Source organism: Theobroma umbraticum, unplaced genomic scaffold, assembly GCF_002168275.2.
Source record: "Theobroma umbraticum cultivar Fairchild unplaced genomic scaffold, ASM216827v3 scaffold_30.0, whole genome shotgun sequence".
Taxonomy (NCBI): domain Eukaryota; kingdom Viridiplantae; phylum Streptophyta; class Magnoliopsida; order Malvales; family Malvaceae; genus Theobroma; species Theobroma umbraticum.
In genome coordinates, this window is record NW_018397254.1 from 6,612,676 (window position 1) to 6,681,537 (window position 68,862).

Below are 68,862 nucleotides of genomic sequence, written 5' to 3' on the forward strand. Positions count from 1 at the left end.
TTAATTATTATTTGTTTTGACTAGTATCCTAATGTTTTGAAACACAAAAAGTTATATAAATGAGCAATTTTTGGCGGAATCCGCACGCATGGTACTCACAATTTCTTTTTTACCATATTGGGCAATGACTAACAAACAAAAAGAAAAATTGGAACTCGTGTGCAAAATGAAGAATAAAAAAGAAAATCCTCATCTTATTAAGTTTTTTTTAATGATAATATAATATTTATTGTGAGAACGGATTAATTTATGAGAAAATTTTGATGTACAATTAATAATTTGACAAACTAATTATTGAATTTAACAAGTTATTCATATTCTTATATATGTAAAATTTTAAATTATTTTTTAATATATATTTAATTATCAAAATTTTATTATATCAAACAAATAATTAACCTAAAACTTGATATGCATGATTTATATCAATAGTATATGAAATTCAACTCTTAGATTAATCAAATATAAATTGTATAAAAAGATAGAAAAATAAGTGAAATTAGTTTACAATTTCGTAACTAGGTCACTTGTCTTTCATTATATGATAGAAATAATTCATATGATAACTTTTTAACTTGAAACTAGTAATTTTAAAATTTTTAAATAATTATCAAAATTTTAAAAAATTCTTAAGAAAAAATATAATTTACTATTTTTATTATATAGTTCAAGACTATTTGTCATGATCCTAGCATGAAATCATATTAATCCCACATTATAGAGATATACTCCTAACGGGCAGAGTCATAAGTCTCACATCGAAAAGAAGGTGTAGAGAGTCAAGAAAGGATGTTATGATTCTAAAAAAGAAGTTATGAATCTCATATCGATTGTATATTAGAATAATACTAGACATTTAAAGATGCACACTACTTTCAATTTGTGAGACTTCTTTTGTGAAGTAAAGTCGTGAGACCAACGAGTTTAAACAAACAATACTTTATAGGAATAGGTGTGGATCATGACAATTTTACATCAAAGCGGAAGAATGTCCAATGTCCCCTTACCTTTAGAAGAGAGTCATGAATTCCACATAAGCATAAACGTAGGGGTCGGAAAGTGGACAAATATAAGGGTTAGTATAGGGGTAGAGGTTGGAAAGTGGACAATAACTCATATATAGAGGTTAGCATAGGGGTAAGGGTCTAAAAAAATGAAACACAATACAAAATTAAAAATATGAACCTAATTTACTTATATAATAGTACAAACTAATCGCTTCCCAATTCCGGACTTAGGCTCTAAAGGAAACTTATGCTAATTATGTTAGAGAAGTTGAAACAGTATTTTCACCTCCAAAATTATGTTTAAGCATCAACCTGACTGATTTAGTACAGTGATCCAGAATGTATGACGTAGACTCCAATTTTAGCCTGCTCTTAACACAGTGGCAAACCAACTCAAAAAGCTTTGACCACAGGCAACAAAGATCAAGGAATACGTCAAAGCAATATAGAGGGGAAACAGACGCTGATGCAGTCCGTCAAGACACAAATAAAGCTAGCATAATTATTCACTCGAGCCTGTCTTTAGGGATCAACAACCAATATTCCACCAATTTCCATCCTCGGACAAAACAAGGGCCAACATCGAGTTCTAATAATTGCTTCTTGAAAAGAGTGCAATAATAAGAATCATGAGTAATTTCATGAACCTAAAATGTTTTCAAGTGTTTCTTTGTTTATTTGAGATTTGACCACTAGACAAATTTTAAAAGGAGAATTAAACATTTAAATAAATAAGACAACTGCAATGGAATGAACACTAAATTCATGGCGTTGCAACGTTCCAACATCAGAAGTCAGTAACTTGAAAAAATGCATTTAGTCGTATTTGTACAATATTAATGGACGTATAATTTGGCTTGCAGGGCCATTAGCACGTGCATTGGTTCTTGATGAACGTGGTACACACGCCTTGCTCCTTATATTATGCCCCCTTTTATTTTTTTCCCTTTTTATATATTGTTTGACATTCTTGCTATATAAAGGTAGAATAATCGCTACAATTGGATTATAGGCAACGTGAGAAGGAGGGGTTCAGAGGTTGTCCAAGAAAGTGCTTCCTGAGAACATAATGAAGATGGTTAGAGCAGCCATTAAGCTGTTCTTAGTGCCGGTATTTCTTGCCTATATGGTGCTGTGGATCATGATGCCCACGAATTTATATTTTGAGCATTGGATGCCAGAAATCCGTGCAAAAACGCAGTCAACATACTTTGGAGACCAAGGTATCGAAGAGCAGTTCAGTTTTTTAGAGTCTTCTGAAGTTCGTTTTGTTCTTTTTGAATTTTTTTTTTCTAACTCAGCTTGGATATAGGTGCATCTATGCTGATTTACACATTTCCCATCCTCTTCATTGCTACAATGGGCTGTATTTACCTTCATTTGGGAAAGAAAGATACTGATCTCAACCGCCATAGGTACATCTTCACGTATCAGTTTCTTTTTCAATAGTGTTTTGTGTCATATACTTGAGTAGTTAACTGCTGGCTGCTGATTTCTTGGGAGCAGATTAGTTCAAACATCGAGGTTTGCCACTTTGAAGCAACCAGTGATCGTGAGAGGTCCTCTCGGTATTGTTTCTTGGATGGAGCTCTCATTTCTAACCATGTTTGTTGCGCTGTTAGTTTGGTCAACCTCTTCCTACTTGACTCATATGTTCGTGCATATCGACCAAATGGCTGCAAAGGGTGGACTGCTTGTGTAAGAATCTTATTCCACTGAATTCGAGCAGTGTCAGTGCCTTTTACCTGGCTAAGATAATAAAATTGGTTCCAATTTGGGGAATAATTTGATGACGGTTTCGGTTTTCCTGGCAGGTGGGAGGCTAAGTTGGAAATGTCAGGTCTAGCACTTGGTCTAGTAGGCAACATTTGCGTAGCTTTTCTCTTCTTCCCGGTGACTAGAGGATCATCAGTTTTGCGGCTTATTGGCCTTACCTCAGAGGCAAGTGTCAAGTATCATATTTGGATGGGGCATATAGCTATGACCATTTTCACAGCCCACGGCTTAAGTTTCATTTTCTTCTGGGCCAAGACAAGGCAGATGTCAGAGGTAAATAACAACATTCTTGTTTACTTTCGTAAGTGATGAAATAATCATTTCTATATGAAGATGTAAATAATGTCAAAACCCTCTCTGCATAAGAGCCGTCCAGCAAATTACAGGCACCATCAGCGAGTCCTGGTTCGAGGATCATAGACCTTGAATATCAGAACAACAACCAAATGTGGAGGCTTAATAGCCATTGAAGCATTTTGAGGGGGCTTTAACATGCTCTACTTGATCAAATTTTAACATCTTCTAGATTTAAACTAATTACAGATCGTCTACATTGAGCCCAAAGAGTTGGACTCTAGGAATCCACGCATCAGCTACACATTTTCCACTAAATAGTTTGAAAAGAATAAATGATCTCTCAATTCTTGTTCTTTTATTTCCTGAAGTTGCAAAGTGGATAATTGTGCTTGCCTGCAGGTGCTTAAATGGGATAAGGTTGATGTTTCAAATGTGGCTGGAGAAATAGCATTGCTCTCTGGATTAGCCATGTGGGCAACAAGCCTCCCACAAATAAGGCGAAAAATGTTTGAGCTCTTCTATTACATTCATCATCTCTACATTGTCTTTGTTGTCTTCTTCGTCTTTCATGTGGGGTTCTCCTACTCTTGCATCATGCTTCCTGGTTTCTACCTCTTCCTCATAGATCGATATCTAAGATTCTTACAATCCCAACAAAGGATTAGCTTGGTTTCAGCACGTATATTACCTTGTGAAACTGTTGAGTTGAACTTCTCCAAGAGCCCAGGTAAGTTAAACTTTTTACTCACACGTGACTCTCTGCGGGTTGCCTAAAATAGTTATTTTTCCAGTTTCAGAGAAATAGCTGTACTGGCATCATAGATGGGACCTTTGAGTTTCAACTCTTTTCGTTACTTGAAAAGAAAAACAAAGGAGAAAAACCTTCGGATGATTGACTCTCTGTTTGTTTATTCTGGTATCAGAATTGAGTTACACTCCTACAAGCATGGTTTTTGTAAATGTGCGTGGCATTTCCAAGCTGCAGTGGCATCCTTTTACAATTACCTCCAGTAGCAATATGAATCCCGACAACCTGAGCATTGTCATCAAAAGTGAAGGAAGTTGGTCTTCTGAGTTGTACCAGAAGCTGTCATCCCCTTCACCTATAGATCACCTTGAGGTCTCCATTGAAGGACCTTATGGGCCTGCTTCAACTCCTTTTCTAAGGTACTTACCAAAACAAAATGAGCTCTTCCCCTGTTTTTGCAACGATAAATTTGATGAAGCCTTTTGTGCCCACTTCTTACCAAGCAAACAATAACATGTTTCTACATGCGCTGCAGGCATGACACACTCGTGATGCTGAGTGGAGGTAGCGGCATTACTCCTTTGATCTCAATTATCCGAGAGCTCCTCTTTAAGGCCAGTAGCAGTAGTGACAGGATTCCGCAGACTTTCCTCATATGCGCATTCAAGAAATCTGTAGATCTCACCATGTTAGAATTGCTACTCCCAGTTTCAGGCGCCACGGTTGATGTTTCCTGCTTAAAGTTACAGATTGAAGCTTATGTAACAAGAGATAAAGAGCCAGCTACAGATAACCGCAGGCTCCCTCAAAATGTATGGTTCAAGCCTAACGCATTAGATGCACCAGTTTCTGCAATTTTAGGCCCAAATAGCTGGCTCTGGCTTGGAGTGATAATATCATCTTCGTTTGTCATCTTTCTTCTTCTCCTTGGCATTTTAACACGATACTATATATACCCAATTGACCATAATACTGGTATGATATACGCTAGCTCAGCAAGAGCTGCTTTACACATGTTATTCATATGCACCGCCATAGCAATGACAGCAACTGCTGTTTTTCTCTGGAGCAAGAAACAAACCGGCAAGGGGACGAGACAGATCCAAGGCATGGATACTCCGCCAAAGACATCCCCAGCATGGTTTCACAATGCAGACAGAGAACTAGAAAGCTTTCCGCACCAGTCTTTACTCCAAGCCACCAAGGTCCATTACGGTGAAAGACCTGACTTAAAAAGTAGGTTAACTTTCTTTACGGTTCTCTCTATAATGTTACAAGGAAACTTGACCCTCATACAGCAACATGTAAGGGTCTGAATATGGCATCCTATACATATTTGGCATATTCTAAATTGCTTGACACCTTATGTTCTGTTTGTGGCAGAGATATTGTTTCGACGCAAGGGAACCAGCGTTGGTGTTATTGTGAGCGGACCGCGAGAAATGCGACAAGAAGTGGCTGCAATCTGTTCTTCTGGTTTGGCAGATTACTTGCATTTTGAGTCGATTAGCTTCGCCTGGTGACCAAAAGGCAGAACCGTCCCTACTTTTATCTTTATGCGCCTTTTCGGGCCATTAAATCCAACTGTCCACGAGGTAAATCATACATTTCTGTTTATATCTGTAACATCATAAGGATTTCGATTCAGTGTCGATGTAAATTTGATGGGTTGCAATTTTTACCATTTCTAACATTAACCCTCCACGATGAACTTAACAGTATTTAAAACCTACAATACAAATAAGCCCTAATTGACAAGAACAGCAAAACATAAACTGACAGTTGGGTTTAATGGCCAGAGTCATCTCTTCTCTGTGTAAAACGTTTCTGCATGATTACCTTATGGTATGGAGGAGCTATGCAGATTTCAGATGAGGATTTAATTAAAATTTAGTTCCATTTTACGAGCTACTAACAAAGCAATGAACGGGTAAAGTATTGATGCGACTAGGTTTGTAAGATGAACTATTTTATAAAAGTGTGATCCTGACACAGTTACTTTTCAAGTTAAGCAATCAGCATAGATGAGCTCTAAAACGATTACCTATTTTTGACAGCCATGACAGAGAAAAGATGAAATGACAAAAGCCTTTAAAATTAAATTGAAGCATTGCACCCCAAAGAAAAAAAAAGGAAACCTTAATTTCTACTTAAACCATTATACCTTAATTGCCTCGCATATAGAGATGGGGACAACCTTCTAGGCAAGAAGAAAATGACCATTAAAAGGAGTAAAGAGGAAACTGTAGAAAATGAACACCAAACCTAAGAGGACAAAAAATTTTCTTTGCTAAGGGAGGCTACCAACCAAAAAATCAGACAGAACTAGGATGCATCCTGCCCAATAAATGGAAATGATAAAAGCAGAAAAAAAAAACATCTCCCATCCACCGGCATATACAGCCAGACTAGGTAAAGGAGAAAGAGATATACCTCTTCCAAGTTACACATCTCCCTTTCCAACCACATCCTCTCACGGTTGTTGCATCTTAAATGACCTATCTTCACTAGCTGTCCTAGGTGCATCATCAGGCCTCCTAGATGAGACCCCAAGTGCATTAGTCACAGTTAAAGAGTTATTAGCCACATATGAATCTTCTGCATTATACCGAAACCGCCGGACTGCACCATCTGTATCATACCGCCTCACTCGATGAATCATCTCATATCTGCTGCCATGTTTATCATCATCACTGCCTTCATATTTACATCCTTTACCAGCACCAACCATATCAGGAAATCTTCTGGGGCGAATCATGTGTCTGAAGTAATCATCTGAATTCAATCTCCGAATTGGGCGCACTTGATCAAACCTTTGGCCCTGCCGAAACATCCTCACAGGTGATTTCCGGCCCCTAAAATGGTCTAAACCAGTATTTCGATCGTCAAACATCCTGGAATTTCGCTGTGGTGAAATGCGACTTCTTGGTGGGGAAATAAACTCCTCTCCATAATCTGCTGCAAAACGCTTTGTAAATGGCAACCTCACCCTATCTACTCTAGCATCAGACCTAAAATCTGGTGACCTGCTGCGACGTCTTGAACCCTCATTTCGATCCCTCGGCAATAACCAACCAATTGGAGAGCGGCTCCTTGATCTTGACCGAGTTTTCTTGTAAGGTAAAGTGTAATGAGGTCTACCATGGGGGGAAATGCTTCTTTCTCTCCTGCCTAGACGATGTGGCATGCGACTAAAATATTCTGTGCCATCATCAGGAATATGCCTGAGATATTCATCTCTGATGCCTCTACTAACCCCCTGTTGATATCTTCTAAACCTAGTCCGATCAGGACTAGCATCTCTTACAGTTGCCATTCTTGTATGCATACCATAGGAATCATCTCTTTCAACTGGTGATCTCCTTCTAACGAAAGGTCTATACAAACCATTGGAGGAGCCTATAAATTGCCTGCTAATGCGGTTGTCAGGTCTTGCAACACCAGTAGCTTCTGAAGATGCTTGGTCCGTGGCCATTGGATATCCACGGCTCTCCACAACACTTTTTGGTCTGGGGCGCCCAAAATTGTAAGGATTATGATAAATAGGTGAATTCTGCCGTTTAGAATCCCAATAACTAGCTGAAGGATTAAAAAAGTGACCACCTCCTGGGCTTCTGCCACGCATATGTGAAGCAGATCTATCCCTCCCCACGAATTTATCAGAACCAGCCTCCCTCTCAGCTCGAGGAAACGAACCATCAAAATTGTCAGACCTGTGATATTAGAATAATCAGCAATTACACAAAAAGCTAGAAATGCACATCATAGGTAATAGACAATGGATCAAAACAGTTCACCTGCTTCTATGAACAGCATCAGAGGATAATGATCCTTCAACACGGGAAAGCAACTCCCTTTTCGTTACCTTAGATAAATCTACCTTCAAATCATAATCTCTGACATTAGACCCATCCAGGCAATCGGTTTTCTTTGTTTCACCATCAGACACTTCCACAGTTCTCATCTTTAAGCCCGCTGAATTTTCCCTCAAAGCATCTCCAGTTTCACAATATTTAAAATTTCCAGTTACATCAGGACTTGACCCTCTTTCTGCCTCTAATTTCTTCTCACCACTCTCAGCTTCCAAGCCAAATGATCTTTCTTCCTCAAATTCAGTGTCATAGTCCACCTGTTCAGCTTCCTCCCAACAGTGAACATCTGTTTCCCTCAACTCCCCATCCTCAAACTGTGAATCATAACCAGCCTGAACTTCTGAGTGGGTTCCCATGCCAACTGTCAATACCATATCTTGAGAAACAGCAGAGTCATGGCTTTCATTCGCAAGATCATTCAGGTTGGCCTTATCCAAGTAGCTTGTAGGACCATTAACATAATTTCTACATGCCTCCTGAGCAGAAAACTCACCAGCTCCTGTAGTAGCAACAAAATTTCTGGAAGACTTTTGCAACAATGCCTCCGACCCAACATGAGTATCAGAATCAGTTTGAGCAGTATACGTTGAAGAAGCTCCATCAGTTCGTTCCATAGCCTCCACAACATCATCATCCGATATGGACATATCTTCAGACTTTGGTGAAGGATGGCATATGTCCATCTCCTCTGTCCCATTTGCATGCTCATCTTCAGGGGTTTCTAGAGGTCGAGGATTATCCAGGTCCTGAGCAAAAATTTTCACATCTTGCAAGCCAGAATCTATTCCATGATCCTTATCATCTTCATTAACACTGGTTTTCTGAATGTCATTAGCAACCGTCTCTAAAACTGGTACGTAGGGAGAAGCAACATCAGACTCCTCTACCTGAGCATTTTCTACACAAACAGTTTTGCCCACCTCTGCCTCAGAAATACACCCTACTGTGTTCAGCCCAATATTATGAGTTGAAAATGATGTTTCTTGGTTTCCCTCAGACCCAGATGTGCTCTTATCCAATCCAGGAAGAGGAGAATGACTGAGGCATTGATCCATGTTTACTGCCTCAGTGGAGGCATTTGTCTCAGCAGCAGCACAGATCAAGGAATTCTCAGCATCAACCACCGGCACCGGAACATGTTCAGTTTTGTTCTCACTGGAGCCAAAGCATCCTTCAGATTCCTGTTTCTCTCCACTCAAATCATCAGTTCCAACAGGCAGGATTTTAAAATCTGAAGTCATCTTGTTAACCTCATCGTTGCCATCAACATCAGATGAAACCACTCTGTTCATAGTATCATTTTTGATATCTTGAGGTTCCTTAGTCTGCAGCTCTTCACTTCTCACAGATGTATTATCCACAGCATCCTTTTGAGAATCAATATCCCCACCATCGCAAGGCCAAGCATCCATTGAAAGATTTAAATCCCAGAGTAACCTATCATCTGGCAAGGGGATGGACCTTTCCGCTGTTGTGTTATCCCTATCTCCAAGAGATTCATGTAAAGGAGCAGGAGAATTATCCTGGAAAGATGAGCCCTCAGTTTTACCTTCATTTACCGAATCTTTTGGGGAGCAACAAGCTGTCTCCAATGATGCTGAAGACTCAATTCTCTCTTGTGTTGATGCTTCTAGTAATGTATTTCCCTCATTTTCAGTAACATCATCTCCCATACTATCACTGCAAGCAGCAGCTGCAAGTATTTCAATCCCTGAGAAATCCTCGACATCATTTATTACCTTTGAAAACGTCCCATCATCAACAGCAACAGTTGACTTGGTCAAAATATCAGTTTTCTTGAGCCGTCGCCTCTGAGCTGAATTTGAACCAGAATTTTTACCTGATGCAGATTGAAAATCTACATCCTGTCCAGAGGCTTCAAGGTGCAGCGAAGGGGTCAGTGGTGGCGGAGGTGATGGAGACCGGAACATAAATCTTCTTTTCTTAATTGGCACCTGCTCTACTTTGTCACCAAAGCGCCGTCCTAAAACATCCACACCAAGCTGCTAATAGAAAAGCAGAGAATTAGTTAAAACAAACAAGAGCAAATAAGGGTAGTTTTATAAGCGCAAAAGAACGCAATTTAACCTTCTCAGACTCAGAAACTGTAACATCCTCCGCTGTTCTGGCATTTTTATCAGCTAGCCCCATTCCCATCGTCAAGTTTTTAGCACCCAGTTTCCTTGTACGCCTGGTGCCACTCCTATTCCCCTTTGACACTGTCTTCCAAGTCAAGTCAGGGTTTATAAAACTTGTAAGTTCCAGACCTACTGTGCTCATCATGCCTGCAGACACAGACCCTATCCCATCAACTAATGGTCTACCACGACAAGTCTTGCAGGATGCCGTGGCTTCTTGCTTCCTACTTGACACCAGAGGAGAAGAGAAACTCCTGGGGCAAGTACAAATACCGCTCTGCAAAAAATTAAAACAAAGCTCCAATCAAATCTGCATCCATGCTACAAATGACATTAAATACACATGCTGACAAATGGAATATGTATAAAATAAATATGTGAAGTGATGCGGACTATTATTATGAAGTTCTGTAGTTTTTTAGTCCTTCGCTCTCAAAATTTTGCCTTTTTGTGTAATAACATAACAAGGCCTAGACACTTACAGTAAAATGGGTTCCTCCAATATTGTCGGATATTTAACAGATCAGATTGCTATATAGAGATCACTTTAAAACTCAAGCCCTCAACGCGTACTGCCTGTAAAATAACAACATCCAAGAACAAGATCAGCCTTATATACACAAAAATAAAGGGGAACAAATAAACAAGCTTAAAACATCCAATCCACCAAATAAAAGAGATTCATCAGTTTATTGAGCCCCAAAGCTGCTAACAAGGCTACCAGCATATGCCTCCAAAGGTCATTTACCTTGAGGCAGATAATCCTGACCAGTTTTGAAGTCCAGGAAAACTTCCCTCAATTGAGAATATAACTTTGGATAAAGTTTGTTCCTAATGCTTCGAATCAGGATTCTTTTGCGAACAACAAGACATATACAGTAAAGGTATCAACATCAAAAGAGGTAGAGCTACAGATTTAACAAACTGTGTACTTTGCTAAGCATTATTTCCACATAATTACTTCCAGTAATAACAGATATACAGTTGTTTCAATCTATGCCTAAAAAGACATGGCAACCAAGCTGCTTCATGTCAAAACCATCTGCCTCGCAGTCTGACCATGGGCCAAAACATCAGCAAAGATCTCCTAGTCCCCCTTCACAGGACAAACAAAACTCTCCCCTTCAATAGTTCTAAACCTCTTTTCTGCAGCTATGGAGTTTTGATTTTCACAAACAAGCACACGAGGCTCCTTAAATCAGAAAATATAACCCAAAACCCATAGATCCAAATCATATAAACATGAAATACCAAATTCATGAGAAGATAAACACGTCAGAACGCATAGGCAAGCAATCATCATCATAGCAACTGATAATAAAAACAAACACCCTAAAAGTTTCTATCTAATCAATCTATCGCCGCAGCAAGACAGCTCCCAGAAATTGTCTCTAGTTCTTGATTTGCCAAACAGCTAGGTTGATTAGACAAATAGCCTAGCTCTTGAAGCCTATTATTGGGACCAGAGCAATGGTTACGCCTATTTTTATGCAATAAAAACTCCTTTTCAAAAAGCTCCTGCAGCTAACGATGCCGAGAGCCTCATGGACAAATATCTCCGGCAGTGAAGAAGAAAAGTTTAATCAATTCAATGCCGCCTATGCCTAAGGTTGATCTAGAAGAATCCGAACAAGAAATAGCCTTCTCTTCAACAAGTTTCTTCAATGAATTCTTCCAAAAAACCCTAAATCTGCTCATCCTCTGATTAAGATTCTTTAAGATCTGACCAAAGCCGAATCCGATGGGGGACTCCACTGCTTTAATTTTTTTTGAAGATGGGAAAAACAACCACAAACAAAGCGTAGAAATTCAAAATCTAGGGTTTTCAATACCTTTTTTTCTTTCAAAAAATCAAATCAAAAATAACAATCGCCTCCGCCAAATTTGATGATTGTCGAAAACCTTTGCTAGATATAAATCACAAACCGATCGCATCAAAAACAAATCCCCTCAAAACTCCATCGTCGGTTCCGATTCTTCTCTCCTTTTTGTTGTTGTTGTTAGAGTGTTAAAGAAGATCAGGAAGAACGCGGCTTTACCAAATAAATAATGACCGTCCGATTGTCGGACCGCACAACGGCGATCTGGACCTTCTCTCTTCCGATTATTTCAATCTTCTTCTTCTGGTTGGGGTGGCGCCTAGCTTCTTCCCTGTTTGGATCAACACTGGGGATGCCCTATCACCACGTATTTAAGATGAACTCTGTGCCGGTTATGTCCTTGTCTTTTGGCCCGTTCTGTCGAGAATACCCTTGGAGGTGTCTCACAATTTGAGTCCTTGCCAACAAAGGAATTCCTAATATAAAATAATAAAAATAAACAAATAAATAAAAGCAAAAGATAAATTAAAATTCTGGAAGTCTCGATCTGGGTGCAAACACAGCAAAGAGCCCAGTAACAAAGTCAATAGTCAAATAGCGACCAATCAAGAGCGCGATTTATTGAGATGAAACATTAATCCTTGGGCACGGCATTTACACCCAAATTTTTGTTTTCCCCTTAGAATTCTTTTTTTTCTCTCCCTTTCTTATTTTTATACCCATCAACTCCTTCTATATTTACAGGCAACTCCTATCATTTATTCTTTAATTTCCTTTTTAAACCAAAACAACTTATTAAAATTGTGAACGACCAACACAATTTCCTTTTTTGTACAATGAGATCTCTTTGTAAAAGTGAACTACTTTATTTATCAAAATATCGACAACTAGAAATTTGGTCTATACGATGAATTCTTCACATAAAGGATGTAAATGTGAAGCCAATTCTAATTTGCATCAACTATTCCTTTTTTTAGGATGACAAAATGTATCAGATAGGACAAGGGTGCTTCTAATATAAAAATCTCAATTGCAGATGAACTTCTTTGGTGAATTTATACCCAACATGATGCAAACACAAGTCAATAAAGGGGATTGAAGAATTACTATATATTTATATTAATTATATCACACTACTATGGATTAATTTCAGTAAATTAAAATAAATATAAGATTAAGGGTTTGTTTTGCAATTGAGACAAGAATAAAATGTAATTAAGGAAAGAAGCTTATGGGCTTTGCAATGCGACATCCGAAATTTATGGTAAATTAATAATTTCGATACCTTCCTTTTTATTAGGGTCGAAAATTTGGGCTGCCCACCTTTCCCTCCGCGAAACCGCGTGACTTTTATTCCACGGAAAGAACCCCACCCTCTCTCAAGTAAGGAACCCGATATGCCACCAAAGTCAAAAGATTCCCCCTGCCTCTTGTCAATTACAAGTTACATTAGTCCAATTGCATCTTAGCCCTCCACGTCAGGAGCGGGCCCTACGCAATTGTGCATTCTACGGCCCTGATGCAACCGTGAGTGCGTTTGTGATTAGAGAAGAACCCACCACCTTCTGCTTTCAAACACCCAAGGCCCCGGCAAAAAGTAAAGCCGTTATACGTGTTCAGAGGTCCTTGATAGCAACACTTGTTGAAATTGCTCCTCCCCATATTACTCTTTATTTTATTTATTTGGAGATGCGATCCCCCAATTTCACAATTTCCATTTCTGTCCCACTTTTTTTGTAACCATTGCTTTTACATCATTCATTTTCATGAATCAAGAGTTTCAGCATGTGAGCTTGTAAACTAGAAGTAGATAGAAACAGGGCGTGCTCATCCAACATGTAGAATTCGAACAAGAAGACATTAATTAGGCCACCACCTTAGGAAGGACAGAAAAGATGCTTTCTACTTAATTTGGCATACCATTTATATAGTGAACTAAAATAGATGAGAACAAAGAAAAGAAAGATGCATGCAAACAACCCCTTTTTGGTAATGATCAAAAATCAAATAATCTAACCACCCATGTCTCAAACCCAAACCTTGGCAGCCAAAATCCAGAAACCATATTATATATAGTATGTGTGTGTGGTGTATGTGTGTGTGTGTGTGTGTTATAAAGAACCCAAGTAACCAAAACAAAAGCAGAAAGTGATGGGCTTGGCATGTGTTGGCATGTGCCTGCATGTGCAGGTGTGTGTAGGTGGCTGAGGAAAGACAATCCATCTGCCTACTATAAACAAGGTATGCCGAGATTAGCCATTTTCATGAAGAACCTCCATTAAGAAAAACATGGCACCAGATAAACATACAAATCATTCTCTCGTATATAAAAGAATATTGCTATATCAGACCATAGCTATAAATTGTCATCCTAGTTCCCCTCAAAAGTGGGGCAAGAACATAACAACGCCACAAAGCTTTAACAATGCATAAACAATTATGTATGCTGTCTCAGTAACCGTAATCAAAGCTACATGCTTATAGAGGAGAGGATGAGGGCACAGAAGCCTGGACAAAATTTATGACATCAAACAGCAAAATGAGATGGTCCATATGCTTGAAAATCAAGCGTACCAAAGACTTAATAAGATTTTGCAAAAATAGCAACTTCCTTTGCATAGTTGCCTGTCATCAAGCATGTTTTGATCCCCTGGGGCTGTTCAAAGGGGAAACAGCGAATTGTTGCCCCTGTTTCTTCTTTAACTCTTAATTCATCTGCATCACTGCACCAATGATAGAAACATATTGTTAGGCTTACAAATGTGCATGTCTCAGTAATATGCTGCCGGATGAATAAGTGAAATAGTTCTGATATAGCTATTGTCATTATCTTAGAGAAGTACTATACCTAGCTGACCAAGGACCCCTAGCCCATTTGCCCAAGGATATTACTTCCTTGAGTTCTTCATAAGAGCTCACATCCACAATGTTACTGCAAAAAGAGTATGGAAGAATTACAAAGAAGGGCAATGAACCCAGGAGAGTCCCAAGAAACACAAAAAACCTATTCAATTGACTGCACTCCGTGAAGCTTTCCAGATAATTACAGCTTTACAAGAGAGACAGATATAATAATACATCCATGTTGTTACCATGAAACCATACAATTTATTACTGGCTAGTTGAAAATCTAATCAGCCAAAATGATTCAAAAATAGTAATTGGAGCCACCGTCAGGAAGTTAGAAATCCCCTTACTCAGTGAATTTTTTTTATCCTTTTTGGCCTTGTCCACAATAGGAATTTGCAGATACAGACAGTGGGAATACTTCAGAGAACATTTTGCTAGTTTAATGAATTAGGTAGATATAAGATTTATTTTCAAAAAAGTAGATATAAGATTACTTTTCAAAAAAAAAAAAGAGTAGATATAAGATTGATAGAAAGTTATTACCTTGAATTCTACTAATTTACTTCTTAAGGGATCAAGATCGTTATGATTAAATCCAAACGTATTAATCCCTAGTCTAATGAAAGATTATTAAACCAGCTCTTACATAGGTTGCTATCCCAAATCCTTCGGGGGTTATCATTAAGTTGAAGAAGCTATTTATTTTAGCTCTGCAAACTAGAGGGTAGTCATACAGTTTATAATCTGCTGTTTACAAATGAAAGACCAGGTTCACCAATTTCAATAGTGTAGCACTTATGCTTTAGAGTGACATTGTTATCGTATCCCTATGCTATTCTTTAGCTTGTTATCGTATCCCTATGCTATTCTTTAGCTTGAATATTAAGTTTGATTTCAATCTAAAGAAGAGGTACTAGGTGACCAAGATGAGCAACAGAGCTCAAAAAAAATTTATGATTGGTCAATCTCTCTTTGCCTTGAAAAGAAAAAGAATAATTGCGTGAGCAAGAGGGCACACCTGTCCCGAAAAGATATTGCCCTCTGAAGAAGAGATGATTGGATCTCATCCAACCTGTCTTTCACATAAGCTTCTAATATTGAAGGTTCCATAGATATTCCAAAAACTTTCCCTTGCTTCCCAGGAACATCTCTTCTAGATATGACCACACTCCCACTTGAAACATCACGAGGACCAATTTCAATCCTCAGAGGTACTCCCTACAAAATCATTATCTAAAGCTTGAAGCAGCTGAAAGTTAAATATATTTTTGCAAAGCAATATTCTCTAAAAGATTCAAAATAAAGAGAGAAAGAGAGAGAAAACTTCTTTTCTAGGAAAAATAAGATCAGCAATGTTGCATGATGAAATTATATAAGCACCCAAACAACACAAGGGGCAGATCAGGGTTGGGTTTCAGACTGCTTGCATATATGGAGATATTCTGTGATTTGGCCAGGTTTTATAAATTTTCTAGGGGTTTCTCTTATCACAGCTGTTCAGTTTCAGCAGAACCTAGAGTTAAGGAATAAGCTTTCATTCTTCAACAAAACTGATAAAGAGTTATCAAATTTAAACATCAACAACTTACCTTCATTTCCCAGAAATTGAACTTCCACCCCGGCGTCCTCTGATCTGCATCATCAAGTTTAACTTTAAGTCCAGCAGTTTTGAGAATTTCTGCAACAGATGAAGCGGCATTTAGGACTCCGGTTTTCTCATCAGCCTTCTTCCAAATTGGTACAATCACTACCTGATAATGTATGATGGACAACAAAAAAAGACAATCACCATAAAAAAAATTGTACAGCAAACTTAAGCTTTATTATATGTGCATGATCATTTGAAAGATAAACAACTGAATCAAGAAAACAAGTAATATTCTAAGGATTATATGTGTCATAAAGCAGTCAATGGTTGGAGTTATCACATGCACTGTAATAATTAACAAATGTAAATGCAGCCACAACTATAATTAGTTCATAAGTTAGTAGGACACAAAGAAAGATAAAGAGACCAAATCACTAGCGCCCTCTACACTTGTGAGCATCCCGATTATTTGTTTCCTAATTCATTTATTTACCTATTTCCTATTGATAAGTAGATAAGCAATCTATTAATTATTATCTATGCCTTAACTAAGAACAAGCATCATGATAAGCATTAGACTCAGTACTCAGTAATGCTCTATTCCAACACCATTCTAAGTTACACTGGTAAGCCCACATATTGAGATTGCTTTCTCTTCGCATAAAATGGTTGAGCAAAAATTACAAGTGCTGGGATATGGACTCCAATTATCTACATATTTTCATCTTTAATTATTACTGTTTAAAAATGATATGTAAGGGACATCTCAAATTCAACTCTCAGCAGGACTAAGGGTTTATTAGATGGGGAAGGCTACCCATTTTGTCACTCAAAGCCCAATGAAAGTCCATATGCAAGTATAAAATCACAAAATTTGTTGTTAAAATAGTTACAACAACAGCAACATTACTGTTCTATGAGCAAAATCAGGATATATGCTCCCTTTCTACCTTTGAGAAATGTAACAGTCCTCCCATAAAGCCACCCTAATTCTCAGATATTTATTTAATTTCATAAAACCAGTATGCATCAATGCATCCCAAGAAGGTAAATTAACCACTTCTAACTTCCAGAAAGTAGTTTGCAAAAGGAGTTCCCAGTATAAATCATTCAACTTCAGAAGTTCCACCTGACAGACTGGACCATAATTTCTTCAAAACCAATAGCAAGCTTTTACTCCAAACACAGAAAATGCCAAGTTACCAATCACTAAGATCAAAAATAACAGTCTCAGCCTCCAAATATTTTTGTTACAAGCACATTTACTATTGCCTTTAATCAAAAACACCAATCAACTAATGCCAACAACAGCATAGGCCATCTATTACACTTCATCAGCAAAAGCCATTCTTACATACCTGTATTGGTGCAATCCTCGGAGGAAGCATCAGTCCACTATCATCTCCGTGGGTCATGATAATACCACCAACAAACCTTGTGCTGATAGCCCAAGATGTTTGCCACACATGTTGCCTTTGTCCATTTTCATCAGTGAACTGTAAAGGCAGAACTTTCAGTCAAACGCCATTATCATTCTGCAGTTTACGAATACAAAAGCAAAAAGTAACATGCAACAAAGAGAATCCACCACTCATATTGGAGTTTGAAAGGCCTATCACATTCAAATATTGAAGAAAAATATTATACAACAGAAAGCTGCAAACCCATTATGGCAGGACAAACATTAATGGATGACGATGAACAGAAATAGTATGCAGAACCCTGTCCAGCCAATAGCTTTTATGAAGTGTAATAATTTAAAAAAAAAAAAACACACTCACCTCCCTGATTTTGGATTTACTTTCAGAAAATGCTAGGACCAAGAACAGAGAGAATAAGACACTCAAGATACTAGAGCCATGAAAACAAAATGGGAAACTAAAGCTACCTATGTCCAAGGTTAGCAGACAACCAACAAAAGATGCCTATATAATCATTGAAAATGTCTCTCAAAAAAAAAAAACCATTAAACTTCAATCCAGTAAACCAATATATGTATGTATGTATGTATGTATGTACGCATATGCTTGATCAAAGGGTCTCTAAGCGAATAAACCCATGACAATACCCACATTCTACAATGGCTCAAGCTTTAGAGAGTTAATGACAAAACATAGCAGGCTCATATTTCAGTTATGTGAAAGTAAAGTATAGCAATGCATTGATTGCCTGCAATTTCCTCAACATTATACTTCATTGGTTTACAAATTATTTGCTCCCTGCATGCGCATCCATGTTAGGAATGGAAAAGAGATCCAAAAAGAGCCCCTACTGTATCCATCACCTGTGTCCCAAAAGCACGGGAGAAGTTTTGCCCAAGATTGTGGCTGGTTCCTGCTTGCAAGGCCTTACGATCACCCATCATAGCCTCTATTGTGTAGGTTTTATCGGCACCAGCAAATGTTTCCACTTTAGATTTTCGACCTGCAATTACAGGTATTGCAGCTTGCTCATAAGCAAACTCTGTATAGACATCCATCATCTGAAGTGCCTGCAGTTCAGTAGCACCCAATCCTTTAAATAAAAACATTACCATCCAAAATCATCATGATTAAGCCATAGGTAAAGAGACACAAACCTCTTTTTCCGCCTCTTCTGGTGTGGCATGGGCAGTGTGACCTTCCTGCCAAAGAAATTCAAGAGTCCTCACAAATGGTTTTGTGCGCATCTCCCATCTTGTGACATTTGCCCACTGAACCAAATATATCACAATAAAACATGTGAAAAACAGTGGGTGGCAGCCCTGCATAACTGTATAACCATGCAGTAAGTAACGAAGCTTATACCTGATTGATCATGAGAGGGAGATCACGATAACTATGAATCCACTGTGTAAACATATGATTTACTATGGTTTCACTGGTAGGTCGAACCTGTCACAACCTCAGGAAGCACAACAATCAAAGACAAAACTCAGGTCATGTCATCATAGTTTCTCTTGTAGCAATTTCATTAAAACAATCATTAGTTTGTATGCAATTGATAAGACTTGATAATCTTATAAACAAATAGAGTTAAGCTAAGTAATACTATATGTGTACCACAAGTTTCTCTTCGAGCTCCTTTCCTCCTCCAATTGTAACAAGAGCTAATTCTGGACTAAATCCCTCAACATGGCTAGCTTCCTTCTCTATAAATGAGTATGGAATAAACTGCAGTCATGAAGTAGGTTCCAAAAACTATTAACATGAAGTCAGCAAAGCAAATAACCAAAAGGAGAGGTGAATTAAAAACACACAGACACACCTGTGGAAAGTACATGTTACTGTGCCCAGTCTCCTTGAATTTAACATTCAAATAATCCTGCAAGTTTTTCAAAATAACCCAAATATTCAAAAAGAAAGCGAGCAATGGAAGTAATAATTATTAGTGGCAATTAGAAGAAAATGAAGCGACCTGAATTGCCTCCCAAATAGCGTAACCGTAGGGGCGAATAACCATGGTACCACGAACCGGACCGTAATCAGCCAGCTCGGCATTGGCAATAACATCAAGGTACCAAGCATTGAAGTCCTGAGAGCGCGGCGTGATAACTCGGTCAGTATTCGCTGGATCTTGGGCTCGACTGCTCTTCTTGTGGTCCACTCGGTCCTCGGTTTCTGGAGGACTCGACGCCGCGCTCTGGACGGAGAATCCGGCGGCCAGAGGCGGACGGATATGGAGGCGCCGCCGCAGAGACACCGTGGTGCGGCGGGTGAAGGAGGGGGAGAAGAGGGAGGTGAGCGTTGGTAGTCTTAGCGATGACACCATTTCTGGGAGTGGCTGCTTCGTTACAGTCTTTGAGCCTTCTTCGGGGAGATGAGGTTTCTGAAGTGGGAATGTACCGAGTGTGCTGACGCACATTGAGGATCATGGTCGTTCGAGCTTTGCTACTGTTTGAATAATGTTTTCTAAACAGATCATGCGCACTGGTTGGGCTTCCTAAAATGAACTGGTGGGCTAAAAGGCCCGAAGAGATATTAAATTCAAGGTTCCTGACATGGTTGATGGGCTGTTAGGCCCATTTTCGGGGGAAAAAAAGGCTGATAGATACATAGGCTCCCAACATGTAGAAATGCCCAAACAGACGTACAGGTTATGCTATTGTTCCCATGTATTGCAATTTCATTTTGATCATACTTTCCTTGATTGATCCACAATTTACTTCTTCAGAACTGATCATCTATGCGAAGTAAAGAAGTACTAGTAAGATTTACAAAGGGGTTGCCACTTTATAGAATCACTTGACTAAAGCAACAAGTACAAGAAGAACTAGAACAGGAGAGTTCCAGCTTCAATCTCAGATTCTACAAAAAGGTTGCCATCTGATTTTCCTTCCAAAAATTTGAACTAAAGAAATCAAAAGATTTCCGGATAGAAATACTTTGAGATTCTAGTATGCAAAACGTTTTCATTCAAATTAATCCCACTGCAACACATAATTGCATACAACAATTATGTACTACTACTACTACTAAAAGCGGCTGCTGCTTATATACTACTCATGTAGCAGTGATGCAGATTCAAGGGCAATCAATGCTTTGGAAGGTGGGGTGTTTCAATCAACCTAAAGCTGACGATGTCATGGTCAGCCCAATGCACAAAATGATTAGGCGGTTCTGGAGTTCTGGTAGCAGATGGAGAGACAAGTTTGCTGCACAAGTTGTGCTTCAGAGGAGATTGGTCTTCAATCAGCAGCCCAGGTATCTCCAGTGGTTCTAAGCTCTCCAGGGAACTCTTAGGCTGTAACAGATAGGAAACTTATGAATTTCAAACTAGAATGAGAAAACCAAGATGTGCACAAATTTTGCAGCGAGATGGAGGGAGCTGCTAAATATAACAAACCTTTGTCTTGTTTGACTTTGGAGGAGTCTTTGAAAGTGTTGATTGTCTGGGGAAATCTAAACAAAAGAACATGCATTCAAAATTAGGTGTCTTCGGCAAACTAAATCACAATGAACATTTTGGGCATCTGTATGATTAAGCCACAAAGGTTTAAATTTTCTTTACCCTTGTCCAGTCCAACCATCTGCAGAAACTCATCCATATGCATAGCTTGTTTTTGGGCTTTGATGCATTCCTGATGGTTGTGAAGAAAACATTCCTCTTCTATCATAATGCTTCGCTTTGCATTCAGATTTTTCTCTGCAGTCACACGCATGCAAGGCTTGACCGAGTTTGAAATATCAGAAAGAGCTTTCCTGGAAGCATTCTGCAGCACTCTCTCGGAGGCATTAGAAACGCTCTTTTTTCTGTTTGCAGCAACTGGGATCTTAGAAGTAGTAATGGTCTCTTGGTCAGCAATGGAGAAACCATTGCCATTCTGCTTTTTTGGTGCCTGCTTTTGAATAGGGTTCACCGAATTTGATAAATCACCAAGCGGTTTCCTTCCTGCAGTCCCTCCTTTTTTTGGTGCTTTCGAAACGTTTTTCTGCCCCCCAACAGAAACTCCTGGAGAAGAAAGAAACATTGGGTCAGACCACAATGACACAGAAAAACCCATTGAACATTCAACAGATAACATTAGGGAGAAATACCATTATAGTGAACATTCAAACTCTGATCTTGAATTAAACGACCAGCACGCAATGCCATTTCTCTAATTTTTTGGGCAGATTCCAAATTCCAAACTGCTATAGTACTGTACAAGTTAGAAACTGGTACATATGAAAAATCCAAACAAGGAGAAACAAAAACGATAAAAAGGGCTCATAAATGGCATTACATAGGAACCAAAAAAGTACCCAAATGATCAACAAGCTACAGTATATGATAAATGAAACTTACAGATAGTCTATGGTCTATTTAAGTACAATAGGAATGAATAACATTTTACTATCATTAATTGCCAAAATATTCTTATTTTCTAGTAGATCCATTCCACTTCAAGGGAATTTCAACCAAAAGAATACTCCATTGGATTATCAAGAAAATGAAAGGAGCCACAGACCAACGAAAGAAACAACATGCAAGACTTCAACAAATTTCTTGACGCAAAAAGAAATCCAATTTTTTCCTACGATAAATGATTATCATAACATTCATTCCAAAAGAACCTCGGATTATGCAAAATCTTTTACAAGAAAATAATTCCCAGAAAAAGACAGACTCATAGGGGTTTGAGAAAGAAGCTTACGTATGGCTCCCAGGACGAAATTCAACCGGTATTTTTTGCTTCTTCAACCAATTTTTCTTGAGATTTCCAGTGGATAGATCACTTTCTTTTCCTCGATCAACAATCGGCTTTGTTTCTGTTTGTGATTTCTCGCTAGGATTAGGAGATTTTATGGAGAAAAGAAAATGGATGAGGATTTCTTTTTAAAAGAAATAGCGGATTCCCAACGGTAACCTTGTCGTGCTTTTACGGTAATACCCTTTGTTTTCTTGAACATGGTAATGTGTGCAAGTTTGATTGGGCTTGGATTAAACCCGAATTTTCGCTCTTTATTGGGCTCACGTAACAGGCCTAGGCCCACATCTGAATTGTACTTGTAACATGGAAAGGTGTGTTAAAAGACTATTCTTCCAATGTGAAATTGTGAATCCCACTTGGAATGTTCTCCTTTTACATTTATTAGAACATTTTGAAACTTGAAGCATAGTTGCTTATAAGAGCAAAGAGATATTAAATATTTGGCTTTAAGCTTAAGGAACCACTGTCTTTTTGGCACTCACATTTTAAGTAAATATCAAAAGGGCACTGATTGTATTATTCTGATCTCAAAGTCTATAACATTGAACCAACGAGTCATTACCTCAAAGATCAAAAAATTAAAATCAAGAACCTTTAAGTTTCAAGTTAAAGTCCCATCGCATGTAAATTTAATATAATTTTATATTGCTTTGTTTGTGAAATAATTTCATTATAATTGTAATCTCATAAAAGCATATAAAACGGAGCTCCTCTCAAGAAAATTTGGTAGACCACTAAGTCAAATTCACCACCCAAAGTTTAACCTGTAATTAACTTAACACTAAAAGGGGGAAATCACTTAAAATAGACAGTAGAATGCCCAATTGTATGAAGTCTAATGAAATTTGAAATGATGATATTGTCAATAAAGGCACTAATCATATAACTTTATTTTCTGCCATAGCTTTTACTAATTAATTTGTTTTTTTTCCCCCTTTTTGCTTATCGGTTTTATATTCTTGGCAAGTTTTGGTTGGTGTACATTGACAGACTATATATCTCACGCAGGAAATTGACAATAGTGTTGCCCAGTGGGTAGCAAGTCAATGTTAAATACAAAGAATTGAGGCTGCTAGAAAATGTATGCTACAGGTTGCACCAATCATTGTATAAAAAAAAAAAAGCAAAAACCGTTTGCTGGTTAAATAAAATAACATAAAATAAAACCTTTTTCTTTTTTTTTTTTGACCTTTTCAAGGCCACTATTCTCCCAGCAGAAACGCTACCCGACAACCCAAAACACGAGTTCTTGATGTGAATGCGACACTGAAATCCGCTATTTGCCCATAATTTGCACTTAAAAAAGGGAAAAAACAAGAACAATAGATTAAAATTCTGGTTCACTTAGCAAACTCCAGTGGCTAGCTTATCTGAGATTATAAAATCTTCTGCAGTCGTACCTCCTTTGGAGTCTTTTTAATTATTTTATTCATCATAATTTCAACAATTGTCGAATAACATAAATAGCCTATTACAGCTATATTCACCTTTTTATTTAAAACCTATTTATATAATAACAGAAAGAGCATTTCAACTGCAGTTATTGAATATATAATATTTTAGTGGATTTTATATAATTTATGATTGTGACGAACTAATTCTAAGAAGTACGTTCCCCCAACTCTATATTCTGAAAATGTGAAGTGGCTCATATTTGAAAAGATAAAAAATTCTAGAACAAAAAAAAATAGAGAGAAAAAAAAGAAATAGAGAGACTTGACTTTGCAACAAAGGGAAGTCTCTCTTTGTCAATGAACTTTAGTTTTTGTGACCCAACTTTTAGGCGACATGGCTGTGATGAGTATGATCATCGATCCCATTCACCCTCCCCCGTCAAATCCAACACTCTTTGGTCATAATTCACGTCCTTTTGACTCCCAATTTTATACGTTTTATATTAAGTATAATAATTCTATTTTCTTTTTTGGTTTGATTACCTCATTTAATATAGGGGATTTATTTCCTGGCTTCCAAATGTTCAAATTGCTTGCACGGCTAGGGAGAATCATTTATGGCGTGTCCCTCCCCAAACAAACAATTACTTGCAAAACTCGGGGGTTTTAGGTTTCTCACATTAACTGTTTTTACCATATCCCATCGTTCCATGATGCTGGACATGCTTCTATCTTCTCCTCTTTATAACTATGCTTTCATATCCGTACCTCTACCCAAAGCTCCACCTTTATTAATCTATGGCCCAGGTACCAGAAAGCATACACGCTTGTTTTATGACTAGCAATTTTATTTTATTTTGTTTTCGAGTAGTGAAAGAAAAAAATACTGAGATTAAAATTGGTACTCGTTGTATGCATAATACTCTTCCAATTTCCATTGTTTCCTTATGACTTTCAACCACATCATGCAGAGTGGCTCCCCTTGATCCCATTAATCTTATCTTTTTTTTATATATATATGTGTATATAATTTTTGGGTAGGTAGGGGGAGTGGGAAGGGGAAAAATGCAGATCAGAACCCAAAATTACAATATAATCTAAAATTATTTTCTGGGCACAGTTGATAGGCCCCAAAAAGAAAAGGTGGTTATACCTAAGCATCCCCTAACTAGGCTGTCCAATCACGTATATTTTTTTTCAAAAAGAGGAGGGGAAAGTGGGAAGAAACAAATGAGGATTGCCAAGAAGAAACACTGGCATGGAATGTGGACTCTACTCCCTAGAGATGGATAAGGAGGAGGAGGAGGAGGTCCCCATCACATCCTTTTAACTTAATTTGAGTGTGTTTTGTGATTGCCCGATTGAAAGATGGACTAACCATAACCAGCTACGTATGAAGCAAACAATGAAGAAATCATAGCATAAAAAAAAAAATCTCAAGGCACAAAAAATATCATCACTCTTATTGAACCGGACCACCCCCCAACAAAATATTAATTTCATTAATGGCACATCTCTCATGAAATTGGACCTCAAAATGCAGGGAAACTCTTTTCCCTGAACCCATTTGTGTTTTTTTTTTTTAAAGAATAGGAAACAATTTTCTATAAGGAATTAAAAGTGGAGTGGACATAGTTATTTCAAATTTCACAGGCTTGCATCAGACTTGCATTTTGGCTGTCCCATAATCAGTAAAGAATTAATTCCATTTATTGAATACATGCCACTCTCTCTATGAAAATCCCCTCGTCATAAATTGGTGACAAGTGAAAAGTTGCCAAGGGCAAGCATAGCTTTAAACACAAAAATGAATAACAATCATTCTATATAAAATGATAATATACGCTAGAATTGTCTGCTTAGATATTTGTTTCAAAATGGAAAGTTATTACTCCTTTTTTGGTACAACTACGCCAGTAGCATCTACCCATAAATAATCTGTTTCCATTATTCTTTGTTTGATTTCTACCGTTAATATCTATATCAACAAATGGATTAAAATTTTGAAAATATGAATGCGGCTTCAACTATGTGATAATCTAAAGGCGAATTTATTCGTAAAAATCTATATTCTGACAAAAAAAATAGATATGGATTTTGGTAGGGATAAGCAAATTGAAGAGGAACAAAATGTTTGGTAACAAAATTAAAAGGTCTAAAATCAAATCCAAACATGTACACGTGAAAGCCCTGCCATTGCCATAATCCCCAACTACGTTACATTGCAAAGAATGTGGTTGTACGAGAATTCCAATCAGATTCCGACACGTAATCCTCAAACAATTAAAAATTTGCCTAAATTGAAATGTCGAAAAGATTAAATAAATAATCCACAAAGTGGAGGCCCCCACTGCTGGCAATGTGAGGGCAAACTACACACCATGCCATACCACAAGTCAGCATTATACCGAACACCCCTTTCACACAGGCCGAAAAAAAAAAATTAAAACCATTAACTAAATGCAGGCGCAGAATTTTCCTCGAATCCAAACACTCCTTTTTATTATTTGGGTTTGGTGGGATTTTTTCGCTTTTTTTTTTCTTTCCCCTTTTTTGCATATTTTTTTCTTCTAAGGAAAACGTTAAAAATATAGTAACAATTAATAATAATATTAGAGAGAGAAAAGGGCGGAGTGAAGTTAACGCCAAGCAGATGCGACGGTGAGAGTTCGGCCCATCCAACCAAAGCTAACCCCTCCGTTTTCTTCTTTAACGGTGAATCCCGGGTTGACCCGGTTACCAGAATTCAGTCTAGCACGTAGAGACTCTGCAACGCTTTGGCTCAGCGGCTTTAACTCGAACCCCGCCATGCTCATCCGGGCCCGCCACTTCCCAAAAACCTCGCATCTTTCAACGCGGTCCCTCCCCTCGCACGCAACTTTGTTGGCAATTTTGCGCAACAGCCCTTCCTCGAGCTTAACTCGTTCCGCTTTATCCCTCGACACGGTCGACTCAATCGAGTCAATTAGCGCTCCATAATACCCGCACGCTTCTCCCACCCGCGACGTGAACGGCGCCGTATTGGTGTTCATTTCCTGTTCCACTAATGTCACCACGCGCGGTGCTAATCCTTTCACGCGTCGTAGAAGCTCGTCTCTCGGGTTGTCCACGGATACGCTCTCGTCGGGCATTCGGTACAGCTTAAACGCAAAATTAACGGCTAATGGCTCGTCCGGTTCGCAACCAAGCGACTCGCGACTCAGATCGCTGAGTTTAAGACTCGCTACCACATTAAATTTCAAACAAACTCCAAACCGCTCCGCGATTTGACTCAGCTTATCGCCAACCATCTTCAACCTCTCATCCCCAGCATTATCAGCAATAGCTGTGATCTTTACCATCACAGGCTGCCCACTGCCACGGTCCGACAGCGCGTGGAGAAGATTTATGTACTGGCCTCCTTGCCCAATATCAAAATCAATAACATGTAACTTATTGGCGTTTGATTGGTCCAAAGTGGCATCGAGGATAGCCAGATTAGCAGCCAGGAACCCGAGCTTAAAACAAGGAGACAGATCATAAAGCAACTGAGTCGCAGCAGCGTGTTCCTTGCTGAACAACTCAGCCACCGGTGGCGGGTTTTCTGCTGAGTTAACCCGGGATTTAAGAGCCAACAGCATGCACTCCATCAACCTCTGCTCTGAATTCCCTTTAGAGTTAGCAACTTGAGCTAATCGCGTCAGGATCTCGTTAACGACGTCAGTTTTGCCCTCGGAGATCGCCGATGCGGCCTCCATTATTGTCTGCTTTGAACAAGTTGAAGCTGGAGAAGCCACCGATGACGTGGACGAAGACGATGAAGTAGTTGAGGAAGTAGGCGATGGAGCAATCGGGTTGTTAGGGCCGCTGGAACTGATCAAGTTTTGTATAGTTTCGGACCACTCGCTGTTGGTATTGGTAATCACCGAAACCGCATCTCCTTCGTCGTCGTTGTCGTCATCTAACAGCTGTTTCTCCAGCTCTTGGAGCTGATTCATCATCTTCTTCTCCGGGTCTTGCTGCTGGACCACCCGTGTCTGAGCCGGGTTCATGTACGGAACGCCTGATAAACCAGGGTTCACAACCTGGATTGCCGTCCCGGGGGTAGTACCAAGAGGAAGTTGCTGCGGCCTCAGTTGTTGTAAAAGCGGCACACCGTATCGCTGCGACATGCAAGATGAAGGAGACGAGAAATTGCTCGTGACATCTGGCGACAAGTTGGTCGAGAAATCGATGGGTGATAACGGAGAAATCGGAGAAGTGTGCTGGTAAGTTCTGGGCTTGACCGAACGGAGATAAAGACTGTTGAGTCCCGGATGGTTATTCTGGTGTTGTTGCGTTTGGAAGTCCGCTAGTGTTCGCTTGCCGATGAAATTAGGTGCCGCTCGGTTCACGATCTGAGATGTCGGGTCCATGAAGATTCCGGGAATTTGTGTCCGGTACGGTGCAGTGGGTTGGTTGTTACTCATGGTGCCGGTGTTAGCCATGGATCTGCCTGCGATTCCACCGTAAAAGTCTGGGCCACCCCCAGAGAACCCCGATGCCATTTTCCCCCCTTTTCCTTTCTCTGTTAAGAGAAAAGGATTTAGAGAAAGAAAAAATGAAACGAAGAGTTACAAGAATTAGCTTTTTAAGAAACGCATGACCAAAAGATAAGAGAGAGAGAGAGAGAGAGAGAGCGAAAGAGCAGAGTTTCGCTTATGAGCGTAGCAATGATTCTCCTGAATATAACGGAGGGGTTAATGGAGATGGAGAAAGAGAAAAAAGAAGGGGTTTCCAAAATCCAACTAGCTCTTACCCGTCTGGTTTCGGTGGTTTTCCGTTTTCTATTTAAAATATTAATAGAAGAAATGTGAATATTGTTTTCTATGGGGCTCGATGAAGCATCAGATCACGGCCGTTAATTTCTTCGTGATTTGGCGGTTCCTCATATTCTTGTAACAGCGTGCGGTGATTCCTTTGATTAAGACCAACTCTTCTCCATTACAAGGATATAACCTTCTCTGCCATCAGTTTGAAACAGCACCACGTGTATTTTCCGAGCGTTGACTACACGCAGCAACGAGAAATGCGAATGCAAGACAAACAAGGGAAGTGATTCCACGCGAACGAAAGGGTCGTCGGACTTGAATTTCAATTTGTGTGAATCCTTATGATCTTTGTTTGGTATTTGATCACCTGACAGGACAGTTACCAACTGTTTAAAAAAGCTATCGACAAGAACCCAGGAATGCAATCCAGAACAACAACGAAAGCGATACCCAGAACACGTGGAGCAATGAGGTCGAGCTTTGAGGGAACTCTCGGTAACCGATCCGTCTGTTGGAAATCTCTTTTAACTTGTTCGCTGATTCGAAATTCCAGTACCTCGGTTTGTCCCAAGTCCTAATAGACGATTCCCGGTTGACTCTGGCAGGTTTTACCGACACGTGTTGGTTGCCAACCTTTAGTCTATGAGGAGAGAATTTCCAAACCATAAAAGATGCCTACGTTGGCCAAGCCCCAACCTTAAAAATATTGACGCCAACTCACCGAAAAATTATAATAAATAAATAAATATCTGAAACAGAATTAAAAGTTTCAGCTAAGAAGTAACTATTCAACTCAGTTTTCTTCAAATTAAAGTAAATTCGCTCCGCTGCTCTAGTTTAACGGAAATGGACAACCTGTTTTAAGAAAATGACCAATTTGCCCCTGAACACGGAAATACCTGGTCAATTAACCAAATATCGAGTGATCAAACATTGTGAAACGCTAGAATCTGCCCATCTACAATAATATTGGAAGAATACTTTGGGACCCGCCAATTCTTTCTTTCTTTCTTTTTTAAAAAACCTTGTTTAAGGGTAGAAGTCAAGTGCTCTTAATTTAAAGCACTGGAAAGGATACGAATGGACAATCATAGATAAACTACAACCTCCAATCTAATTCGATTGTTTAAACCAAAAAGTTTCTTGATAAGCTATTCTTTCATTGCTTAAGCTCGCGATATTGAATTTTCTTATAAAATTTACTGATTCGAAAACTAATGCATTAAACTCTGACCGAACAAGAATTTATCCTTTGTTGCCTTAGTGTGGTTTTCTCTTCCTCATTTATTTTAATTGTACGTTAATAATGACAATGACAGATATTAATGTATTGAAATTGAAGACAAACAAATAGGTTGAGAGTTTACATACTTAATACTAGATGTCAATTTGAATTTCCTAATTCGATTTATATACTTATTTTTTAAAAATACTTAAATATTTACTTTGTCTTATATTTTTTAATTGTTTCTTGATTTTTTGTTCTATAGGATACTGTTTCAAATCTTACAAGAATAGGATTACAATTTAACTTTCATTAGAAATTAACAATATGTTGATGTAAATGTATTAATGAATTTGAATTCATTCCATTCTACCATATTCTAATAAAAATAATCATCACACATCGAATTCCAATCTTTAACGATAATGCTCATTTTGCAATTTTTTTTTTTGTTTGATTAAATGGGGCGAATGAATTGAGTTCAGAGTGATCTTATTGAGCTAGTAAAAATAAAGTTTTTGGCGGAGACTATGATAATTGGGAGACAGTTGAACAAGTAGGAAGAGAAAATGGGATAGGGGGGATCAGTTTTGTTGTATCTAAGAATAGGAAAATCCAAGATTCCTTGGGTTTCCTCCTCCAATGGTAAACAATTGAATTTGGAAGAGTATAATGAATGTGGTCCCAATTCCCATACCCCATATAATTGGGTGCAAGTAAATTTGTTGCTCATTTATTCCACTTTTCACGACATTGGTAAAATGCCAATGAAAAAATTCCTTATTAATTTTCTATTCACTACTCTCATCTGCCGGCCCTCCTATCTTTCTTTCTTCTTCTTTTTCCTTAATAATAGGGTCCAAATAAAGAGCATGTTTAAGAGTTCACAAGACTATCTATATCTGTTACGACGATTATATAAATTATTTAATTAAAGTATAATACAATCCTATTACTTGGTTAAATTTATATTATAGTACTGTTGATTAGTTAGAATTAAACTATCAATTAAATTTACTTGATATATAACTAATTGATTAATATTGTTATAAAATAATTCTAACTAGGTATTGTAACTTAACTACCTAATAATATTATATTATAACGCTAACTAAACAATTTTTATAACGAATAATTTGAAACCCATCATCTAATCCTAAAGTCAGATTAATACATCATTAAGCCACAAGCTTCAACAAAAAGTTTTGTTTTGTAGTATATATATTTGGATGGCGGTTAAAAAATATGTTGTCACCATTTTTCTTTGAATAGTAAGTTGCCTTTGGTAATAATCCAAGAGGTACTCTTTTTTCTTCTTCTATCGTCCTTTTTTCAATTTTTCTTGTGTTGACAATTATGAAAATTAGATCTCAAGATTGCATAATCCAATCTACTAAGGGGGAGAGAGAGAGAGAGGTGTAATGGAAGTAGATGCCCTGTATATATCACTCCAGCATTTGTCTGAATTCCAGTTAAATTCTTTGTCTTCTTCCAATAAGTTTTAATAATGATATTAATGGGATATAAGTGTGTATATATATATCATGTAAAAAAGAGAATGATTTGTTGGAATGAATAAAACAATAATTTACTATAGAATCCTTTAGGAGACAGGAATGCAACAAATAAAAAACTTGTACTGAAAGATTATTACTGTGATTTTTGAGATACGGAGAGCGGATGACGAAATTTTTAGGAACTACCTCCAACTTGATAGTGTCATTATTGCTCTTGATTAGGGTGAAAAAAAATATAAAATATTTATATATTTTTTATTCAGTTTGAGTCAAGTAGCTCTGTCTCCGCCGGGACAACTCTCACTCTATCAAGCAGGTAGGCTTGTCCTAGATGGCTCTTTAATGGTGCTAAACTTCCTACTCAAACTTATAACGTGGAACTTGTTTTGACGCCAAATGTCATTTACTTCTTCATCTTCAATTAAGGTGGAACATACTTTCACACCAAATGTTATGTGCTTTTTGCAAGTTGAACTTGTAAACTACCGCATTGAGATATACTCTTAGGGCAAATACCCTCATACCTATCACGTAACACTTCAAATATATATATATAATTTAATAGTCTAATAATTAACAAACTTTCCTGTTTGTAAATCAAATATAAAAAAATAAAAAACTTGAATTTAATGGTTTGTAAATAAAAAAGAAAAAGATATATTAAATTCTTTTACTATGAGAATGACCTACCTGTCACATTTAACCCATCTATTGATAACAAACTATCCATTGAGTGGTTGAAATTGACTTGTTCATTAATTCTCTCTCTCTCTCTGTCTTGTTTGGTAAAAAAAGATGATGGCCATTAGCCACAAAGGACCACAGTCAAAGAAACAATTAGCTGCTTCCCATCCCAGCCCCTCCTGACTATTCAGGAGGCATGCAACTTGGAATTCAGAATTCCTTCTTGACTCCTGATTCCTCCACTCCGTCTGCATAATGGCTTCAAAATCAAGCCATTCCTAAACTAAATTAAATCGTAGCATCATTAACATTAAACAAATCATAATTTTGGTATTCGAAACATTTGAGTTCCAATCGAATAAACTTCATTTTTTTTTCTGTTTTATTCTAAAAAAAATCGTTTGCTTTTCTTGTTTTCTAGTAGCGGTCGTTGCAATCAGTGAGCCCAGTCTTATGTTAGAAGCATGAATTGACCACAGGTACAACAAAGTTTGTCTGCCTTCTCTCCAAGACTTTCAACGCTTCACACCGCCAATAAAACTGGAAATTATTTACAAGTTAAAATTAACTCCAATCTAATTTGAAAGCGGAAAGACGAGTCAATTGGGGTTTCTGATCTTTTTGCCTTTTTTTTTTCTTGGTTTACATTATAAAAAATCTTTCATGTGGCTATCACGACACAGAAACTTTACGAATACTTTGACTAATTCTCAATAAGCACATGAATCATGGCCAGTATATTTGACAAATCTTTTCAAGTAATATTCGAATGAATTGCTGTATTTTAAGTGTGTGTATATATATAAGTTTATAATATATTATCAAATATGTGTGTTAATTATAAGAAATAAAGAGATATAATGAAGAAAATACACAAATGTCTAATATTAATCGGTTAAGTTGTTTATTTTGACCGGTTAAAGTATGATAGAAATCAATAAATTGAATTTTGTCTACAAAATAAGTTATTTAATGAATTAGTTGATTAAATAAGCAACTAGCTTCTAAACAATATAAGCTAGTCGACTAAACATTCACAATAATTAATAGCGTGAATAGATCTCAAAACTTTTAAATGATTTAAATAATTAAATATTTATTTGTAAATGAATGTCTAAAGTACCGTTTGTGGTCTATAAATACTTTGAATTTTTTTCTCTTAATTATTGTATTTTTAAAATAATATTTTAAAAAATTCATTCTCATCTTAATGAAAAAACACTTATTCTTAAAAAAAAACTCTCTAAAAGTGTTACCTAATTTTTATTTACATATATTTCATTGAAAAAATACAACATGAATAACACATTTTTGAAGCCCATATTTTTCCACACAAGTGCAATGTTAAAATTGCAAATGTACACAAAATTTTACTCGTAAATACAAGGATAATTATGATGTTTACGGAAAAACCAAAATTATCATGAAAGACTGTACATCTCCTTAAAATAGCCAGGTCCTTTAACAATTTGACATTTTGCAATAGGTTGCGTGTAGGCAAAATCTTGTGCGAAATTGGTTAGCAACTAAACCATCCAAACAACCTTTTATCTTCTTCTTTTTTTTCCTCCAATTGGAATCAAAGCCTCTCACCCCAACACGTGTCCAATGCACATCACATCTCCGACTTGTCACTTGCCTAACTCAACCTCATTTATAGCACAGATTTTTTTTTTTTGCATTTTTCCTGTCATCCATTTTTTTATTTTTTTTAAAGAAAAAGTTTGTTTATTTGATTAATTACGATACTTTATGCAGCCACCACACGCACCTAAAACGTAGCTAACTTGCAGGAGGGCAAATTGGTCATTTAGACCTAACTGTTCCTTTTTTTTCCCCGTTTGAACTTTAATTGGAAAAAGGCTTCTGTTTATGAGTTGGTGGAGACCGCCTAACAGAAAACGAATCACTCCCAACTCGTGGCAAAGAAGGGCAGTATTGTCAATGGAAGAGCCATGGGGTCCCCGTTTGGTTACATGGTTTTTTGGTTTTGACCGGGATAGCCGGTTCACACACCTGGATTCCATTGCCGCCGACTCTTGGGGGGAGGGGGGTTGAGCGCGCTTGCCCACACGCCATCCATGCCACACGAAATCCACACTGCCAGAAAATGTGTTCCTTCAGTTAGCGACCCCAAAAGAAATGTAGCTTACGTAATTTTAAAGACGATTTAATCAGTGATTAATTAATACTTGAAAAGTGGTCCAGATTAGTAAGAAAACAAGAATTCAATGAAGACGATTGGTCCATGCATTTAGGCACAAAAATCCCAAAAGCTGACAAAAGATCGTCTTTAAAAAATAAATTGCAAGCAATTGTTTCCAAGAAACTTTTTTTTAAATAATTAAAATATTGATTATATTAAATGAAAAGATTGATTTGATTATTTTTAATAATAATTAGAGCCTCACTAAAATATTTGTTAACAAATCCAAAACTATCTAGAAGTATTATACTGGTACAAATTTCAGAGAAGCCAAAAAAGATGTTATTAATTTTGCAAGCTTTGATGGATTCACGTCATATGTGAGGGTCAAAAGCAATGGTCGGATTGGGTTTGTGGTGGATTTCCCCAAGGGATGTGAAATGGGGGGATTTGGAGGTGGGGGTTGGTCCAGATTTAGTTCCCACTAAAAGCCAATTTGACAAATGATTAATCAAGTTGGCTTTGGGTTTTCCAGTTAAGAATCAAGTTGGCGTGAAAGGGGGAAATCTTTGGTAAATGATTCATGTGAATCATCCATAATTTAAAAAGGTGTTGAAAACGCATTTGTTCTCAGAGATTTTCTAAGATCTTAGATAATGTCACAAAAGATATCTTCCTACACTTCTAATACTTATGACTTAATATACTTTTGTCTATGTTTTTATGTCTAACATAGTCTTACATGTTTTATTTTTTTAAAATTGAAAAAAATAGATTTTAATTTTATTTTTTTTTTAAAAAAAATCATATACCAACTAGTGAACCTAATGCACCAATACTTATATGTTTTAATTTACGAGGATCATATAAATCAAGAAAACAATAAAGTGATTGCCTAATTGAGCGTATTAAATGCATAAAACAGTATTATGTAATATATATTTAATTTATTTTCTTTAGATTGGAGCTAAATTCACCTTCAATGCATAGGAGTGAAGGATATAAAATTAGATGACTAACATAATATCTCACACCATAATAGTACATTTATATTAAATAAAATTAAAATGTTGTCAAAGAGATTACGATATTAATAACTAACAAAGACAAGTCAATTTCCTTTCAACAATAAGATTAAGGGTGGTAAATTATTAATGACATTCAGCTGAACATTAATCATTAATTTGTCAAATTTAAGGGACATTTAGTAAAATAATTAATTAAAAGATGCATGCGGTAGAGGATTTGTAAAGTTTGATTTTTTACATCCAAATATCATAAATATGTGGTTATTGATATAGAACATCGAATCAAATTTCTTGTCAATTAATTCCCTTTCGGGTTTGATTGATTAGATCTAGATTCCTACACTAGGAACTATTGTCTTTGCTAATTAACAAGCTTATCTGAATAATTATGCTCTTTGTGTATTGACCAAAAATGATGGAAAGAATCCTTAAGCTTTGCAACAATCAACTTTTAAACTTATGCATGTTCTAATTCATGATTTTCTGCTTGCTTTCATGAGCGCAAAATCTATAATTAAATAAAGTCATGCCTTTTACCCTTTGAATAGTTTTAACTTTTTAGATCTCATAAAGTTACCTCTCCCATCTCCTTTATTCTGAGCATGAAAATTTTCAAGCATTAGAATCTTAAATTCCAATAAGAACGTGTTAATACAAAAAAGATATTTACATTTAATATTTTTAATATATTAGAATTAATGATTTGCAATAGGATTGTATGCCTAAATTTGGTGCAACCTTGTATCACAAGTGGACCGGTTGTTCCGGTTGGTTGCGTTGCGTGCTTTTTGAAATGTCATGGCCTATCAAACAGCAGGACACCAATAATATTTAGTACTATCTAAATCAATACATCTTGCTTAATTAGACCACTTGTCTATTTCCACAAAGCATGCATGAATCAATTCTCATGATTTCTTATTCATGTTTGGATGGGGTTTTTTTCATTTATTTAAAATCTCATGTCACGGAAACTGAAGGCTCCAAACAAATAAAAACATTATTGATGTATTTCTTTAGCCTTATTTCCTCCCCCCCCCTTTTTTAGGAAAACATAAGTTCATAAAAGAGTTAGCATTTTTTGGCTCAAGAATTCTTAGCTCGTCCATGAGAATTATATTGAAGATTCAAAATTTGACGCTCGGTTAATTATTTTTTTGTTCTTAACAAATTAAATATAAAAACAAATTGGTACTTGAAACTGAATAAGCATTGCAATAAATGCAAAGGATAGAGTATTTAAGAGCAAAGAAGAAAAGCTATCCGGAATAAATGACTAAACTCGGGAATTAAAAAGTGAATTTACTTCCTTAAAAGTACGGCTGGTGTCACTGACCAACGAACGTGAGCTTTTATCTGGGTATGATCACCACGTTCAGTTTGCAGTTTGCCTGCCAAGTTCCATCAGCAATAAAATTTCCTTATTTCATCCAAACAGTACGTAGGGCAAACAAATTTTTCAAAGAGTTTATTCTATTGTCAAGTCCACCGAGAATTGATTTTTTATTAAAAATTAGTATAGATGAAATTACAAGTAAAAGTTATAATAAGAATAATAATAATAATATTATTATTATGTTACATTGTGTATAAATCAATAAATCAAACGAACCAACCAAAAAATATATTTAATTTAATTATGGGTTTTAAAATTCATACAGAAGAGTAATTTAACATACTTCTATCTTATATTATGAAGCACAACACTCTTTGAAGATGTAACTTTTTTATGACTAGATGTCCAAGTTAATTTATATATACGCCCTAGAGGAACATGTTAAGTGTTTTCTTTTTTGTAAAAATCTTACCACATTAAATGCAACAAACAATTAATAAATATTAATACATTGAACGAAAATGTTATTCCTTTTAATAATAATTAAGTATCTTTAAATCACTTATTAGCGAAAACCTTTTAATTTTGGGTCCCAATCAAGTGAGATGTGTTTTGGCATATCCGGCTCTCAAGAATTCAAAGCTTCATGATGAAGACATTAAATCAACGTTATTTTTTTCATTTGAAATCGAAGTGGATTTAATACCAGAATGATGTTTTAAATGTTTTTTGGTTGTCATCGTTGCTTCTAAAGAAAAAGCATCATGAAGGTTTTCAACAATTATAAACAAATTGCTCTCATGCTTTCTGTAAAAGCAAAACGCAGTCACGTTTCGAATTTGAGACATGGAAGTATTTTGTAAACTGTTAGCATCACGGGCATGGCACACCGAAAACGTTTGGAGGTTTCGCCCCCGCCTCTTCTTTAACCTTCAAAACGACAGGCTTCAAACGTGATTGTTAAAACAATCAAATATAACAAATTAACAATGTCGTTTGGTTTCTTTGAAGACATTGGAAAAATTAAAATGAATTTGAGAGCGTAGTAGTCTTTGTTTTTCCCCTTTTTGAAAATGAAATTGGGAAACAATGGTTTCAATATAATCGAAAATCATAATCGTCTTTTGCATGGAAAAAAAGGGAACAAAAAGCCCTCACAATTGAAAAAGTGGTGACTAACCCCATGCTTATAGTCAGCGGCGAGCAAGCGAAACTTCTCATTGTTTTGGACAGACTCGCTTTATCCCAACCTCGAAATTTCACAGTAAAAAGAAAAGAAAGAAGCTTGGGTTACCGGGTGTAGCCGGTGAGAGATTAGGGTGGAAAACAAGCAAAGAGTTGTCAAATCGAACAAGTTATAGCAGGCCATGTCAGCAGACAGCGCTGCAAAATATAAACTACTTTTTGCCTTCTTTTTCTCAACTTACAGCGCCGTAGAGGACGCCGCTTTTCAACTGTTGGCTGAGTCTTAACCGTTAGATTCGGTGCGTTAGATTTGTGTGGAAGACGTGGCAGGTTAGGATTTTGTTTGATGGGTACGAACGAGTCAGAGTGCAGGCCACGTGATCTTACAATTCTGGCCAAAAGCCGATGCCAAAACTGTTGTGGTTAAATCCTGGGAATGCGCTGGATTTATGAACTGCTGTGATGTCCCCTTTTCTTTTCCTTTTAACCTTTTCCTCTCGGCATTTTTTCCCTCCCTTTGAACCCGTTTTTTAATTTTATTTACCCTAAAAGAGAAGTCGCGACATCGGGACACTGCGGCTACCATCGCGGATGGTTTTGCATATGTTAATAATTTATTATTATTTTTATTTTAGATTAATAATTATCAAAAGTTAATAATTTTTTTTTATTTATGAATGTAGTTTTACAAAAAAAAAGTTCTCAAATATGAATACTGAGTATTAATAGAACTACCAAATTTTTAACTTTTACTTGGAACTGTATAACATTGGTAAGCTCATTTTGATTTTATGCTTGATTGGTCTTACTTTTTTAATAAAATTACTCAGTTAAGTATGTCACACATGATCGTATCAATAAATGACTCAATTTAAATTGAGTGAATTCATATTTAGCAATGCCTTAAAAGATTTTTTTTCTATCTTAGGGGATTGCTACAATCAATAAATTTAAAATCTGACGTTTCAATAGATTTTATTTATTTCACGTGACATATCGTAAGATTTGTATACAAAATTAATGACTATGTGGCCAATATAAGTTGCATTGATTACGTTGTCTCAACAAATATTGACCATATGGAGCAATTTATGTGAGAGAGGTAAAAAAATGGAGCAGGCATCTCATGCAGTAAAGCTTTGAATGGGCTTTCTTAGCTTTACATTTTACAAAACAACTCGTGGAAATGTAACTTACCAACATTAGTTTAGTTCCAAGTGCACCAGCCGGGCATGAAAGGCGTGCATGCTCCGTACCAACGTGTGAAGAAAACTTGAGAGAGATAATATCAATAAGTAAAAGAAAGAAGGGAGAAATTATAGCAGTATAATAATTATTGCCGGATTTATTTTCAGCATATCCCTTTCTTTATGTCAAACCTTTTTTCGTTGTTCCTATGCAAATTGACTGTCTTTTTGGGCTTATACAGGTAGCGGAGAGCAGCTACAAAATGGAAGTCTGATGGCAAGTAGTATCTTATTGATTATTTCAAACAAAACATTTGATTCTTTCCTTGTTTTTTTATATAATTATTGTTTTTCTATTTTATTTTAAGCCGGAGAGGATTGTTGATGACCTGACGGCTCATGGACCTCTTTTTCGGGCTTCAAAAGCCCAGCTTTTCGCAATGCGGACTCGGAGGGCCCCATATATTTTGTACTACTTATTGATTGGTGATAAGGAATAAAGATGGTATTAGAAAGTTGGAATATGAATAAACAAACTCCCCATCTTCTTGCTTTCGACTTCTTTGTTTGATTCTTCGTCCCTATGCATTCGCTTATCTACCTTTTTTATTAATCCAAAAACTCTTTGTTGGCAATGTTTCGTATAATTGAACCGTTTCGCAACATAGACTAAATTGCCCGAGAGGTTATGCTAAATAGTTTGAAATTTAAAAAGGATAGACCTAATTAAACTGAAATGTATGTGTCGTATAAGGTAATGTTCAAATAGTATCATCTCACTCTTTGAATTTAAGTAGTTTCTACCTGAAAAGATGCCCAAATGAGTTGCTTATTAATAAACTTTTTGTGTGATAGGGAATAATGTACTAAACTACTACTATATATATATATATATATATAGAATAATTCGCCGTCAAAAATGAAAAATCAGCCACTAAATTACAAATGCACGTGAAAAAGGGCAAGCACGTAGATCGGAGAAAACTGGTGGATACGGAGTTAAAGAGTGCCCACCACTCCGAAAGGACTTATTTTTGAAAGATGGGTTGAAATGGAAGTGCATGCGGACCGCCTGGTGGGACTCGCTCCAGAGAGATGAATAGCTGGGCGAATGGCAAATGCCGTGTTGCATTCCTCAGATTTCGAAGGTGCCACCCTCATCCGTGTTAACTGCCCGTGGATATTGGATGTTGACACAAGACTGCTCAAAATCCACCCTTGGAATGGGACCCCAAAGTAAACGAGAAAAGGAAAACTCCCATTATTTTCTCATTCTTTCAATTCATTTCTGTGATTGATGACTGCTTTGTTCCATCAAACCCCCAATTTCATCATTACTATACTAGTTCCAATGCTGGAAAACCCAGAACTTTGCTTCTTGGAAAATAACCCATAAAAAAAAAAAATTAAAACCTTTACTCAAAACAAAGAGGAAACGAACCCTCTAGTCGATTATGGAGATCAAGGTACTAATTAACGTGAAAAGTAGATGGAGTTCACTCGTTATATCAATATCATTACACACAAAGCAAGGTGAGATGAATGTAATCATTTCAGCAATCTACACACATATACGTGTTCATCTAGACAACTCATGCAAGGGTCCCATTCTTTAAAGATTTATTTTGTTGGACATGTTTGTTCATATTATATAGCATATGACAATTCATGAAACAAAGCTATCAAAGGCTATCATATAACATGAAATATGTGGTCGGTTTTCCTAAAACCAATTCTGGGTGGGGCGTTTGTCTAGCGTTGAGACACAAATTTTATACTCCAATAGAAATCAATAACATCGTCTGCAAGTTATGATTGGCATATTTGCCCTGTAGTTTTACCAGGTAAGGCCGTCTCACACCTTCTTGATCCCTCTTTTCTTTTTCTTCCTAATTCCTTACGTGAATTATGTTAGTGACGTTTTTATCATTAGTGCAAACATCAAGTAGGTTGCGTTCAAGAAAAGCTTGGGCCCTATATTTAGGCTGGGCTCAACATACGCTGCTTTCCTTTATCTCACCTTGTCTAAAGAGCTTCATAGTTACAGGTATTTTTTTTTTTTTGGAATCATATTAATGAAGGATATGGTGAGGGCATTATCTATACCATTAAAGCTGGTTCAAGTTTCCCAATGAGAAGATTGTGAATTTGATGTGCAAACGTTGAAGCCTCTTTTTCTGGCAATGTTCTTTGGACGGCTCAAATGATCTCTATTGTTTATGACGGCCATTTGTTTGTAATGTTATTAGCCCAATTATCGATCCTAAGTTTCTGCCTTTTTTGTTGTTCATGCAGATTAGGTTGAGCCCATTTTTATTCATCCAATAATAATAATAATAATAATAAAAGAAAGGGTTCATGGAAAGGGGATGATTACTTAACATAGACGAAAATTTTATTAAAAAATAAAAAGAGTTGCCTATTAGTATGTAGTCACCAGAGGGGAAAACACTAAACCTAAGTTTAGGTAACATGAGAGTTTTGACAAAACTTTCTACCAAACATGAATAATATAGCATAATGTATAATACTAAGTAAATTAATCTCCATTGAATTGGTAATGTCGACTCAGTTTGAATTTACAAAAATAAAACAACACTAAGAAGTTACATCCACTTTAACCATATTAATTACTTGGTTCATATATATTGAAATTGTTTTTACCCTTCATTTTCATAATATTGTTTCTGTATTTAAACAAAAACAAAAAAAAGGAAAGAAAATGTAAGGGCGGCATATAATTTCTACATTACAGGATCTTTTAATTTCTTAATATTAGTATATAAATCTTCTGCAAATAATAGTTATAATAATAAAAGAAGGCGAAAATCTCCTGGCGGAAGCCTTTCAACTTGTATTATCCTTGGTGGTAGGTAGATGAACTTATATATGGAAGCTACCACCCTGCCTCTGCCTTGGTGGCAGTCAATATCATGCTTCAATAATTTCCTTCGTCGGCTGGCAAACGTAACCGTAAAGAGATATCTTAAATGGATCATGCTATTAAAATGCTTTTGCATTTATTTCACAATTAGTGATACTTTACAGTACAATTATATTATAGAAAATGTGATTATTGGTAAAATAATATTGCAATGCTTAATATATTAAGGAAAGTGTTATTAAAATATTGAAAAGATAAGCTTTTGGTTTATAAGCATTTTATTAAAGATGTAATGTTAGTTTCAGAATTATTTTTATATATTTAAATATAAATTTAATATAGAGTAAAGTATTTTTACTTCTTAAGTTTTGATTATAATTTTACACAAATTTATTAATTTAAAAAATAGATAATTCACCCTAAAAGTATAAACGAGGGTAAAAATAAAAAATTATAATTTATATAATGTAGTAATTTTTAAAAATAATGAAAAGTAAAATTATAAAAAAATATTATCACGTCATTAAATTAATAAAAACATTAATGATTGAACTTATATGTGCAGGGAAAGATTTTTTTTGAGACGGACAACCTATTTTTATGTTAATAAATTCGTATAAAATTATGATCAAAGCTTAAAAAAATAAGATATTTTACTCTTTAATTTTATATGATATCATCTCTTAAGTAAATTTTCAACAAATAACTAAGCATCAAGTAAATCCATGTTAATATTAATCAAAAAATAACTTTTTATTTGTTAGCAATTTTAAAAAATTTAAAATATAATGTTATTAGTATTATTTTGAAATATTTGTAAAACATTAAAAATGAAAATAATTCTTTTTAAAAAAATTAAAAAAACAGAAGAGATTTTTGAAAAAATATTGAAAGTAAAAAAGACATATTTTTATTTCCAAAAGTTTATTAAAAATTACAGAGAGGAAATTTTTTTTATAATTTTAAAAAATTATGAACATACAAAAGAATATCTTTTATTTTTCAAAAATTCTAAATATATTTTTTATTTTACAGATTTTCTAATATTTTATAATTTTTTAAAAATAAAAATTATTTCTATTATTATAGTTCTAGAATTTTTTAATAATTAATTTTTATTTTTTTAACTTTTATGAAAATTTCTAAAAATTATGTTTTTCAAATTTTATAATTTTTTTAAAATTTAAAGATATTTTTAATTTTTTTAAAATGATTATTAATTGAAGAAAGATAAAAATATCACACCAAGTTTGATAACATTGCAAAATACGTTGTAACAAGAGATTGTATCTATTTTAAAATATAATCACATTATATCTATTGATTATATTATGATTATATTATAATTTCATATTAATATTTTTAAAAATAAATAATTTAATATAATTTAATTATCTTATAAAAATGACAGATTTAGAGATGAAAGCATCCAACTAACGGTCTCCACTACACTTGCATCGTTATTCGAGCACAATTATTTGCTCGTTTCAAGATCAGGGAAAGATACGTTTGCCTGTGGAGAATCCAGCTACATGCCAGAGACCTGACCTGGAATCTTCTGCTACCCTCTAAAATTATATTGTAATAATTCAGTATATATACTTGATCCAAACAGATAGATGTTTGGGAAGTTAGGTGTCATTTTATGTATATACTACTAATAAGAAATCCAACAATAAAAATTTGAAACTTTTTTAAACATTTTAAATATATACAAAATTAATTCTTGTTTAGAAATAATTTTTATTGAAATGTTTAGTAATTTTTAATTATTTTTTTTAAAATTTGCCATCTATTGACGAGAGAGTTTGATCTTCAATCGTGGTGTTCCTTTTTTGTAAGTAATAATGGAGGTTATTTAAGGGTTTGTCATGTTATATTATATTATTATAAATGTTAATATTATAGTAAAAAAATAGTATAATAGTTTTAATTTGTATAGAGGCAGTACAAACTAAAGTCAAACACGTGCCCCACCACTTTATTTAATAATAATGCAGTGAATGAAGACTCTGCTACGATATTAAACCTTTTGAGACTGAGTGTTGCATCTTACTTCTTTGTGCTACAATTTTGTAGTAACAAACCAAAGCAAAGCCAACGGAAGACTTATCCTGAAAAGCGGGCATCCTATCCACAATCATCTCCTCACTCAACTCATCAAACTCAGTCAACTTCTGCCGCAGGCGTCTCCGTACACACACCAGGCCACCGGCTCTCAGCCGACAATATGGAGACGACGCCACTGTTAAACGGCGCACCATCTACGACGTTGACGTTGTTGGAGAATGGAGACTACGCGCCGGTGAGGAGCTTCAAGGAAGTGAAGTCGGTGTTTTGGATGGAGACGGTGAAGATGTGGAAGATCGCTGGTCCCATTGGTTTCCAAATAATGTGTCAATATGGAACTAACTCCGTCACTAATATATTCGTTGGACACATCGGTAATATTGAACTCTCAGCCGTCACCATCGCTCTCGCTGTCCTCGGGACTTTCTCCTTCGGCTTCATGGTTTGCTTCCTCACTTTAATTCTTTCTCCACGTGTGTGTATATATATATATATATATATTAACACTGGCTTCTTTCTTCATATATATCGAAAAATGGAAAACTTTTGCTGTGTTGACTTCTCGTTAAGTCTAGCGGTAAGGGGATACTGAGGAAGTGGATGAAAGACTAAATAAGTCTTTCATTTTGATAAAACATTCAATTCGTTTGTTTTTTTTTTCTTTTTAGTACTGCAAGAAGGTAAAATGAGAACAACAAATTTCCTTTAATTTAGAGCTAATTACATATCAACATTTGAGTTACTATAAAATTGTAAATTTAATAAGTAAAATTGCATACGTCACTTTTAGGAGACTAATTTTTTTTTGTCACTTCACTCGTTTGATTAATAAAATTAGAAATTTAATCATAATTTGAATATAGAATTAACTCTTCTATTTATTTATTACTATTTGATTAGCCAAAAAAGCCAATATGGGAGATTACAATAAGATTATAAGATTATGATTTTTAGTAGTAATTTTTGTTTCCTATGAAGTCTCTTTCTGAAGCATGACATTGTGTGCTTTTGGAATAGTGGGGTAAACACATTCTATTGTTCTTGAATATGTAAAAACAGAAAAGAAATATATGGAACCTAATTAAATTTGTTGTGCAAATTATGAATGAACATGTAGCTTGGCATGGGGAGTGCACTGGAGACACTTTGTGGGCAAGCTTTTGGTGCTGGACAAATACACATGCTTGGCGTTTATATGCAAAGGTCCTGGATAATCTTGTTGGCCTCTTGTTTCATCATATTGCCATTTTACATTTTTGCCACGCCAGTCCTCAAACTTCTGGGGCAAGAAGATGAGATCGCTAACCTGGCTGGGAAGTTCGCAATACTCACCATCCCTCAATTGTTTTCACTTGCCATAATCTTCCCTACTCAAAAGTTCCTTCAGGCTCAAAGCAAGGTTAGCGTGCTTGCTTGGATTGGGTTGGTGACTCTGATTTTTCACGTCGGGATCCTTTCGCTGTTCCTTTTGGTGTTTGATTGGGGTACAACTGGGGCAGCCATAGCATATGATATCACCAGCTGGGTAATCGCTTTAGCTCAAGTCGCCTATGTTATTTTCTGGAGCAACGAGGGGTGGCATGGCTTTTCATGGTTGGCATTCAAGGAGATATGGGCCTTTGTTCGACTCTCCATTTCCTCAGCTCTGATGCTTTGCCTCGAGGTTTGGTACATGATGAGCATGATTCTTCTTGTTGGTCACCTCAATAATGCAGTGATTGCAGTCGGTTCCCTTTCAATTTGGTGAGTTCTATTAAAGCTCTTCAATTGTTTCTGAATCGTATCATATATATTCTCGTGCTTCACTGCTGATTCAATCACTTCAAAGTTAATTTGGAAGTGACGAAAGATTTTTAACTTCGGCGTCACTCATTCTATATACTTGGATTGAAGTAGTTAAAGCAGCATGCTAACATGAGCATTGAGCAAATGGGATTGGAAAATGGAAAGAGTTCCGAAAGAAACGACATATTAAATCAATTATGTAATGAAACGACTATTAGAGAGTCCAACCATTTAATTTTACAAATTACAATTTTTACCGCAATTCTTTGGATTGCTTTAATGCATTGTTCTGACATTTATGATCTATTTATTCACATTGTCCAAGCTTCTTACTTGTTCCTTGAATTTGATTTACATGGCAGTATGAATTTGAATGGGTGGGAAGCTATGTTGTTCATAGGAATAAACGCTGCTATGAGGTAAACTTCTTCAGCATATAGGGAAAATTATACACATATTGACATTTTCATACTATTAGGGGTCATACATCATTTTCATATTTTTCTCAAAATTGTATTTCTTTTTTTGGCTGAACGGCAATATAAGCAGACCGGCATGATAATCTTGAAAACTGAAACCTTTTCATTCGGCAGCCATAGCTATACAATAATAGTCTCATCTTAGTCGAAATTACTGTTAAAGGTACCATAGAACAGTAGGCTTCCTCTGGTTTTGTAAATTTTTTGCTAATGGCATTGCTGAAACAAAGGATCTACTACTTTACTTTTTGTGACAATGGTGAATCATCTTTCTTTAATTGATACCACATTTTGATCCAATTTTCTCAGCGTTCGGGTTTCCAATGAGCTTGGATTGGGACATCCAAGAGCAGCCAAGTACTCCGTATATGTTACCGTGCTTCAGTCTCTCTTCATAGGGCTTTTATGCATGGTTGCTATCATCATAACCAGGGACCACTTTGCAGTCATTTTCACTAGCAGCGAAGAAATGCAGCGAGCTGTTGCTCATCTGGCATACCTTCTTGGTGTGACCATGGTTCTTAACAGTGTCCAGCCTGTTATATCAGGTATCTCAATAAGTTTTTTCGGCTATGAAATTAATTGCTTAATCGCTGTATCTCTTCTCTTGGTCATATACTTTCTCTGTTATTCTTGTAGGAGTTGCTATTGGCGGTGGGTGGCAGACATTGGTTGCTTATATTAACTTAGGTTGTTATTACGTTTTTGGTCTTCCTCTCGGATTCTTACTTGGTTATACAGCAAACTTAGGAGTGATGGTATGATTTTTCTGTTCCACTTCCTCTCCTCCTGTATATGCATGATGAACAGCTACCAATTTCCATCTGATTCTAATTAGTTTAATGTAAAATATGTGGCCTTGTTTCTGACTGTGGCCTGATGCAATCACCAGGCATGCCTCTCCTTAGGTAGAAGGCTCAAGCTGAAATTCTTAATAACCAAAATAGAACACCTCTAACTTTTCTTCCCACCATGCAGGGACTTTGGGGAGGCATGATAGCTGGAATTGGTTTGCAAACCTTGCTGCTCTTGCTTGTTCTCTATAGAACCAATTGGAACGAGGAGGTTAGTAAACTTGCTTTCGTTATTATGTCCCTAGATACTGGAGTTTCTTCCGGCTAAACTTGCTTATAATAGAGCATAATCTGAGACATACCACTTATTTCTTTTCATCCTCTTCTATCTCTGCTTACAAACCTTTCTATTTACTTATAAGATGACAAAAGTTCCAAGGAAAATAACCAGTAATATGATTTCATTTTGATTGTACTGTGTGGTCAATTGCGTTTTGTTTTTTCTCACGTAATCCAGGGTCTTCGGAATTCTAGACAAAGTAAACCAAGTAGTAGAGTAATTCTTTTGCAGGTTGAACAAACAATGGAACGTATGAAGAAGTGGGGTGGCCAAGACATCAGCACCGACAAGGTTAATGATAGTAACATATGACATGAGTTGTTAGAAGAACAACAATATTGTCATTACTCTTTGGCATTTGTTTGGTTTTATTTCTCCTGATTCTGCAGGGAGCAAGGTGGTTTGTACTGAATACTGTCACAAGCTGACTTGAATCCGTGGTCTTGTCTCACGTGATTTCTATATGGAGGCAATTCCAATTAGAGATAAAAAATATAGTAAATAAATAAAATCCTTTGTCATTCAACAAAATTTGTGTGTGCATTTAGCATTTTAAAAAAAATTCATTCTGTTCATTAAATTAATTAAATTTATATCAATAGATGTAACGTAAGAACGTTTAAGATTGTATTGTATTTAATTTAGTTTTTAACAAAATCCCAGTGTCAAGATTTTGTCATGATTTTATCCAAAAAGAAGCAGCAAAACTGCTAGAAAGGATACAAGAAGAAGATCAGGCCGAGATCAGCACTGACCAAGGATCAAGAGAACAAAAAACAAACAGACAAGAAACTACAGGAGGACAACATCATACAGAACCCAATTAGTTCAAAGCTGTCTATATTAAGACCCTGCAAAGGGAATCTAACAGTCTCCACCATACTTTCTCCATGACTCCAAAACAGTTTTTGCTTTATTTACGATACACTATTGTTCTCCTTAGTGGAAATGGGACAGGCATAAGCATTCCAAGCTGTGCGAGGAATAATCATCAACAGAAGCTTCACATTTAAGCTTGGTCCTGGCCCAGCGAGACTCACATATCCAATCTCCAATTTGTGATGTTGGACCTACGTGGTTCTGTTCAAAAGATTGTGGAGGATGCAATCAAATCAGTTCTTCTTCAGAGCTACAATTACATAAATTGAAATGTGTTCAACATTCACACGAGGAAAAGACACCGGGTTATGCCAACAAGCTACAAAGGTCTACATGATTAATATAGCACATCGAGCATATGTCAGGATGGCCGAGTGGTCTAAGGCGCCAGACTCAAGTTCTGGTCCTCGTGAGAGGGCGTGGGTTCAAATCCCACTTCTGACAGGTCTTAATTTTTCTGAGTTTTTTGGGGGCCGAACATGACATTCAGTCCAATTACTGATTTTTCTTCTACACTTGAGAATTTATCTAAAGAAAAAGGAGCAAGGGTAAAACTTAAAAGATTTAAAAAAGCAGGGAAGCTACTTCCGGGAGAGTAATGTTTTAGCCTCCTTTTGACATGGGAGGGATATTCACGAGGCTACAACAAGGGAGTCGGCCATCTCAATCTGGTTATGGCTTCCTCCTCCTCTATCATCGCTTCACCTCAATGGACTAGTGATGCTGACTGGGGAGAGCAGAGTCATCGGCGTAAATCAAGTCTCTACATTTCAAACGCAGATAGGTTCTCGTTTTTTACCATACTAAGGTATTGTAGTCAAAGAATATTGATTGGTATTTTACCTTAATAGTTGTTACCATTAATCACCACATTTATTAATACTTGATATCAATATGAAGAAAAACCTTGTTTAACAGGAGCAACGACAGTAGGAAGTGTTAAATCTCACAAATTTCTTCAGCAACCCGGAGTTCAATTCAATTCAAACTAATATAATGGTTCATTTGTCATTTGTGGCAAGAAACCAGGCCTTTCGTCAATTCCGTTATAAACTTGACAAGACTTCGCAACCAACAAAGAGAACATTACTTTAAAAATAAATTGAAAGAATATGTCACCTCAACATACCATCTTCACATTTTGATGTTTTAATTATGTCGCTCATTAATCACGTAATATGTTGGTGAATTTGCTTAAATCAGGGATACGGTGTTGTGGAGCTGCAATAAACAGAGAGGGGCAGGCAGACGATCAAAACCAAAATTAGTGCAAAATGTTCCAAAACAGCATTAATATTGAGTTTTAATAAACACCTAATAAAGCAAAAAGGGCAAAACGTAACAGTCATTTTCTAGCAAACATTGGCTTAAAGAAGGCCTACAAAATTATTGTCCAGCTTTCTGTTTCTTGGGCATTCTGTAGCCACCCACAACACAAGCATGGTCACGCTCAAAAGGTTCAAGAGTGACTTGCTCGAATGGCTTGAACTGCTCTTGTTGCAATTTCTTAACTTCACTCTGGAATACAGCCTCGGCAGGAACAGTGGAGTCAATGCAGTTTGCCTGGCATGAAATATTCAAGCAGGTTTAGACAACATATAGAGCTGATAGCATCTAATGAAATTAGAAAGTTCACATATTAACTTCCAAGTCCCCGAAAATAACAAGTTTTACACATTTCCAGCTTTAAAGCCACAAATTTTGGAACACTAACCTTGATTGAAATAACAAAATGACCTCCTGCTTTCAGGAAATAGGATGCATTCAAGGCCAAAATCCTAGCCTGCAAATAAAGTCAGAAGTAACCAAAAACTTAGACTCAAAAGAAAAGTGCAAACATTTCATCAACTCATTCCCACCGGATAAGGATCCGAGAGACACAAGTGAGTAGGCTGGAGGATTTCCAATGGACTTAAATCAGAGACATCATATTATCATAAACTCATTTTGTGTAATAAAGAGCACTGACAGAAGAAATGCTTTCTCTTTGTATAAAAAACAATGCAATGCACAAGATTAGTCCATTAACCTTTAACAAACATTTAGAAGAAACAAAGTATGAACGTGTAAAAAAAAAAGATGGAACATTTCAAATACTAATGTGACATGAGATAAAAATAAAAGAAGGAAAGAACAAAAAAGATATTAAAATAAAAAAAAACACAATTACAACTCTTAAGAGAGTAAAAAATTGCTTATAGAAAAAAAGAAAAAAGGTCACAAAACCTTGAACAAACATGATAGCGAGATTGAAGCAAGCATCAGAAACTCGGTATTGCATCACCCATGATGTCTTGAAGGGGAATCCGAGTACCTCATCATTTGCTTATTGACAAAGTGAAATAATAACAAAACAGAGAAAAAAATGGGAAAAAAAATCTATATAAATTGGAAAAAAAAAGGCGTATACTATGTAAGAGTTTCTTAGACATACTTCCAGGTTAAGAGTTAGTATCTTTAAGTTTCAACTCCTTGCAGACAAAAATATATATATATAGCTCGTATAGTAAACAAAAATCAAGAAACAAAATTTCCAAAACAAAAAAAAAATTAAAACTTTCTTATAAACCAAGTTTGATAGACTATTTAAAGATGATGACTTAATATTGCATCAGAAACTCGAGTTTGCATCACCCATGAAGTCTTGAAGGGGAATCCGAGTAGAGCTCATCATATGCATATAATAAGAAAGAGCTATGGTACAAGTACTGAACAAGCGCACTCTCTAAAAACAGAACGCTGAATAATAAACACATACAATGCCAAATGAGAAACAAAACCAAGCAAAGTGCCTGGTCAGTTAAAAAGCAAATGTGAAATGAGTGTAGGCCATAAGATGCAGGCAAGTGATGAGAAAAGAATAGAGAGCATAAATACGAAGGTGCATCATCAAGATTTAACACACTACAGCACAACCAGTTAATCCACCAAATAGAACATCTGCCTGATTGTTTCTTCACTACTCTCTAAATGACAAATAAAGTAAGAAATACACAAAAAGCAAACCTGATCAGGCTGAGCAACATCAGAAAATATCACATCCACCATGCCAACTAGCATCCTGTATTTGGAAGGATGCCTAGCATCTTCAATGATAGGTATAACATTTGTTCGCTTCTTCGCCATGTTGACCAAGTCTCTACCACTTCTGTGTGAAAATTCTACAGCATATACCACTCCCGTCTAAAAAGGGGTACAACCAATAAGCAACTTTGCCAAACACAAAGATATAAAGACATTGAAATCATAAGCCTAAATAAACTTACAGGACCAACAACATCAGATACATGTGAAACAGTGGTACCAGAAGCAGCTCCAAGGTAGAGAACCTTAGCACCAGGTTTCTTTAATTAAAAATAACAATATACACATGTCAGTCAGAAACTAAAGGGTGTCAGAATAGATATACACATAGCATGAACAAAAAATAACCAAGATTTGACGGCTTACAATCCAGATATTATCAACACCACCAAGAATTGCAGCTGCCAACTTAGACCGGAAAGGATTCCAAACCCTGTACTCAACTTTAGTACCATCTTCATTCTGTTAAGACAAAAAGCATGAGAGACCCTCAATTTCTCATTTCAAAATACTCATGTCAACAAGTCAACTGGAAGAGCTAACACCAAATTAGCAAAATAATAGAGCATCTTTAATCCATCATATGAACTATCATATATTACATAACAGGAACAAAATGAACTGAGTTATTAGAAAGACAAATAACCTGCACAGCAATTCTTTTTTCATTGTAGACAGCCTCACCAGGGACCATATTCTTAGTTACAAGAGCATCTTCTTTACCCTTGGCAACAAAAACTCCCTCGTGTCTATGGGGCTCAACTATAACCTTGCTCCCACCCTTCATTCCTCCTCTTCCTCCTCCACGCCCTCTTCCTCCACCATGGCCACCACGTCCCCCACCACGGGGTTTCATGCCACTGCCCCTATCGCCACCTCTTCCACCACCACCACCTCTTCCTCTCCCTCTCCCTCCATCACCTCTGCCCCTAAACCCACCACCGCCACCACCACGGCCTGCACATAATCCAACCATTAGAAATACAATAACGAGACTCAAAACCAATAAAAACAAAACAGAACTAAGATGCTTCTTAACCCCAAACTATAAGACCCAACTTTGTTTAAAAACAAAAAAAAAAAAGAAAAATAAACCCAAGACTGATAACTGAACGGTGTCCTCCAAGAAGATACTTATGAAGCCTACACTCAGTCGGGTTCTAAATTTGGAATTACTACTTTCTTCGATAACAGTATAAATTGCGCATAAACAGAAATGAAAACCTTCAAATCAATTTGGAATGAGAAAAGTGCGACAATATACAGAAAGCACAACGGAAATGTGAGAGCAGAGATTAAAAAAAAACAAGCAAGGAAAAAGAGAGACATTGGTTACCTCTTGGAGGTCTCATCCCTGGGAGAGTTTGAAAGCACAGAGAGAGAAACAGCAAGCAACTAGATAAACAGAGAGGCTGAGAGGCGAAGCAATATTTGGGCCGAAGGCTTAGAGATTATTATATAACAACGCTTTTAGGGTTTAGGGTTTTCACCTTTTGATGGGAGGCGCTAAGGCGTACCGATAATGTAAGGACCTGTGTGTGAAAGTTTAAGAGGGTCCAATCACAAGGTGCCAGCTGGGATAGGAAGTGCACTGTATTTACAATATAATCCCTGTACTTTCAGCAATTTCTGAAACTCGTCCCAAGTTGTTTGAGAATTTACAGGAGCATCCTGCTTTGTGCCTCTCTCAACATTCTTCATTTATTTTTTGACATAATATTTTTAAAAGTCTTGAAATTATTTTAAAAAATTCAAATAAATTTTTATGTCTAATGGATAAATAATCGTCATTAATTAAAAACATCACTTGTTATTTTTTCTATACATATAATACTGATATGAAAAATAAAAATATCATATGATCATGTCATTACATCAAATGAGTATATCACATTATCATCTATTATGACATGTGTGCATATCATGTTAACTCTATATAACATAAAATGGTAAGTGATGTTTTAACTAATAACAGTTGGTCAATCATTAATCATAAAAATTTATTTGATTCAAAATAAAAATATAAAAACTTAATTAAATTTAATAAAAAATAAAATTTTATTTAATTTTTGAATAATTTAAAATTTTTAATATTATGTCTTTTTTTGTTAATTATAATTCGAACTAGTGACTTGAGAAATATATACTTAATGCAAAAAATTCACGAATTAATTAAAGGGATGGACTTTTAATGCTCAAAACTTGTTATAAATAATTAGGAGCAATTATAGACTTTTATTAAGAGGTCAACGAAGCAAAAGAATAATGAGTACTTAAAACATTAGTTCTATGTTTCTTTTTTTAAGTCCCTTGTAAACATGATAAACATGTGAGAAAGTAAGGGAAAGCAAATTTCCCCCTTTGCTTTGCTTGTTGAGATGAAAGAAGTTTGCTTCAATTGTGGACCATGTTCCATGCCAACAAAATCTTCATAATTATGCTGCTTAATTGAAGTTTGGAGAGGTAGATTTTTCATGCTACGTTGCAAATTAAGTTTGCTATACCATGGTCCATGGGTATTGCTAAACCATGTGATTGACATGAATTAATAAGGTACAAAATTTACTCATGATATGATTCATAAAAGCAAATTATTCCATTCCAAGTAACGAGTGTTATCGCCATTACATGCTTCAAAGTCCTATTCCTTTCGTTATCAACATGACCAGTTTATCTTAAGTTTCCCTTTGGTTCTTCCTCAGTGCCTGACCACAAAAACCTGCTCAAGCATAATATACAATTGCAACAGCGCTCATTAGAAGTAGACAATGAATGGGTCAATGAGCCGGGCTTTGGGAAGTTTAAGCTCAATCTAATTTGGGTCCCGGTCTTGTAGAGAAAATAATTCAAGCTTGTCCGTATCATGTCATATTAATAAGTACAGTAGCTGAGATCAAGCCGAGAGAGCCTATGGATTATCGAAACCCGATACAATCCGGGACAGACTTTTGGCCCTCGAAGGGCCAGCGATAGGAAGTAGCCATTAGCAAATGTCAAATATATAACCTTTGTTCTTCCAAAACTCCACAAGATAAAGTGCACAAAATGTCAGAATCATATTTAATATTTTATAATATAATATAATTATAAATGATATAGTTATAATTACAAGTAATATAATTACAAAAAAATAATATCATAGTATTTGATATATAAGTAAAATAATAATTAAAATGTAAAATAGATAATATTATAGGATTTGATTTACAAGTACTTTTATGATAATGTAATGTTCATTTTTAAAATTTATCATATTTATTAAAATATAAATTTAATATATTTATATTTTTATTATTAATTTTTATAGAATACCATCTATTAAAAATATTTTTAATAATATTATAAAGTGTAATGTAATGTGATTGTATTAATTTTAAACTGTAATCACATTGCGTCTATTGTAATGCGATTGTATTGTAATCTTACATTACAATAATCTGTTGTAAAATAAATATTGTAATATAATTTAATTAAACATATTATAAAAAATATATTCTCATTTTTTTTATACCAAATACTATTTAATAAGCATCTTGGGGCTGGATAAAAGTATCTCACCTTGCCAGCAAGAAAAAACGAAAATGTTTAATATGACATATGGTAATGGTTAGCTTCATTAGACTGTATCTTGCCTTATTCATAATTTCATATCATATGGTACTAATATTTTGTTGTTCTTTTATTTTGTGATCCATATCATAAGTTAAAAGAGTGATACTGTGACTTATAATCAATTCAGCTAGTCCATTTTCTATAGACCATGCATAAGCAATTCTGATGGTCCACAAAATGGGGGAAAAAAAGAGAGCTATAAACAGAGAAGAAGATAATGGGCTTACTGGTCTAACTCAACCCGTGTTCACTCCGTGTCGCAACTTTCTGTTTCCCTAGAAATAGAATATTCCTCTCCCACCAAGGCACGCACTTCAATGGTAAAAGACTCTCCCTATTCGGTCATAATACATTTCATTCTCCAGTTAGAAATTGCCATCTGTGACTGTCAGTCGAGAGGCCAATTAAGCAAACACTTAACGGCTAAGCAAGCTATTGCCCGTCCCGTGATTTCCCCTGCTCCAGATGCGTTAATAGCTTATTCTTCCCCACCAGTTTTTACCCATTATACCCTCCTACCATATTACCATATTATCGCACTTCTCCTGTCTAGAAGGTCAATCTAGTAATTGCATTTATTTATACCATAGAACCTCTTCATGGATTAGAATTATAAATGGGCGCAAACATCACAATGTCCCTCAGAATCCTAAACAAAACCCGTTTCTTCTCGAAATTGCCCTTTACACCCTTGAAAGAACCGAGATGGCCTCTCCCCTTGAAATAGAGGTAACCCTCTCCTCCGCCGAAGCCCTCAAAAACGTCAACTGGCGCCACGGCCCCATCAGGCCATATGTCGTCGTATGGGTTGACCCGAAGAATAAGTGTTCCGCTAAAGTGGACGAGGAGGGTGACACGTGTCCCATATGGGACGAAACTCTAGTCATTCCTCTCCCCGGTCCCATCTACGACGACTCCACTCTCTTTGTCGACGTCGTCCACGCCGGCTCCGAGGAGGACACCAAGCCTCTCATCGGCTCTGCTAAGCTCAAGCTCCGGGATGTCCTCGACGATGCTGGCTTCGGACAACGCCACAAGAAAACGCTCCATCTGAAGCGACCATCGGGTAGACCCCAAGGAAAGTTGACCTTAAGGTTTTGATCCGAGAGCCACGCTATTATGCGCGTGATCCCTACCATGCACCTCCCTACGGGGTCCCACCACCAGCTTCTAGAGACTATCCTGCTCCGCCTGCTTATGGTTACTCGTACGCGCAGGCGCCATCGCCGCAAAATCCTTACTACAACGTAGCCCAGCCAGCTGGCTACCCTAACAGTGCGTACAATTATAATGCTCAGCCGGCGTACGGTCAGGCTCGTACGGCGAGGGAAGCGGTGCGTATTACGGGCAAGAGGAAAAGAAGAAGAGCAAGTTCGGAGGGATGGGAACAGGATTGGCTGTGGGTGCGGTTGCAGGGGCTTTGGGTGGGCTGGCGTTAGCGGAGGGTGTGGATGCGCTGGAGGATCATTTCGAAGATAAGGTGCGGAGAAAGTTGAAGAAGATCTCGGATACGATGATGGTGGTGATGATTTCTAATTTTTGATCGTTCTTCACATTCTATGTTGTTAATGTCAATTGAATTGTACTTCAGCGCTACCATAGTAGGATATTAATTAATCCATTTAATGTAATGGCCAAAGTGGTTTTGGGATTTTGATGTCTTTTTTCTCAAGATGATGGGACATTGTAACAGGGCGTGGAGATTGTGGCCATGTTAAAAGGATATGCTTGTCGCAAATAAAAGCTGAAGTTAGGCATCTAATGCCTTGCTGGAAAGTACTCTGTCCCAATGTATTGAACAATTACCTTTATGATAAAGAGAAACCATTCTTTGGACAAGTAAGATATATTAAAGCATTTGGGTGTGCTAGGAACTGAGCAGATTCTTATCTTTTTTATGTTTTAAGTCGGACGGTGATAAAAGATTATATCCCAAATTCCCATATATTTTTATTATCCAGGGTTGGATGAAGAAACCACGGCCTTACTCAATGGTTAGATTAGATGCGTTTACTATCCAGGGGTTCAACTAGGGCTTAAGGCTATTACAAAAAGCAAAAATAGGCAAAAGCCCACTAACTGATAAAGCCCAAAGTCAAGGCGTCTTTTTGATCTCTTTGCTGCCGTGTAAATGTGTAATCCATTCAAGCCATTAGCAGGTAGCGACACGAGTAGGAATGCCATATATGATTACATTAAAAGTTAGTAATATAAAATTCCTATTCGTATATGATAGTAGCTGATAATTTATAAAGGTTGCCTGCTCCAAATCTACTAGTAGTAGTTAATGAAGAGAAAATTAAAACATGCTCTTGCATGCGGCAACTTTGGAAAAATCCGAGTAGGGGGAGGCATATGCTTGTGAGCAACATCTGAAGTGTAATGCAATGAAATTTTGCCATCCTCCATGCTGAAAACCGATGTTGCGAGGTCCATAGGGGTCATATAGACATACTTCGTAGTAATCATCCGTATGATAAATGGAATTTGATTGGCATCAGGGAAAATCCGATGTAAGAACGGTCATGGAATAACTGTCACCCAAGAATATAGCATTGTCACCCTAGGTATTTATCTCTTCCAAGGCTTATGCCGCATAGGATCTTCTAACAACTTGAAAACCTTAAAACCGGAAGTCATATACTGCAAATCAACATCCTTTGTATCCAAAAACCTAATAATCTGCAGCAAGTCCCCAATCGATGATGCTACAAGATATGTCTTGATCTTAGGAACTATATAATCATTTGACGACACCGCCTTTTTTTCCCGCTTCTGCCGCTAGTGTCAATGGAAACAACTCCACAAAAGTACCCCACCACATAGATAGAACCTTTATGATAATTAACATCAAAGAGTGCGTGGCCTTCGAAATTTGTGTCCGTCCAAGGTTTGTCTTCACAAATCATAAAAGCCAATGAATAATACTACCCATAAATTGCCGCAACCTGAAAGTTATCCCGGGATAAAGATGGATCAGTTGATAATACCACCTTCCTCACTACGTACTGATAGAAGCCAAGATGATCAGGGTCATCGATTCTGTCAGATACATCCATGATTGGCGGAAGACGGATGTTGTCTTCCGTGAAGGGGTTAAAGACAAGTATAGCTGTATAGACCTCCACAAACATGACCCAACCGTGTGAAGTCCGCAGCACCTTCGGTTGTAAGGAACGTTTAGTTGCAAGTTGAGGAATTTCCTGTCCGTGATGCTGTATAAACCGCGACTTACTTGGCTGTTGTCTTTGGTAGGAATCATAAGCAGTGGAAGTTGCTTGCAGCAAGTTCGGATTCGCCATCTTTTCTGGTCTAAAGCAACATCGCGCCATCGTTTACAGACGGTAGCGAATCGGATGTAATAGGAAAGTGGAAAGAACTTGCCCAAGACCTGATCAAGGACATTCTTTGGAAGCCATGCCCATTCCCTTGTCTCTTCGGTGGCCATTGTCATAGCCTACCTTTTGGACACAAAATCATAACCCTAAACCAAAAGCGTACACGCACTTTACAATTAAGGTTCTTCTTAGTGTTTGGCGCTAAGGACTCTACTGAAATTTATGGAAAAAAAATCTTAAAAGATTCACATATTTACTTTTTATTTAAATCCGAATCCCGCAACCTTTGGAGTAATTAATTCTCCAATATATATGCTATATATTATTTCAAGATTAATTTTATATCATTTTCAATTTTTTACATATAAGCAATATTAAGACTAGCCAACACACAGGAGTATCGAAAAGACTACCTAGTGTGTACATATGTATAATAAAAGTATACGAAACACTCTAGCCAGTACATTTTCTTGTTCTCTCGTATGGATACCGTCGGTCAAAGTGGCCTCTCATATCAGCCTTGCTTCTGAACCTCCGGCCTCAAGATTGTTTGGCGCAAAAGATCTTGCGGTCGCTGTGGCTCTACCTGATGATCAAGCAATATTCCATCCTTGCTTCCAAACTCCGCTTCGCAAAGATTACACCATAGGCCAACATCAAAGAAGCCACCATGCTCTGGGGGAGGTGACCGTTGGGGTGGCGCCGCGGCAGCCATGAAAATCAATTTGGGGAGTAGGAAAGTCAAAAGTGGAAATTAGAGCCAAAAGGGCTGGTGACAAATTGTTGTAAACACTGAATATGGGTTATCTCCAAATGGCTAGCACTGACCATGGTTTTATACAACTAATTTTGGGTCCAAAATATGTACTTTTTTTTAATTCAATTTGTTTATTTTCATGTCACAAATATCGCATTACCCTTTCTTGGGTCAACTTTCGTATCTTTGATCATCATCACATGCAGATGCTTTCACATAAAAAAGCACAACTCGTTTAATATTTCTATACCTTATAAATAGCTATTTGGTTAATTTAGTTTGTAGACAAGAGCCTCACCCACTCAAACATTTCCACATTTAGAGCTCCTCAAGGCTCAGCGTTAATGGAAATCGCCTGACCCGCTGATCTCTATGTCATTGTCATCGGTCTTTTGGTTTTTATACTTAATTTGTATGAAGTATGATTCGTTACTATATGTTAGGATTCAACCGTACTCTTATCCAAAAATAAGAAGTATGTTTATATCTTTTTAAATTAATCTAAATAAGCAAAATACGTATGATCAGTACAAAAGAGAAGAGGTACAATTGTGGGCAAATTAACCAAAAGTGAAGCTATCATCAGAAATTTTACAAGTGCAAAATGTTTGGTAATATTATTTTAGAAGCCTGAAATATGTGTCGTTATATTTGGTAAGAGATTCACGCATAGTGGTAGGGTTACTTAATCGTTTGCGTTCTGAAGAAAAGTATATAAAAGTAATGTTGGACACGTGGCATGTTTTGCTCGCCATGTTGTAAATTTTCCCGTCCGCATCGATCTGTGAATTTATGGGCTTGTGTCGTTGGTTGGGCCTAAACTGCCACGAGATAGTGTCTGAACAAGTTTCATATATGGCTTCTTAGAAGATGGATTTCTCCTCTTCTATGAACAAAAGCAACGTAACATTATTTGCCTTGTAAGTATTAAGATTTTTGAACAATTCTTCGCTTCCAAATAAAGATTTTTTGTGTTATAAAATAATTTTATTTTTCTTACAAGCATAGGCAAAATCAAATGAACTTGTAATATAAAGGGCCCTCTTCCTTATTTCCTTTGAGTTTCTTTCCAGGCAGCAGCTAACAACATTTGAAGCAAACAAATTGTGTGACTGCATTGAATCTTCTCGATTTGTTTGATTTTAATGTTCAATTCTTTCACGTCATGTTACCTTCAGTTTAGGCTTTTCTTCCTTTTTCTATAAAGCAAATTTGATTTAATGTCTGCATTTCATGCTTTCTTTGCAGCACTGAAATTCTGTATTAGAGGAGGCAAATGAAGAAAAGAATCGGTGCAAGGTTCCGTACGTTTCTTTCATGCACTGGTGGTATGTAGATATCTCCAAAAACCAATTTATTTTGTGCATAGTTCATTTTGTTTCATAGAATATTAAAAAGGGGGGAGGGGTAAACTAAGAAACAACTTTGGCATGTCTCAACCATTCTAATTGCGTTAGCCAGAGTTCTTGAAAAACATGTTTGTGTTTCCCAAAAAAGAATAATACTTATTACCGTTTTACCAAAACTTAACTTGGAGAAATCGACAGCAAGGACGTAGACATTAATTTTGTCTTTGAAAGGAATAATGAACATTTGTTAAGCCTGCTCTATTGATGGAGGTTTTGCATTTTTGAGGAATCTTATCATTAATTTGGTTCTGAAAGCAACCGATGAACATGAACATAACATCAATAAAAAAGGATGGATAACAGATTTTGCCATTTATCGGCCATGTAATTTTTAGCAAAAGGCAAAAGCTTCATGCCCTAGTAACCCACATTTGTAATATTCTAAACATATATTGATTTTTTGGAGACGAATACTTTTCCTATGAATTGGAAATTTACACATATTTCAATTCATCTATGTAACAAGTTATATAGATATATATATATATATATTCAATCAATGAATGCACATGGCGTTTCTTACCAAATTTTGCAGCTTCATGTATGATGATAGAAAGCGGTTGTTGGGACAGGTTTAGCCTGGCCGGTCCCGTTTGGATATTTAAGCCTGAGGGCTTTTTTCGTGGACCAACAAGTTTAGGGGCCATAGGGGCTGTTACTGTGTTTGCTTTTTTACAAGTTTAAGTCCGGGATAACTAGTCAACTTAACCACGTTTAGACCCGCAATAATATGTTTGATTTTTAGTTTATATGATCTCAAGTTATACGATGAACCCTTGCTGACCTAATGAGTCGTTTTCAATAAAGGAAAGCCTTGAAAAAGCATTTCTTTCAAAGTTGAATTGATAATCCCGTTAACCTTTGTTGATATTGTTCTTTGCTTTGCAGCATCTGGTGCTAACTCCGCTGTCATCCCAAGCAGCATAGACGTCTGTGAAGAATATGCCAATGCCTTCCGAACGGAATCATACAACGATTTCTGGACACGTGTCCTTGCTCTATCCCATATAGATTCTGCCACGTGTATTAGCCCAATTGATTCAACCACTGCAGCTCGGCTTTCTTCTTATCGGCTCTTTGCTGAGCATCTCTTGGATCCAGACCAAACCACTGTCTCTCGCATCCTTACTTTGATCCAAAACCGACGCACCACCCACTCTCTTTTATTGGACTATTTTTCTCAAACTGCCAATGCTTCTCTCTTATGTGGCCTACTACTAAAAGATATCGACCATACACGTGTCAAGTACCGCTCTTTTAGGACCTCATTTCAAGCCCTTGAGATTGCTCAATTTTCAAATAGAAATCAATTTTTGGGTATTATAACCCGGTTAATTGAATTCTCCAATTCCCCTAACCCATTTTTATCAACTGCTCCATCTTCAAGCCGGGTTCGGGTCATTCAAGCCAGTTGCTGTGATTTGCTTAAACGGCTTGAGTCTAGTCGCCACAAGGCTCGAGCCAAGCTCCATTTAATAAACAGTCTACAACATGGCTCGGGCGTATTTCTAGTAGCATTAACGGCTTCACTAACAATAATAGTTGCATCCCATGCTCTGGCATTGCTCGTGACTGCGCCGGGTCTTATAGCAGCTTCTCTTGAGCTGGCTTCGATGAGAAGGCTTGCAAGGGAGTCGGCTCAACTCGACGCAGCTGCCAAGGGGACTTATATATTGAATAGAGACTTGGACACAATAAGCCGGCTGGTAGCTCGGTTAAATGATGAACTTGACGACATGCGTGCGATGGTCAAGTTTTGGCTTGACCGTGGTGAAGATCGACTCCAAGCCAGTGGTGAAGTGGCACGCCAGCTGAAGAAGAATGATGCTAACTTTACTCAGCAGCTTGATGAGTTAGAGGAGCATCTGTATCTGTGTTTCATGACCATAAATAGGGCTAGAAACCTAGTTGTGAGAGAGATTCTGGATCGGGGTCCACCCACCACCCGGACTCCTGATCTGGTATCAAGATAATCATCTATTCTCTCCATTTACTAATTTAGCCAAAAAAAAACCATTTTATTGTTGATTTTTGTTGGTTTTGTGTTGACAAACATTGAAAAATAATGAAAAACACAAGAAAACTTACGGCTTAGGGTACTTTTTGGTGAATAATAATTAAAGCAGGTAATGGATCAATGCCACCCCAACTTAATTATGAACAATTTTAAGCCGTGGTGATGAACATTTATTGCTCACCAACTCTTTAGTGCAGAAGTTCTAGACGATGAACTGTCAATCAGAAATTTAGAATCTAGTATAATCAGTTATCACCATCTTTTCTATTGTGTGTAATGGAGAAAACTACTGCAAAAAAGTATGGAAATTGTGGTAACTCCCGACGATAGCTGCTTTCACTATCTCCCTAGGAAACAATTAATTCCAGCGTCCCTCAAAATTTACGATCTAAACTATGTATTGCTATCTAGCAAGTCTGGCATCATTGATAATGGAGATCAAGCCAGCCTGCCCGCAGCCCGTCTGCATCACCATCCCTCCTTGCAATAAATCTAAGGTATCTTAGGAGTTTTGGCTGGTAAGGTCATATGGAGTTAATGCTGAACAACTGCATTGTTCCTAGAAGAGAAAACCTGTCCTACATTTTTTGCTAGTAATAATTTCTCATTTCCTTATCAACAGTAAATACTTTCCGTTTTTATGGTTGCCTTATGGCCCGTTTGTTGCAATCCTGTCCTTTGATATACAATTATAACATTATGGGGTTACATAGTCATAGTGATAAAATCATGGACCGATCTAACCGAAAAGTGTGGGTGTTGTCTCTGTTGAAAAGTTTTTATGCTGTTAATCAGAATCTTACATTTCACAACAGGGGAAGATCTTGTACCCTTTTACGTACTAATGGTCAATTTGGCTTTAGAGAAAAAACATATGGACCAAGGAACAAGCCGTATGTCATCAAGCAAGAGATCTGACTTGTAAAATTTTTTAAATAAGGGTACTGACCTTGTTGTAATCGTTGGTTTCCTAGTACCTGTTAGAGTAAAGAGAGGCAAAGGTTAGTGTTGTATTAATAAGAACCGCGCATAATTAAGGTCCCAGAAGTCAAGATGCATACATCATTTCATAGGCATGGGAAGGTAGTAGTTGCTCTCAACAACGTCTCCTATAGAAAGTCTAGTTCAAGTAGAAAACTTTCCAGTAATTTGACTCAATAAACTTGCATTCAATAGCAACATTTATTGTTGCAAATTTATTAGTCAGCGATATCGTTTGCAAAGCGATCCTTTTGATGGTTTAAGTCTTCATCAATGAAGAGTGTCATGAATTCAACTCTCATCAGTGGAAAGCATATTTTCTTTCTTTTTCATTTTATTTGAAAAAAAAATCAGTTTTTATAGAAAATAATGAAATTAACCATCTCACATGAAGGTTTCCATTACAATGCAACATTTATTCAAAGCGATCTAAGTTGGTACCTGTCTTATTCAAAATTCCTATCATTACATGGAATCTTGTAATGTTTAAAGATTAATTTGGTCCATTTGGCATGTGATGGGATTTTAAGTTCAATTAATGCTTCTGGAAGAAAATGAAGCAAAATAAAATGAGATAGAGAAAAAAATGGGATTGGCCTTGATCTACGAGCACTAGTGGTCCACTCTGAAAAAGGAAAAGATATAGAGATATTAGAGAAATACCAATAGCTTTCTGCTCAAATAGGGGGGAGGATGCTTCATATATATATATATATATATATAAGTCCATAACATAAGAGCACCTCTTATATTTATATAGTTATTTCTCTATTTCTTTTGTACTAAATATGTAGAGCTTTTTTTTAATTAAAAAAAAAAAAGAATCTGAGTACCTCTAGTAAATATAGACGTGAAAAAAACTTCTACGACTTCAAAAGGTTATTTATTGTTTACACTTACCCTCATTGAGAAAGCTGAACAGGATGATAGGTGCAAGAGTTTGCAGCTCAAGGTACAAGAGCTTTACAGCACATACACGATAGAGTAGTAACGTTTTGACACAGAGAACAAATATTGAGGTGTCTTAATTGACATTTATTTTAGCCATAGCACAGACAGTGAGCTAGCATAAATTTTTTTACCCAACTGCTTCCCAAACCAGAAGAAGAGACTCGGGCGTATTAATGGATCACAACCGCTCTCATGAATCGCATTAATGCGACCCCAACCACATCAACGGAGTGTATGTGTGTGTCTTCTTCTATAAGTGTCTCTACAGTCTAGTCCCCCCTTTTCTATGTACAACTCTTCGTATCTTTGAAAACATTGTTCTCTTCTTCTAAGAGTTTTATAAGGCTAAACAAAAGAATAATCATCAAGGATATGGCAGGTGAAGTAGTGAAGAAGGAAGAAATGGCGAAGGTGAAAATCACCAGCAAAAACCATGTCAAACCTTGCAAGATTATAGGAAGAAAAGAATGTCAATTGGTCACGTTTGATCTCCCATATTTGGCATTCTATTATAACCAGAAGTTGTTGTTTTACAAGGGTGGAGAGTTTGAGGACAAGGTGGAGAAGCTCAAGGACGGGCTCAGGGTAGTTCTGGAGGATTTTTATCAGCTGGGAGGCAAGCTTGGAAAAGACGAGGAAGGGGTTTTCAGGGTGGACTACGATGATGATATGGACGGTGTTGAAGTCTTGGAAGCCACCGCCGAGGGGATCAGCGTCGATGAACTAGCGGCTGACGAGGGCACAAGCTCTCTGAAGGACCTGATACCATACAATGGTGTCTTGAACTTGGATGGTCAAAACAGGCCTCTGTTGTCTGTTCAGGTAACACTTTTTTAACTTTTTGCTGTTAGTCCATTGCCAGACATCAGCCAAATGACATTAGAACTTGCCATATTTGCTTGTTTGCTTGTCTGTTTTCCACAAGCGCTGATCTCTGTCCAGATTCAATTGGATCATCCTTTATACCCTGCAGTTTTTTTTTGGCACTCTATCTTAGGAAATCATCCTGCACGCTCATTCCCATTATAAGCAACATGAATTCAGATTGGGATGATCAATTTTTTTTTATTAATAAGGAAGATTTTACAATGGCTATATATAATTTTAATTAGCTAGAATATACTAGTACTACTACTACATTTTTTTTCTAGTTAATTTAGATATTTGTAGAAGAAGATAAAAAGTAATGAATCAACAGAGTTTTTTTTGGCAAAAATATTGTAATGGATGTCATATTATATTTTCTTAACAAAATGTACTTGTTATGTCACTTAAAAGGAGGACAACTGGCCCACGCCCCTTCTGAATTTGATGGAATATATACCGAATGGAATAAAACCTTAATGAAGTTACAGCTGTGCATGCATTACCGCATACATTAATCTCATATGGTAGCAAATACTTCACACATGGTTATTTGATAATCAAAACATTTGTTTAAGAAACAATGTATAGGTTCACCCAGAATTTCAGATTGAACCTCATTTCTATGGCTGAAAAATCTACACAGACGGAAAGGATCATATTGCATTATGCATGAATAACCCTATGAGTAAGTGAAGTTTTGTTAGTGATTGAGGTGCCCATATGATATGCTCCAACAAGGAGCCAGTGCATGCCTTAAATTGACAAACCTGGCTGTCCTGAGTCATGAAGAACAGTATGACTCCTTAGCTGTAATTCTTATAGAGAGGGAAGAACTTCTGAGTGTTGCTCTGCTCCTATCCATTAGAAATTAGATCCTCATAAAAAGCACCAGACGGTGGGTCTAGACTTTGAATAGACTCTGCTGTTTGTCATGCCAACGAATGACCCCCTTGCAGTCATTCTTGATAAACACAAGCTTTATTACTATTATTATTATTATTATTTTAATGAAAGTTACCTGCTGGCTGCTGCTTTCTCTATAATCAAACAACATAAAGCCAAATAGCCCAATTTGAAGTATGAAAGAAAAATGTGCAAGATAAGGTAAGACATTATTGGACAGCTCTGAAGAATTTTTTTGGGTATGGGCCCCCAAGAGAAGTCGTCCATCTTTAATTTATAGGCCATAAATCTGCTTCACCTTTTTTTGTTGCTCTTTCATTAATTCGTGTACCATTGGCCTATATCAATCTGCAGTATTCAGATATTTTCCTTTTCTTCCAGCCCCTGTTTTTGGTCCGTTGGTTGCAAATCCATTTGTCATCATCACCGTCCATTTTTGGTGAACTTTTTTAACTATTTATTGGTGTTGATAATTTTGTACGACAGTTAACGAAGTTGAAAGACGGACTGGCAATGGGGTGCGCGTTCAACCATGCGATCCTTGATGGAACCTCCACGTGGCATTTCATGAGCTCGTGGGCTCAAATCTGTAGCGGGTCGAACTCTATCTCGGTTCAGCCATTTCTCGAGCGGACCAAAGCCCGAAACACCCGCGTGAAGCTGGACCTCTCGCTCCCACCCAACCCAGTCTCGTCAACCAACGGTGATGCCAATCAAGGCCCGCAACTCAGGGAGAAACTCTTCAGGTTCTCCGAAGCTGCCATCGACAGGATCAAGTCAAAAGTCAACTCTAATCCACCATCCGACGGCTCAAAACCATTCTCAACTTTTCAATCTCTGGCTGTCCATATTTGGCATCACGTAACCAAAGCACGTAACCTTAAACCTGAAGACTACACAGTTTTCACTGTCTTTGCAGATTGTCGTAAAAGGGTCGATCCCCCCATGCCCGAAAGTTACTTTGGCAACCTGATTCAAGCCATCTTCACCGTCACGGCGGCCGGGTTATTGCTGGCGAACCCGCCGGAATTCGGTGCATCAATCGTACAAAAGGCAATCGAAGCTCACAATTCCAAGGCTATCGATGAGCGTAACAAGGAGTGGGAGGCCGCACCCAAGATTTTCCAGTTCAAGGATGCTGGTGTCAACTGCGTGGCTGTTGGGAGTTCTCCAAGGTTTAAGGTGTACGACGTGGATTTCGGGTGGGGAAAGCCAGAAGGGGTGAGGAGTGGTTCCAACAACAGGTTCGATGGGATGGTGTATTTGTATCAAGGGAAGGCCGGAGGCAGGAGCATTGACGTGGAGATCACCTTGGAAGCTGGAGCTATGGAGAAGTTGGAGAAAGATAAGGAATTTCTCATGGAAGTCTAATAATAGTATTAATACTTTGCGTGATATCATACTTGGGGTAGCATCATTATAGTCCTATGAAATGTCCTTGGTCATTTTAATTTTAACACGGATTGATATAGAGCGGGTGATGGCTATTTTCACATTTGTTTTGAATACAGTTGCTTATTCATTGGTTAAAATGAATTAATCGATATAAATGTGAAAATGGTAGCCCCTTGAAAAGTCCGTGTTTAAAATTATACAATGAAGGCGGCATTATGCTATTGCTACCCAACTTTAGGTTGGGTACTATTATTATGTTTTCCTTTTGGGTTTTTTTTTTGTTGCCACGTAGGGAGGATGTTGAAGGCGAAGCTGGGACAGTTGCTGGACTTGTTAGCATTTGTTGTTTCTTTTTTTGGTGGCTTACGCTTGACTCTGTTAGTTAGGTACGAGTTTGCTTTTGGTTTCGTGTTGATATTTATATATATATATGCTCTTTGTGGCTTTATGGAAGTAATTGTATGAAATGCGAAGGTAGTTGGGATTCTTGTTCGGCGATATTGTTGAACTCATTAAACACTTTGAAATTAGGACAATATTTGAACATAAGTCGAAAAGGTGGTGTCCTATGTGTCGGATGGACCTCTTCATTCTTTAAGCAATTTCTGAAGTACTGATCCCTTTTATAAAATTTTTCAGCTCAATTTCCCTTGAGTTGTACCAGAAAGAATTTAAGACATTATTACTCAAACACCAATCTGCACCACGTGGGGTGTTGTTTTGGTAGTTGTCATTCTCATTGATCTTGTCCACCTTACCTACCTGTTACCAGATCGGCACTAGGATGGAGGGAGGGGCTACCAAAGAGGGAGTAAAATTCACCGTCGGTCGCTAAACTATACTGCATTCCGAAATAAGTTTATCAAAGTTTAATTTCTACCAAACAAATCATGACCAAATTAATAATTAGTTGCAGTAATCACTTTATTAAGGAGCCATAAAATTCAAGAAGAGAACGCCAATGTGGCTGCCACATCAACATCCATATTAACTGGAAATTTGTCATGCGAGCGGTTGGAGCACAACTGTGACATTGATTGTGGAGGCTGCTTGTAAAAGACTGGTTGAGAAGCAACAAAAACGCAAAGGCAAATAATTGACCTTATGAAGCTGGCCCGGCCATTTGAAACCACTGCTTCTGGGTGGGGTGGAAAAGAGACAAGACACACAAACTGTCCCCCCCGCTTGTTTGACCAAAGAGGTAGTTCATTAATTAAAAAAAAAATCTGACCCTTCAACTAATTTTGGCGATAATTTTCCTACGAACCAAAGGGAATTATCCCAACGATAACAACAGCCTGAATTAAAACCTTTTCCTCTGATGTAATGTGTGATTACTAGGAAGTCATTGTCTTGATTACTAAACAATCATCCCTCAATTATTACAGATGACACACACTAGAACAAAAATTATAACACCTAAAATACACAACTACTTCTTGATCATTATATCAAGTAAATATTAAGACACCTAAAGCCACAACACGCAAGTACTTGATCATTAAATTGAAATAAAAATTAATTACCAAAGGATGAATAAAAGAATTTTCTTCCTTC

General features: G+C 36.8%; 10 protein-coding genes and 3 non-coding genes across 14 annotated transcripts; 6 read left to right on the forward strand and 7 right to left on the reverse strand.

The window, feature by feature from the left end:
• Positions 1-1,995: 1,995 nt before the first annotated feature.
• On the forward strand, positions 1,996-5,445 carry LOC110425093 (ferric reduction oxidase 2-like). The gene is made up of 8 exons (XM_089782339.1): positions 1,996-2,230; positions 2,320-2,422; positions 2,514-2,705; positions 2,822-3,056; positions 3,480-3,807; positions 4,004-4,247; positions 4,364-5,064; positions 5,212-5,445. Exons 1-8 carry the CDS (start codon positions 2,077-2,079, stop codon positions 5,349-5,351), a joined length of 2,097 nt encoding a protein of 698 aa, XP_089638465.1. The 5' UTR covers positions 1,996-2,076; the 3' UTR covers positions 5,352-5,445.
• Positions 5,446-5,902: 457 nt separating this feature from the next.
• On the reverse strand, positions 5,903-12,014 carry LOC110427502 (dentin sialophosphoprotein-like protein). Of its 2 annotated transcripts, none has more exons than XM_021443053.2 (5): positions 11,671-12,014; positions 10,321-10,414; positions 9,789-10,115; positions 7,626-9,703; positions 5,903-7,541 (listed from the first exon to the last, which is right to left on the reverse strand). In XM_021443053.2, the coding sequence occupies exons 3-5, from the start codon at positions 9,981-9,983 to the stop codon at positions 6,302-6,304; spliced, it is 3,513 nt and encodes a 1,170-aa protein (XP_021298728.1). In that variant the 5' UTR covers positions 9,984-10,115; positions 10,321-10,414; positions 11,671-12,014; the 3' UTR covers positions 5,903-6,301. The 2 variants fall into 2 exon arrangements, with proteins under 2 accessions (XP_021298728.1, XP_021298734.1); XM_021443059.2 differs by having other exon boundaries at positions 6,278-7,541; positions 10,587-12,014.
• A 1,896-nt stretch (positions 12,015-13,910) lies between these two features.
• OVA6 (Class II aaRS and biotin synthetases superfamily protein) lies at positions 13,911-19,964 on the reverse strand. The gene is made up of 11 exons (XM_021440158.2): positions 19,493-19,964; positions 19,343-19,399; positions 19,138-19,248; positions 18,883-18,969; positions 18,675-18,788; positions 18,381-18,587; positions 17,455-17,592; positions 16,098-16,259; positions 15,527-15,726; positions 14,507-14,590; positions 13,911-14,381 (listed from the first exon to the last, which is right to left on the reverse strand). The coding sequence occupies exons 1-11, from the start codon at positions 19,937-19,939 to the stop codon at positions 14,240-14,242; spliced, it is 1,749 nt and encodes a 582-aa protein (XP_021295833.1). The 5' UTR covers positions 19,940-19,964; the 3' UTR covers positions 13,911-14,239.
• Positions 19,965-19,966: 2 nt separating this feature from the next.
• Positions 19,967-22,347, reverse strand: LOC110425289 (uncharacterized). The gene is made up of 5 exons (XM_021440169.2): positions 22,212-22,347; positions 21,613-21,716; positions 21,086-21,526; positions 20,921-20,976; positions 19,967-20,818 (listed from the first exon to the last, which is right to left on the reverse strand). Exons 2-5 carry the CDS (start codon positions 21,668-21,670, stop codon positions 20,609-20,611), a joined length of 765 nt encoding a protein of 254 aa, XP_021295844.1. The 5' UTR covers positions 21,671-21,716; positions 22,212-22,347; the 3' UTR covers positions 19,967-20,608.
• Positions 22,348-26,136: 3,789 nt separating this feature from the next.
• Positions 26,137-28,808, reverse strand: SCL8 (SCARECROW-like 8). The gene is made up of 2 exons (XM_021428658.2): positions 28,440-28,808; positions 26,137-28,208 (listed from the first exon to the last, which is right to left on the reverse strand). Exon 2 carries the CDS (start codon positions 28,186-28,188, stop codon positions 26,302-26,304), a length of 1,887 nt encoding a protein of 628 aa, XP_021284333.1. The 5' UTR covers positions 28,189-28,208; positions 28,440-28,808; the 3' UTR covers positions 26,137-26,301.
• Positions 28,809-43,675: 14,867 nt separating this feature from the next.
• Positions 43,676-47,637, forward strand: DTX35 (detoxifying efflux carrier 35). Its single transcript, XM_021430012.2, has 7 exons — positions 43,676-44,156; positions 44,832-45,457; positions 45,862-45,918; positions 46,288-46,526; positions 46,618-46,736; positions 46,957-47,043; positions 47,344-47,637. The coding sequence occupies exons 1-7, from the start codon at positions 43,875-43,877 to the stop codon at positions 47,422-47,424; spliced, it is 1,491 nt and encodes a 496-aa protein (XP_021285687.1). The 5' UTR covers positions 43,676-43,874; the 3' UTR covers positions 47,425-47,637.
• A 714-nt stretch (positions 47,638-48,351) lies between these two features.
• On the forward strand, positions 48,352-48,435 carry TRNAL-CAA (transfer RNA leucine (anticodon CAA)). Its single transcript has one exon. It is a non-coding gene; the product is annotated as a tRNA-Leu (tRNA).
• An 831-nt stretch (positions 48,436-49,266) lies between these two features.
• On the reverse strand, positions 49,267-52,553 carry LOC110417590 (rRNA 2'-O-methyltransferase fibrillarin 1-like). The gene is made up of 7 exons (XM_021430024.2): positions 52,412-52,553; positions 51,722-52,032; positions 51,442-51,537; positions 51,258-51,335; positions 50,998-51,174; positions 49,706-49,774; positions 49,267-49,554 (listed from the first exon to the last, which is right to left on the reverse strand). Exons 1-7 carry the CDS (start codon positions 52,425-52,427, stop codon positions 49,378-49,380), a joined length of 924 nt encoding a protein of 307 aa, XP_021285699.1. The 5' UTR covers positions 52,428-52,553; the 3' UTR covers positions 49,267-49,377.
• Positions 50,249-50,319, reverse strand: LOC149527729 (small nucleolar RNA snoR60). The gene has a single exon (XR_016352299.1). It is a non-coding gene; the product is annotated as a small nucleolar RNA snoR60 (small nucleolar RNA).
• On the reverse strand, positions 50,599-50,671 carry LOC149527730 (small nucleolar RNA snoR60). Its single transcript, XR_016352298.1, has one exon. It is a non-coding gene; the product is annotated as a small nucleolar RNA snoR60 (small nucleolar RNA).
• Positions 52,554-55,017: 2,464 nt separating the features above from the next.
• On the forward strand, positions 55,018-56,141 carry LOC110425128 (Calcium-dependent lipid-binding (CaLB domain) family protein). Its single transcript, XM_021439938.2, is given in 4 exon segments — positions 55,018-55,768; positions 55,771-55,988; positions 55,991-56,074; positions 56,076-56,141. Coding segments are annotated over 4 exon segments (729 nt in total). The 5' UTR covers positions 55,018-55,392; the 3' UTR covers positions 56,127-56,141.
• A 3,865-nt stretch (positions 56,142-60,006) lies between these two features.
• Positions 60,007-62,164, forward strand: LOC110425247 (transmembrane protein, putative (DUF677)). Its single transcript, XM_021440109.1, has 2 exons — positions 60,007-60,110; positions 61,080-62,164. The coding sequence occupies exons 1-2, from the start codon at positions 60,059-60,061 to the stop codon at positions 62,162-62,164; spliced, it is 1,137 nt and encodes a 378-aa protein (XP_021295784.1). The 5' UTR covers positions 60,007-60,058.
• A 2,257-nt stretch (positions 62,165-64,421) lies between these two features.
• PEL3 (HXXXD-type acyl-transferase family protein) lies at positions 64,422-67,801 on the forward strand. Its single transcript, XM_021429533.1, has 2 exons — positions 64,422-64,962; positions 66,397-67,801. Exons 1-2 carry the CDS (start codon positions 64,513-64,515, stop codon positions 67,279-67,281), a joined length of 1,335 nt encoding a protein of 444 aa, XP_021285208.1. The 5' UTR covers positions 64,422-64,512; the 3' UTR covers positions 67,282-67,801.
• The last annotated feature ends 1,061 nt before the right edge of the window (positions 67,802-68,862 follow it).

Excerpts from the sequence above, each read along its gene's own strand:
- LOC110425093 (XM_089782339.1), top strand. The coding sequence starts at position 2,077 with ATGAAGATGGTTAGAGCAGCCATTAAGCTGTTCTTAGTGCCGGTATTT. Across the intron at positions 3,057-3,479 it reads AGACAAGGCAGATGTCAGAG|GTGCTTAAATGGGATAAGGT; the intron begins GTAAATAACAAC and ends GCTTGCCTGCAG. Across the intron at positions 4,248-4,363 it reads GCTTCAACTCCTTTTCTAAG|GCATGACACACTCGTGATGC; the intron begins GTACTTACCAAA and ends CATGCGCTGCAG.
- LOC110427502 (XM_021443053.2), bottom strand. The coding sequence starts at position 9,983 with ATGATGAGCACAGTAGGTCTGGAACTTACAAGTTTTATAAACCCTGAC. Across the intron at positions 9,704-9,788 it reads CAGTTTCTGAGTCTGAGAAG|CTTGGTGTGGATGTTTTAGG; the intron begins GTTAAATTGCGT and ends TTCTATTAGCAG. Across the intron at positions 7,542-7,625 it reads GATGCTGTTCATAGAAGCAG|GTCTGACAATTTTGATGGTT; the intron begins GTGAACTGTTTT and ends CTAATATCACAG.
- OVA6 (XM_021440158.2), bottom strand. The coding sequence starts at position 19,939 with ATGTGCGTCAGCACACTCGGTACATTCCCACTTCAGAAACCTCATCTC. Across the intron at positions 19,400-19,492 it reads CTATTTGGGAGGCAATTCAG|GATTATTTGAATGTTAAATT; the intron begins GTCGCTTCATTT and ends AAAAACTTGCAG. Across the intron at positions 17,593-18,380 it reads CCCGTGCTTTTGGGACACAG|TTCACTGATGAAAATGGACA; the intron begins GTGATGGATACA and ends CTGCCTTTACAG.
- LOC110425289 (XM_021440169.2), bottom strand. The coding sequence starts at position 21,670 with ATGGCATTGCGTGCTGGTCGTTTAATTCAAGATCAGAGTTTGAATGTT. Across the intron at positions 21,527-21,612 it reads TTTGAATGTTCACTATAATG|GAGTTTCTGTTGGGGGGCAG; the intron begins GTATTTCTCCCT and ends TTTCTTCTCCAG. Across the intron at positions 20,977-21,085 it reads GATGGTTGGACTGGACAAGG|ATTTCCCCAGACAATCAACA; the intron begins GTAAAGAAAATT and ends TCTTTTGTTTAG.
- SCL8 (XM_021428658.2), bottom strand. The coding sequence starts at position 28,188 with ATGGCATCGGGGTTCTCTGGGGGTGGCCCAGACTTTTACGGTGGAATC.
- DTX35 (XM_021430012.2), top strand. The coding sequence starts at position 43,875 with ATGGAGACGACGCCACTGTTAAACGGCGCACCATCTACGACGTTGACG. Across the intron at positions 46,527-46,617 it reads TGTCCAGCCTGTTATATCAG|GAGTTGCTATTGGCGGTGGG; the intron begins GTATCTCAATAA and ends TTATTCTTGTAG. Across the intron at positions 47,044-47,343 it reads GAACCAATTGGAACGAGGAG|GTTGAACAAACAATGGAACG; the intron begins GTTAGTAAACTT and ends ATTCTTTTGCAG.
- LOC110417590 (XM_021430024.2), bottom strand. Across the intron at positions 51,538-51,721 it reads AAAAAAGAATTGCTGTGCAG|AATGAAGATGGTACTAAAGT; the intron begins GTTATTTGTCTT and ends TTGTCTTAACAG. Across the intron at positions 51,175-51,257 it reads TATCTGATGTTGTTGGTCCT|ACGGGAGTGGTATATGCTGT; the intron begins GTAAGTTTATTT and ends ACCCCTTTTTAG.
- LOC110425247 (XM_021440109.1), top strand. The coding sequence starts at position 60,059 with ATGAAGAAAAGAATCGGTGCAAGGTTCCGTACGTTTCTTTCATGCACT. Across the intron at positions 60,111-61,079 it reads GTTTCTTTCATGCACTGGTG|CATCTGGTGCTAACTCCGCT; the intron begins GTATGTAGATAT and ends TTTGCTTTGCAG.
- PEL3 (XM_021429533.1), top strand. The coding sequence starts at position 64,513 with ATGGCAGGTGAAGTAGTGAAGAAGGAAGAAATGGCGAAGGTGAAAATC. Across the intron at positions 64,963-66,396 it reads GGCCTCTGTTGTCTGTTCAG|TTAACGAAGTTGAAAGACGG; the intron begins GTAACACTTTTT and ends TTTGTACGACAG.